Source organism: Odocoileus virginianus, chromosome 16 (assembly GCF_023699985.2).
Source record: "Odocoileus virginianus isolate 20LAN1187 ecotype Illinois chromosome 16, Ovbor_1.2, whole genome shotgun sequence".
NCBI classification, from domain to species: Eukaryota; Metazoa; Chordata; class Mammalia; order Artiodactyla; family Cervidae; genus Odocoileus; species Odocoileus virginianus.
Window position 1 is genome coordinate 54,777,281 of NC_069689.1, and position 72,089 is coordinate 54,849,369.

The window sequence follows — 72,089 nt, forward strand, 5'->3', positions numbered from 1 at the left end:
TTAGAAAGCCTTCCTCAGTGATCAATGCAAAGAAACAGAGGAAAACAATAGAATGGGAAAGACTAGAGATCTTTTCAAGAGAATTAGAGATACCAAGGGAACATTTCATACAAGATGGGCACAATAAAGGACAAAAATTATGTGGATCTAACAGAAGCCGTAGATATTAAGAAGAGGTGGCAAGAATACACAGAAGAACTGTAAAAAAAGATCTTCATGACCCAGATAACCACAATGATGTGATCACTCACCTTGAGTCAGCATCCTGGGAATGCAAAGTCAAGTGGGCCTTAGGAAGCATCACTACAAATAAAACTAGTGGAGGTGATGAAATTACAGTTGAGCTATTTCAAATCCTAAAAGATGATGCTGTTAGGGTGCTGCAGTCAGTCTGCCAGCAAATTTGGAAAACTCAGCAGTGGCCACAGTACTGGAAAAAATTAGTTTTCATTCCAATCCCAAAGAAAGGCAATGCCAAAGAATGTTCAGACTACCACACAATTTCACTCATCTCACACAATAGCAAAATAATGCTCAAAATTCTCCAAGCCAGGCTTCAACAGTATGTAAACCATGAACTTCCAGATGTTCAAGCTGGATTTAGAAAAGTTAAAGGAGCCAGAGATCCAGTTGTCAACATCCGTTGGATCATAGAAAAAGCAAGAGTCCAGAAAAGCATCTACTTCTGCTTTATTGACTATGCCAAAGCCTTTGACTGTGTGGATCACAGCTAACTGTGGAAAATTCTTAAATAGATGAGAATACCAGACCACCTGACATGCCTCCTGGGAAATCTATATGCAGGTCAAGAAGGAACAGTTTGAACTGGACATGGAACAATGGATTGGTTCCAACTTGGGAAAGGAATATGTCAAGGCTGTATATTGTCACTAACTTATTTTAACTTAAATGCAAAGTATATCATGAGAAATGCCAGGCTGGATGAGGCACAAACAGGAATTCCTGGGAGAAATATTGATAACCTCAGATATGCAGATGATACAACCCTTATGGTAGAAAGTGAAGAAGAACTTAAGAGCCTCTTGATAAAAGTGAAAGAGGAGACTGAAAAAGTTGGCTTAAAACTCAACATTCAAAAAACTAAGATCATGGCATCCAGTCCCATTACTTCATGGCAAATAGATGGGAAACATTGGAAGCAGTAAGAGACTTTATTTTTTAGGGCTCCAAAATCATTGCAGATGGTGACTGCAGCCATGAAATTAAAAGACATATGCTCCTTGGAAGAAAAGCTATGAATAACCTAGATAGCATTTTAAAAAGCAGAGACATTCTTTTGCCGACAAAGTCCATCTAGTCAAACCTGTGGTTTTTCTATTAGTCTTTTTTTTTTTTATTATTCTTGTATGGATGTGAGAATTGGACTATAAAGAAAGCTGAGCATTGAAGAATTGATGCTTTTGAACTATGGTGTTGGAGAAGACTCTTGAGAGTCCCTTGGACTGCAAGGAGATCCAACCAGTCCATCCTAAAGGAAATAAGTTCTGAATATTCATTGGAAGGACTGATGTTAAAGCTGAAACTCCAATACTTTGGCCACCTGATATGAAGAATGAAGTTATTGGATAAGACCCTGATGCTGGGAAAGATTGAAGGCAGGAGGAGAAGGGGATGGCAGAGGATGAGATGGTTGGATGGCATCACCAACTCAATGGACATGAGTTTGGGCAAGCTACGGGTGCTGGTGATGGACAGGGAAGCCTGGTGTGTTGCAGTCCATGTGGTCACGAAGAGTCAGACATGACTGAGTAACTGAACTGAACTGAACTAAAAGAGAGTTGGCTTAAATATATTAATAGTTGTATGTGTGCTCAGTTGCTCAGTCATGTCCAACTCATTGCAGACCCAGGGACTGTAGCCTGCCAGGCTCCTCTGGCAAGAATACTGAAGTAAGTTTCCATTTCTTTCTCCAGGGAATCTTCTCAACGGATATCAAACCTGTGTCTCTTGCATCTCCTGCATTGGCAGGCAGATTCGTTAACACTAGTGACACCCGGGAAGCCCATATTAATATATTGCAATCTAAGAGAAAAATTTTGCTAGAATCAAAAAGAATGGCTTACAGAATAATAAAAGGGTTAGTCCACCTATATCATATTAAACTTCTATAAAAATGTTGCTATGAAATACATAAAAGAAATTTGTAAGAACTAAAAAAAAATAGAAAAATACACAATGTGGTCGGAGATTATTAGTACACTTTATTGAATAAGTGATAGAACAAGTAAACAAACAAACTGTAATCTGTGTTAAGCAATATCTAAAAAAATCTGTAGGAAATATACTTAATAGTAAAATCTTAAAAGCTCCCACCCCAGAGACTAGGTCAGCAGAGGAGACTTGCTATCATCACTACTGAAGCTACTTGCCAGTGCAATGACGTTAAGGGAGAGGCATTCACAGTGTAAGGATTGGAGGTAGAAATTACAATTTTATTTACAGTTGAAATAATTGTCCACAATTACATAACTGTAATTCAAAAAATCTACAAAATATTAAAACTAATAAGTAAATGTATCAAAGTTGCTTGATACAAGGGTGGTAAAAAATCAATTGTTTTTCTCTGTACCAGTAACAAATGAAAAAGAAAATTTGAATAATGATACTTTTTATGCTGGTTGCTAAACATCAGATCTTTAGTAATAAACTCTAATAAAAGATTTCAAGACTCCTACACTGAAATCTACAAAACTATGGAAGAGTTTTTAAAGAATTAAATAAATGGAGCCACATTATGTTTATAAATTATAATAATGGGCTTCTCTGGTGGCTCAGACAGTAAAGCATCTGCCTACAGTGCAGGAGACCTGGGTTCAGTCCTGGGTTGGGAAGGTCTCCTGGAGAAGGAAATGACAACCCAGTCCAGTATTCTTGCCTGGAAAATCTCATAGATGGAGGAGTCTGGTAGGCTACAGTCCATGGGGTTGCAAAGAGTTGGACACAACTGAGCGACTTCACATTCTTTCTTTATATAGGTATTAATTATCTCCAAACTGATTTATGGATTAAATACATTTCCAATTAGAAAAAATTCATAATTTATTATATGGATTTTTTTTGTATTAGGGAAGAGTGAAGAAAGTTTATGTTTTAAAATGTATATGGAAATAAAAAGAGACAAGAATATTCAAAACAATCTTGAGGAAAAACAGAGTTAAAGAAATTGCAAAACCAGAAAGCAAGACATTTAATGTCACAGAAATTCATATAGAGCTTTTAAAAACAGACCACTGGAACAGATTAGAGAAATCATAGTCATAAGTTTATCTCATATGAGACAAGATGACACTATAGTTAATAGGGAGAGGATGATAACTTTAATAAATGATACTAAGTTAACTGATACTCATATATAAAAAATGTAACGTTGACCTTATCTCACATTAAGCACTAACATTGGTTCCCAGGAAATTGTAGATCTACATTTGAAATGCAAAACAATAAACCTTTTAAAAGGAAAAGCAATGCATTAGTGACCTTGTAGTAGGACAGAAAAGCAGTAACCAAGAAAGGAAAAATAGTAATAAATTAATCTCAATTAAAATTTAGAAGCAGTGTTTATTAGAAGAAACTATTCAAGAGTAAAAAGTCAGAGTAAGGGAAGATATCTACAATAGAAAAAACCACAACGACAAATGACCCAGGCAGAATATATAAAAATAACTACAAATAATTAATAACACGAGAAAGCTAATTAAGTTTAAATTGGAAAAAAGACTTGAACAGATAGTTCACAGAAGAGTACATCAAAATGGTATATAAACGTATGAAAATGTACTCAGCTTCATTAATCATCAGGGAAATGTAAATAAAACTATAACACAAGACCTCTGCACTTGCACTGAACAAAAGAAAAACAAATATCAAGTAGAGCTAAGAGTGAGATGAGACATCTAAGGTACAAATTTTAAGGAAGAGTGTACTTTTATATCTGATCAATGCACAGTCTGCATAAATCTGAAGGCGAGTGCCACCTTTCATTTTGTACTCTTGGCATCTAAATCTTAAGGAGAAACCCTCTTAGGTTCATGCAATAGGTTAGAGTGCAAAATTCAATGAGAGTGAGCACTTCTTAAGTTTTCAACCCTAGTTGCCTCTACCCACTTGTGACCCTGATGCTGAGCATTATGAGGATAGGAATTATTTCATTGGAAGTATTTCAGTGGAAGTATTTCATTGGCACAACCACCTTGATAGAATTTTTGACATATTTACTAAAGATACATATCTGCATACCTATGACATAGCTAGTCTGTGCTGTGCTTAGTCACTCGGTCGTGTCCAGCTCTTTGTGACCTCATGGACTCCTCTGCCCATGGGGATTCTCCAGGCAAGAATACTAGAGTAGGTTCCCATGCCTTCCTCCAGATAGCTAGCCTACCTTTTGTTATTATACTAAAGACAAACTAATTTGTGTTTCTCAAACGTCAAGTATGAGGATTCTCATGACAGCAAAATTTCTAAAACAAAATGTAATGTTTACAAAACAAATGTAATATTCATCAAAAGAGGAATATGTAAATACACTTCTGTGTGATAGTTCAATGGAATAATATTCAATGATGAAAATGAGCAAAATGCAACTAGACACGGCCTCATCTGTAGAATAAATCTCACAAATACAATGTTGAGTGAAAGCAAACACAATGGATCATATTTATCAATTTAGAATAATTTTATTTTTAAAATTAATTTATTTATTTTAATTGAAGGCTAATTACTTTACAATATTGTAGTGGTTTTTGCCATAGATTGACATGAATCACTCATGGGTGTACATGTGTTCCCCATCCTGAACACCCCCTCCCACCTCTCTGCCCATCCCATCCCTTAGGGTCATCCCAATGCATCAGCCCTGAGCACCTTGTCTCATGCATCAAACCTGGACTGGTGATCTATTTCACATATGGTAATATATGTGTTTCAATGCTATTCTCTCAAATCATCCCACCCTCACCTTTTCCCACAGAGTCCAAAAGTCTGTTCTTTACATCTGTCTCTTTTGCTATCTCGAGTATAGGGTCATCATTACCATCTATCTAAATTCCATATATATGCGTTAGCATACTGTATTGGTCTTTTCCTTTCTGACTTACTTCACTCTGTATAATAGGCTCCAGTTTCATCCACCTCATTAGAACTGATTCAAATGCATTCTTTTTAATAGCTGAATAATATTCCATTGTGTATATGCACTACAGCTTTCTTATTCATTCGTCTGCTGATGGATATCTAGGTAGCTCTCTTATAGCCGTGGAGCTGTGAGGAATTCTCTGTATCCAAGCAACAGGGCTAGTGCAGGCACAAGTATTCCATCACAAGGGTGGGTAGCTGTCAGAGAAGATTGTTTACACATATGTTTTATTACTCCATAAGCTCTTGCCACTTGTTAAGGACTTTTTATTTTAAAAGTTCATAGTTTATGTTTTTTTCATGTCTGTCTTCCTCTTTGCCTAGTTGACTTGAGAGCCCATGGACTGCATCATGCCAAGCTACTCTGTCTTCCACTATCTCCTGGTGTTTGCTCAAATTCATGTCCACTGAGTTGGTATTGAGTCGGTGATGTTATCTAACCATCTCATCCTCTGCCACCCTCTTCTCTTTATGCCTTCAATTTCTCACAGCATCAGGGTCTTTTCCAATGAGTCAGCTCTTTGCATTAGGTAGCCAAAGTATCGGAGCTTCAGCATCAGTATTTCCAGTGAATATTCAGGGTTGTTTTCCTTCCCCCCCACCCCCGCCCATTTATTTTTATTAGTTGGAGGCTAATTGCTTTATAATATTGTAGGGTTTTTGCCATACATTGACATGAATCAGCCATGGATTTACATGTGTTCCCCATCCTGAACCCCACCTCCCACCTCCCTCCCCATCCCATCCCTCTGGGTCATCCCAGTGCACCAGCCCTGAGCACTTGTCTCATACATCCAACCTGGGCTTGTGATCTGTTTCACACTTGGTAATATACATATTTCAATGCTATTCTCTCAGATCATCCTACCCTCGCCTTCTCCCATAGAGTTCAAAAGTCTGTTCTATACATCTGTGTCTCTTTTTCTGTCTTGCATATAGGGTTATTGTTACCATCTTTCTAAATTCCATATATATGCGTTAGTATACTGTATTGGTGTTTATCTTTCTGGCTTACTTCACTCTGTATAATGGGCTCCAGTTTCATCCATCTCATTAGAACTGATTCAAATGAATTCTTTTTAATGGCTGAGTAATATTCTATTGTGAATATGTACCACAGCTTTGTTATCCATTCATCTGCTGATGGTCATCTAGGTTGCTTCCATGTCCTGGCTATTATAAACAGTGCTGTGATGAATATTGGGGTACACATGTGTCTTTCAGTTCTGGTTTCCTCGGTGTGTATGCCCAGGAGTGGGATTGCTGGGTCATATGGCAGTTCTATTTCCAGTTTCTTAAGGAATCTCCACACTGTTCTCCATAGTGGCTGAACTAGTTTGCATTCCCACCAACAGTGTAGGAGGATTCCCTTCTCTCCACACCCTCTCCAGCATTTATTGCTTGTAGACTTTTGGATAGCAGCCATTTTGACTGGCGTGTAATGGTACCTTATTGTGGTTTGGATTTGCATTTCTCTGATAATGAGTGACGCTGAACATCTTTTCATGTGTTTATTAGCCATCTGTATGTCTTCTTTGGAGAAATGTCTGTTTAGTTCTTTGGCCCATTTTTTGATTGGGTTATTTATTTTTCTGGAATTGAACGGCAGGAGTTGCTTGTATATTTTTGAGATTAATCCTTTGTCTGTTTCTTCATTTGCTATAATTTTCTCCCATTCTGAAGGCTGTCTTTTCATCTTGCTTATAGTTCCCTTTGTTGTGCATATGCTTTTAAGTTTAATTAGGTCCCATTTGTTTATTTATGCTTTTATTTCCAATATTCTGGGAGGTGGGTCACAAAGGATCCTGCTGTGATTTATGTCAGAGAGTGTTTTGCCTATGTTCTCTAGGAATTTTATAGTTTCTGGTCTTACATTTAGATCTTTAATCCATTTTGAGTTTATTTTTGTGTATGGTGTTAGAAAGTGTTCTAGTTTCATTCTTTTACAAGTGGTTGACCAGTTTTCCCAGCACCACTTGTTAAAGAAGTTGTCTTTTTTTCCATTGTATATTCTTGTCTCCTTCGTCGAAGATAAGGTGTCCATAGGTTCGTGGATTTATCTCTGGGCTTTCTATTCTGTTCCATTGATCTATATTTCTGTCTTTGTGCCAGTACCATAGTGTCTTGATGACTGTGGCTTTGTAGTAGAGTCTGAAGTCAGGCAGGTTGATTCCTCCAGTTCCATTCTTCTTTCTCAAGATTACGTTGGCTATTGGGATTTTTTTTTTTTTTTTTGTATTTCCATACAAATTGTGAAATTACTTGTTCTAGTTCTCTGAAAAATACCTTTGGTAGCTTGATAGGAATTGCATTGAATCTATAGATTGCTTTGGGTAGTATAGTCATTTGCACAATATTGATTCTTCTGATCCATGAACACAGTATATTTCTCCATCTATTTGTGTCCTTAGTGATTTCTTTCATCAGTGTTTTCTAGTTTTCTATATATAGGTCTTTCTTTTCTTTAGGTAGATATACTCCTATTTTATTCTTCTTGTTGCAATGGTGAATAGTATTGTTTCCTTAATTTCTCTTCCTGTTTTCTCATTGTTCGTGTATAGGAAGGCAAGGGATTTCTGTGTGTTAATTTTATATCCTGTAACTGTACTATATTCATTGATTAGCTCTAGTAATTTTCTGGTAGAGTCTTTAGGGTTTTCTATGTAGAGGATCATGTCATCTGCAAACAGTGAAAGTTTTACTTTTTCTTTTCCTATCTGGACTCCTTTTATTTCTTTTTCTGCTCTGATTGCTGTGGCCAACACTTTCAAAACTATGTTGAATAGTAGTGGCAAGAGTGAGCATCCTTGTCTTGTTTCTGACTTTAGGGGGAATGCTTTCAATTTTTCACCATTGAGGATGTTTGCTGTGGGTTGTCATATATAGCTTTTATTATGTTGATGTATGTTCCTTCTATTCCTGCTTTCTGGAGAGTTTTTATCATAAATGAATGTTGAATTTTGTCAAAGGCTTTCTCTGCATCTATTGAGATAATCATATGGTTTTTATCTTTCAATTTGTTAATGTGGTGTATCACATTGATTGATTTGCAGATATTAAAGAATCCTTGCATTCCTGGGATAAAGCCCACTTGGTCATGATGTATGGTTTTTTTTTAATATGTTGTTGGATTCTGTTTGCTAGAATTTTGTTAAGGATTTTTGCATCTATGTTCATCAGTGATATTGGCCTGTAGTTTTCTTTTTTTGTGGCATCTTTGTCTAGTTTTGGAATTAGGGTGATGGTGACCTTATAGAATGAGTTTGGAAGTTTACCTTCTGCAACTTTTTGGAAGAGTTTGAGTAAGATAGGTGTTAGCTCTTCTCTAAATTTTTGGTAGAATCCAGCTGTGAAGCCATCTGGTCCTGGGCTTTTGTTTGCTGGAAGATTTCTGATTACAGTTTCGATTTCTGTGCTTGTGATGGGTCTGTTAAAATCTTCTATTTCTTCCTGGTTCAGTTTTGGAAAGTTATACTTTTCTAAGAATTTGAACATTTCTTCCAAGTTGTCCATTTTGTTGGCATAGAGCTGCTGGTAGTAGTCTCTTATGATCCTTTATTTCATTGTCTCTTGTGATCTCTCCATTTTCATTTCTAATTTTGTTGATTTGGTTCTTCTCCCTTTGTTTCTTAATGAGTCTGGCTAATGGTTTGTCAGTTTTATTTATCTTTTCAAAAAAACCAGCTTTGTTAATTTTTGCTATGGTCTCTTTAGTTTCTTTTGCATTTATTTTTGCCCTAATTTTTAAGATTTCTTTCCTTCTACTAGCCGTGGTGTTCTTCATGTCTCCCTTCTCTATTTGCTTTAGGTGTAGAGTTAGGTTATTTATTTGACTTTTTTCTTGTTTCTTGTGGTAAGCCGGTATTGCTATGAACCTTCCCCTTAGCACTGCTTTTACAGTGTCCCATAGGTTTTGGGTTGTTGTGTTTTCATTTTCATTCATTTCTATGCATGTTTTGATTTCTTTTTTGATCTCTTCTGTGATTTGTTGGTTATTCAGAAGCATGTTATTTAGCCCCCATATGCTGGAATTTTAATAGTTCCCCCTCCCCATGACTGAGATCTAATCTTACTGCATTGTGGTCAGAAAAGATGACTGGAATGATTTCAATTTTTTTTAATTTCCCAAGTCTAGATTTATGGCCCAGGATGTGATCTATTCTGGAGAAGTTTCCCTGTGCACTTGAGAAAAAGGTGGACTTAATTGTTTTGGGGTAAAATGTCCTATAGATATCAATTAGGTCTAGCTGGTCCATTGTGTCATTTAAAGTTTATGTTTCCTTGTTTATTTTCTGTTTAGTTGATCTGTCCATAAGTGTGAGTGGGTATTAAATTCTCCCACTGTTATTATGGTATTGTTAATTTCCCCTTTCATACTTGTTAGCATTTGCCTTACATATTGCAGTGCTCCTATGTTGGGTGCATATATATTTATAATTGTTATATCTTCTTCTTGGATTGATCCTTTGATTGTTATGTAGTGTCCTTCTTTGTCTCTTTTCACAGCCTTTATTTTTTTTTTCCAGTATTCTTTTTTTTTCATATATTTTTATTAGTTGGAGGCTAATTACTTTACTTACAGCCTTTATTTTAGAGTTTATTTTATCTGATATGAGTATTGCGACTCCTGCTTTCTTTTGGTCTCTGTTTGCGTGAAATATTTTTTTTCCAAGCCTTCACTTTCAGTCTGTATGTGTCCCTTGTTTTGAGGTGGGTCTCTTGTAGACAGCATAAATAGTGTCTTGCTTTTGTATCCATTCAGCCAGTCTTTGTCTTTTGGTTGGGGCATTCAACCCATTTACACTTAAGGTAATTATTGATAAGTATGATCCTGTTGCCACTTATTTTATTGTTTTGGGTTCGAGTTCATACACCCTTTCTGTGTTTCCTGTCTAGAGAAGATCCTTTAGCATTTGTTGAAGAGTTGGTTTGGTGGTGCTGAATTCTCTCAGGTTTTGCTTGTCTGTAAAGCCTTTGAATTCTCCTTCATATCTGAATGAGATCCTTGCTGGGTACAGTAATCTGGGTTGTAGGTTATTCTCTTTCATTACTTTAAGTATGTCCTGCCATTCCTTTCTGGCCTGAAGGGTTTCTGCTGAAAGATCAGCTGTTATCCATATGGGAATCCCCTTGTGTGTTATTTGTTGTTTCTCCCTTGTTGCTTTTAATATTTGTTCTTTGTGTTTGATCTTTGTTAACTTGATTAGTATGTGTCTTGGGGTGTTTCGCCTTGGGTTTATCCTGTTTGGGACTCTCTGGGTTCTTGGACTTGTGTGACTATTTCCTTCCCCATTTTGGGGAGCTTTTCAGTTATTTTCTCCTCGAGTATTTTCTCAAGGCCTTACTTTTTGTCTTCTTCTGGGACTCCTATGATTCGAATGTTGGGGCATTTCACGTTGTCCCAGAGGTCCCTGAGGTTGTCCTCATTTCTTTTGATTCTTTTTTCCTCTCTGTTTCATTTATTTCCACCATTTTATCTTCTACCTCACTGATCCTGTCTTCTGCCTTTGTTATTATACTGTTGGTTCCCTCCAGAGTGTTTTTGATCTCATTTATTACATTATTCATTTTTAATTGACTTTCTTTTATTTCTTCTAGATCCTTGTTAAACATTTCTTGCATCTTCTCAATCCTTGTCTCCAGGCTATTTATCTGTGACTCCATTTTGTTTTCAAGATTTTGGATCATTTTTATTATCATTATTCTAAATTCTTTTTCAGGTAGATTCCCTATCTCCTCCTCTTTTGTTTGACTTGGTGGGCATTTTTCATGTTCCTTTACCTGTTGGTATTTCTCTGCCTTTTCATCTTATTTAGATTGCTGGGTTTGGGGTGGCCTTTCTGTATTTTGGTAGTCTGTGGTTCCTTTTTATTGTGGAGATTTCTCCCAGTGGGTGGGGTTGGACGATTGGCTTGTCAAGGTTTCATGGTTAGGGAAGCTTGTGTCGGTGGTCTGGTGGGTGGAGCTGGATTTCTTCTCTCTGGAGTGCAATGGAGTGTCCAGTAGTGAGTTTTGAGATGGGTCTATGGGTTTGGTGTGACTTTGGGCAGCCTGTATATTGATGCTCAGGGCTATGTTCCTGCGTTGCTGGAGAATTTGCTTGGTATGTCTTGCTCTGGAACTTATTGGCTCTTGGGTGGTGTTTGGTTTCAGTGTAGGTATGGAGGCTTTTGGATGATCTCTTATTAATTAATGTTCCCTGTAGTCAGGAGTTTGGTAGGGGTTGGTAGGGGTGCCGTCTCTGGGGCCGAGTTTGCCCCTTTCCCCTCCCCCCTACCTCCTGCCTCCCACTGGAGATGGGCCGGTCCGCAGCCGGCTAGTTCTTCTCTGGTATTCGCTCAGTCCCTTTGTTCTGTGAATGGGTCGGCAGTGACTTAGGTTAGGGCTTTTCGCAGGTTAATCTCTCTCTCTCTCTCTCTCGCTATTCCACAGTTTAAGTTGCTATCTCACGTTAGCTCCCTCCGATTGCCCTCTGGGCATTCAGGCCTGGTCCTTACCCTAAGCAATGCCACCTGCTCCTCTCCTTCCCCCCCACCCACTTGCTGGTGGCGAATGTGAGCATCTGGGGTACTTTTCTGCTGGGAGTTGCTTTTAGGCATGTGATCTGTGGGTTTTATTTATTTTTCCTCCGAGTTAGGTTTCCCTCTGAGATTCAAAAACTTCCCCCAGACCTACCAGTGAGAGGGTTTCCTGGTGTTTGGAAATTTCCTGTATTAAGACTCCCTTCCCGGGATGGATCTCCATCCCTAACTTTTTTGTCTCTCTTTTTATCTTTTACATTTTGTCCTACCTCCTTTCGAAGACAATGGGCTGCTTTTCTGGGCGCCTGATGTCCTCTGCTAGTGATCAGAAGTTGTTTTGTGGAGTTTGCTCAGCGTTCAAATGTTCTTTCAATGAATTTGTGGGGGAAAAAGTGGTCTCCCCATCCTATTCCTCCACCATCTTAGCTTCTCCTCCTAGAATAATTTTAAAAGAAGGTTCAATGTATTGGCAGCATTAGAATTCAGAAAAGTGATTACTTTGGGAAAATAATTTACTGAGAAGAGGCACAAAGGGAATTTCTGAAATGCAAGTGATATCATATAAATTGACCAGAAGATAGTGAAAACTGTGAACATTTGGTCAGCTATGCACTTATTATTGGGACAATTTTTGTTATTGTTCCTTGTAGGTCTATCGATTCTGGCTTCTTATACTTGAAACTCTGTCATTAGATATATGGGAGTTTAGGATTTGTATGCCCTTTTTATGGCCTGTAACCATCATGAAAGGATGCTCATTATTTTCAGTAACACTATTTACTTTGAAATTTATTTTGATATTACAAATAGACAACCTTGATCTCTTTGGCTGTTATGAGCATGATACATCTTTTTCCATCATTTTTCTTTTAACCTGTTTGCTTCTTTAAAGTGTGTTTCTTGCAAGCAATCTATAGTAAGTTCTTGATGTGTTGTTAATTTAACAATTTCTGCATTTTTAATAGAATTTTTAGATGATTTACACTTAATATCTTTAATATGATTGTGTTTACCATCTTACTATTTTTTTTCCACTTGTCTTATTATGTTCTTTATTCACTTTCCCTGTTTGTCTCACTTTTATGGATTAATTGAATATTGTGTTTTTATTATATCTTTATTTATGCACTGCTTAACTAATATCAACATAGTACTTATTCTGGTTAGTATATCAAAGGCTTTTTAAGGGTTTTTTAGGGTTTATATATCTTTATTTACATATGTTTAACTTATCACAGTCTAAACCCTACTAAAATTACTTCTCATGTAATAGAAAACTCATACAAAAATATACTATAAATTTTCCTCTCCTGGTCTCTGTGCTTTTGCTGTCATACATTTTATTGCTACATATATTATAGACCCCACAATCCTATTACTATTTTTGCCTTAAGGTTTATTCAAATCTTATAAATATATTTATTCTGGTAAAAAGTTTACCAAAATGAGAGAAAGCTTTAATATCACATATATCTAAAGTTAAAATCAATTTTATTAAAAGTCCATTGTGGTTAAAATATTTTAAAGTTCTAAGAAAAATGGTTTTTTAGTTGCTAATTCATGTTCAACTCTTTTGTGAGCCCCATGGACTGTAGCCCTCCAGGCTCCTCTGTCAGTGGTATTTTTCAGGCAAGAATACTGGAGTGGTTCCCATTTCCTTCCCCAGGGGATCTTCCTGACAGACCCAGGGATTGAACCCATGTCTCCTGTTTGACAGATAGGTGCTTTACCACTGAACCACCAGGAAAGCTAAGAAAAATCAGCAAATACTTAAAACTGAATCACATAATCAAATGAAAACCCTACATGTGAAAACAGCTTGCTAACAAAACAGCATTTAAAGTGAAACATAAAATTCTAACAGAAGCCCAACTACACTTATCAGAAAACAAAGTACTAGTCAGAAACAAAGGAACTAAGAATTCTGTTCAAGGAGTGAGAAATAGAAGTTAGTAAAGCTAAATAAAGCAGCATAAATAATTGATAAAAACAGTGAGAAAAAATAAAAACTGATTGAAAGAAAAGATTTGAACATAAAACTAAAGACTACTTTCTAAAAGGACACTATAAACAAAACTCTGAGAAGTATGATGAAGAAAAGGAAAAATGAAAATAAACACTGAATGTAAGGTAGGTACACTGACAAATGTAACAGAGGTTTTAAAAGTGTTGAAAGGGTATGATGAAATAAACATGATTAAATCCTTAAAACTTGATCAAATGAATTAACTTTCAAAGTATATTAAACACTAGATTTTGAAGAGGAAAATTTAAAAATCCATTAGATTATATTTCTAATATATTGAAATGGAATCCCAAGCCTTACCTCCTACCACCATGACAAAAAAAGTAAAAAAATTTAAATTCAACAACATAAATGTTATTGTGGCTGTGGAGTAACAGGTACCTTCATGTATTTATGGTGGAAGTCATGGTTGGAAGTCACGGTTTTAGAAAATAATCTATTATTTTAAATACCATCAAATACACATGTACTTAAATGGCATTGTATACATAAATATGGAAGGCTTCCCCAGTGGCTTAACAGTAAAGAATCCACTTTACTGGAGAGATGCAGGACACACAGGTTTGATCCCTGGATTCAGACAACCCCCTGGAGGAGGGCATGGCAACGCATTTCAATATTCATATATCCATACATGACTACTAGAAAAGTCATAGCTTTGTCTGTATGGACCTTTGTCGGCAAAGTAATGTCTTTGTTTTTTAATATGCTGGTTGGTCATATCTTTTGGTCATAATATCTAGGTTGGTCATAGCTTTTCTTCCAAGGAGTAACAGTCTTTTAATTTCATGGCTGCAGTCACCATCCACAGTGATTCTGAAGCCCAAGAAGATAAAATCTGTCACTGTTTCCACTTTTTCCCATCTATTTGCAATGAAGTGATGGGGCTGGATGCCATGATCTTAGCTGTTTGAATGCTAAGTTTTAAGGCAGCTTTTTCATTCTCCTCTTTCACCCTCATCAAGAGGCTCTTTAGTTCCTCTTTGCTTTCTGCCATTCGAGTGGTTTTATCTGCATATCTGAGTTAATTGATATTTCTCCCAGCAATCCTGATTCCAGCTTAAGAGTATCCATCTGGCATTTCACATAATGTACTCTGCATATAAGTTAAATAAGCAATATGACAATATACAGACTTGACGAACAAGATTATTTATAATAGGTTAATGACTGAAAAAAGTTCAAAGCTCCTTGTTATTCTCAGATGATAGATGAAATCTCTACAGAAAATTATTTAGAATGATGAACAAGCTCAACAAGATTAGATTAGTATATAACATAATATAAAATAATAATTGAAAATAATCAGAGTCCTATAGATCAGAAACAACAATAGTTTATGCAATTAGAAAGATTGCATCTTATGGTTGCTGGGGGTGGGAGGGATAGTTTGGGAGTTTGGGATGGTCATGTATGCACTGCTATTTCAAAATGGAAAACCAACAAGGACCTATTGTATAGCACCATGGAAAAACAAAGTTTACATATGAAACAGCAAAAATAAATCAGGTAATGATCTTGTAATATATTTAACAAAACTATGAATGATCTTTCAGAGTAAAAATATAAAATTTAACTAAAGGGCTTTTAAAAAGACCAAAATAAGCATAGATCTATACCATAGTAAATTGGAAGAATCAATATAATAAAACGGTCAATTCTTACCATATTATTTCAAAAGTTAAAAGCAAACTTAATTACTGTTAAATGTCAAAAGGGTTTTTCTTAGGATTTAAGAATCTAGTCCTAAAATTCATATAAAGAAATAAAAAAACAAGCACCCAATATACTTCTGAAAACAGTAAAAATGTTAAAAGGCAATGGAGTGACGGATAGTTAAGATTTCAAATACACATGATGCTCAATCTCTCAACTTATCATGTTACATCAGGATTTTTCAACGTTGATACTTGTAACATTTTGGACCAGATAATTCCTTGTTGGGGGCAAAGTGTCCTATGCATTATAGAATGTTTAGTAGTATCCTTGGCTTCTACTTCTGCAGCGATGACAACCAAAAATCTCTCCAAACATTGCCAAATGCTCCCTGAGGGGGGAAATCACACTGATTGAGCATCATTGTGCTGTGGTGCTGTACTAAGTCGCTGCAGTTGTGACCAACTCTTTGTAAACCCATGACTGTAGCCCGCCAGGCTCCTCTGTCCTTGGGATTCTCCAGGCAAGAATACTGGAGTGAGTTGTCATGCCCTCCTCCAAGGGATCTTTCCAACTCAGGGATCAAACCCAAGTCTCTTAAGTCTCCTGCACTGGAGGTTCTTTACCACGAGCACAACCTGGGAAATAATTAAAACCATTTAGTACTAGCATAAGTGTGGACAAGCAAATTAATTATCATTGCAAAGAAGAAAGAATAATCAGACCAACCTGCAGAGGAATTTGGGATATATAGAAGTGCTATTGCAAGTTAATGGGGAAAATTTAGTAGAGAATACTGCAACAATTAGAAATTTATAGAAAATGATAAATCACATAGATTTCTGCCTTCTACACAAAAATAAATCCCTGGTTGTTTAAAAAAAATTATGTGAAGATTTGAATGTAAAATTAAAGCAGTACACAAACATTAACCAGTATTTTCATTTCTATAAAGCAACACTTCAGACATATATTTAAGAAGGCATTTAAAAATATATTTACTTTGGTACAGTCTGTCATTGCAAAAATATGTAAACACTTTTACTCTCCATGATTAAGAGAAATAAACTTCATATATCATTCAATACTATGTATCTGTTAAAATGAAATAGCTGGATCTAAAATTACCACCATGAATAAACCTCAAACATATAATACCAAGAACAGAAAGCAAGTTGCAAAGTGATACTTAGAATAAGAAATTTTATATTTAAAATGTTAAAACCTTCAAAACAATAATATATATTGTATATAGTTGCTAACAAATGTATTAAATACATAGAACCCCAGAAAGGAAACTCCTTACCTTTCTGAGAAGGGAGGGAAGGCAATGAGATGATATGGGATTTTAATTACACACTTATAGAAGTCTACAATTTAAAAAAAAGGAGTCCTAAATAAAAGGTGGTAACATTTTAATAGATGTTAGTACTTGACATCAAACATTAAAATTTATATTTCTATATATGAAAATGTGCTGTTAAAAATAAAAAAAGCATTATTGGTCTGTCATATTGATTAAATATATTTTTAATGTCTAATGGAAGGAAAGCTATGACAAACCTAGACAGCATATTAAAATGCAGAGACATGACTTTGCCAACAAAGGTCCATATAGTCAAAGCTATTGTTTTTCCAGTAGTCATGTGTGGATGTGAGAGGCTGAGCAGCGAAGAATTCATGCTTTCAAATTGTGCTGGAAGAGACTCTTGACAGTCTCTTGGACAGTAAAGAGATTGAACCAGTCAATGCTAAAGGAAATCAACCCTGAATATTCATTGGAAGGACTGTTGCTGAAACTGAAACTCCAATACTTTGGCCACCTGATGTGAAGGGCTGACTCATTGGAAAAGACCCTGATTCTGGGAAAGGTTGAAGGCTGGAGAAGGGAACGACAGAGGATGAGATGGTTGGATGGCATCACCGACTCAATGGACATGAGTTTGAGCAAACTCCAGGAGATAGTAAAAGACAGGGAAGCCTGGTGTACTGCAGTTCATGGGGCCATAAAAAGTTGGACATGGCTTAGCAATTGAACAAAACAAAGGGATAAAATTAAATGTATCTATAGAAATAAAAAATAATTAAAATAAGTGACTGAAAGGCCATTCATAACCTCCAATGATGGCTTTCCATCTGCATTCTTCCCCCTATAAAAATTGTCCTTGCACAGAGGCAGGATGTTCTCTGGTTTTACTAATAGGATTTCCACATGCCTCAATATGAACTGATGATGTGTGGATTTGCCTTTTCTTTTTTTTGAAGAGATTTGCTTGTAAGATCATTATTACAATACATGCACTCAAAGCATTTTTCTGTTTTTTTGTGTGACTTTTAGGCTAGGATGAATTAAAATCGTGTGACTTTTAGGCTAGGATGAATTAAAATTTAATTTCTGCATTACAGATAATGGATATGTCAATGCTATTTTACTTCCTGGTTTATTAATGAGTTTTCCCTCTTTCTTCTCTTTCTCTTCACTCTTCCCTTCTTTTTCTCACCTCAACCCATTCCTCTCTGTTCTCATTTGCTTTAACATCCTTTCACCAGCCTTATCTTTCTCTTCCAAAGCCAAAATAATGATGCACATTATTCTTATCTGGGTCTCTCCCCAGTCTCTATTTCCAGAACAGATTTAACTTAACCAGTGGGTCATTGATTAGATGTTTACACAGCCACACTGGATCTTTATTGCTCTATTCATTTATCTTATTCAGGGAAAATGGGATTAGTTCTACTTTAATTGTGTCATCTCTAAAGATAACAAGAACTCTTTTATGGTTTGGGGAAAATATATAGTGGATCATGGATAATATTTCAAAATATTTTAAAAAGTGTTTCAACAGGAGGCCTCCAACTTCCTTAACTTTTTTATATTAAATTGAAAACAAAATAAAGCAAAATAAGAAAAAGCAGAGTACTGTTTATCTTGCTTTCCACAGTCTGAGTTAACACCTGCTTATTCATTAAGTAGATGCAGACACAAGACTCTAGTTGATGTCTTCAGTTTATGTTTTTTTTTTTCTATTCAGGCTTGTCTTCTAAATCTCATATTCACTCAAATTGTTGCCACTCTCTTTTGGAGCTTCTCTTTCCTTATATTATTTTCCGACTCAGATCTATAAGCAGTAGGCAACGCCGTACCATTTACAAGTATGAATTCTCTGACTGAAATGAACCCAATTCACCACTCTCTTAGGAAATTCTTTGTTTCCATAGGGTACAGGTCAGGTTTGAGTGGGGTTTGACAATGAGAGGGTCATTGCCACGGCCTCTGTGAAAGTACTTGTAATCCACCCCGGGTCTGAATTGCCTTTGTCTCTCTCAGAAGCAAAACGGAGCCAGTGAGTGTCCATGCTGCAACTTTATGGTAGGATTCCTGACCAACAGAACTCTGTCTCTATGGAGACCAAGGTCTCGACTCAGTGTTCCTAGAGACAGCAGTAGAAGAATCATGGCCTTTGTGAAAGATCTAGTGCCAAGCTTACAGAAAGCCTCAAAGTGAGGATAAATCCATCATGTGTTTCATTTCTCACCATAAAACACTGAATAAACCTTTTGTGATATGTTGGTGAGTCCTTATTTGCAATCAGAGGATGTTACCTTTTTGATTCTCTCTCTCTCTGTTAAGCTCAGTCATGTCCAACTCTTTGCAACTTTATGGACTGTAGCCCACCAGTCTCCTCTGTCCATGGGATTTTTCAGGCAAGAATACTGGAGTGGGTTGCCATTTCCCAACCCAGGGATTGAACCCACATCTCCTGATTTTCTTGTGTTGCAGCCAGATTCTTTACCACTGAGCCACCAGGGAAGCCGTACCATTTTCTATTACAAATGGCAAATTCAGTTTCAAATTCAATTATCCCATAAAGAGTCTACCAAACAACTTCACAGTGTTTGAAAAGAAAGACAAGTAACACCCAGGTTTATAAACACATATATAGGTACAAAACATTTTAGCCTTGGCAAAATTGAAAATAGTCAATTCCAACTCTGGACTGGGGTCAGAGTCAGGGAGAAGGTTTTATATGAAAAGACTTATGACAGACTTGGATTTGTGTGTTCTCTGGAACAGTATTCCAAAATGATACTCCATGAGGGACACTTTCTTTGTGTGTGTAACCAATTAGACCTGGGAAAGGGCTTCCCAGATGGCCCTATTGGCAAAGAACCTGCCTGCCAATGCAGGAGACATAAGAGGTGCATGTTGGATCCCTGGGTTGGAAAGATCCCCTGGAGGAAGGCATGGCAACCCACTCCAGTATTCTTGCTTGAAGAATCCCATGGACAGAGGAACCTGGTGGGCATGGGGTCACAGAGTCAGACATGACTGAAATGACTTAGCATTCACGAGACTTGGGAAAAACTGCATAATGCCCCTCATGCCTACAGATTTTTGAGGCATACTGGCACATCTAAGATTCCAGAAATAAAGAAATCTTTTACTTTGTTTACTTAGCACTCCTCACCTTTGACCACAAAGCACTTTTCTTAAGAATCCTTATTAGTAGTTCTTGGAACTTTCATTTCACAAATTCACTTTGCAAAACAATGATGCAGAATAAACATACTTCAAATTGTGGAGAACATACCATTGAAAATATGACTCATATCTCAAGATAAGCTCTTCCCATGAGCATCCACAGACACTTACAAAACATATTTTGTGTCCAGCCTATTTAGGAGCTTGGTATTCCAAGTATGCTTCTTAGAACAGCATCATGGCACCCTCCCCCACCTCTTCCACCCATTAAGCTTGTTAGAAATGCACAACTCTGGCCCTGCCTCAGAGCTATTGAATCAAAATCTTGCATCATATCCAGGAGCCCCAGTTGATTCCTGGTCACCAAAAAAAAAAAAAAAGTTTAAGGAAGACTATTTTAGGAGACATTCTTTCTAAAATACACAAATTGTATCCCTTTCTACATAAAGATTGGGAAATGTATTAGAATGAACACCAAGGTTCATGACATTTATATTTTAAAGTTGAGCACTCAGCAATTTTAGAGAAAAAAGTGTTAAAATATCATGTCAACCTTGAATAGGTGGCCAATTTGAATGAACACGTATTAGGATTGAATTTGAATCAAAACAACTAGGTTGGTATGTATTATGAAACATGGGGATAGCAGGAGGCACCGCAAAACCAGAGCAAAGGCTCAACTCTCACCTGTTTAGGACTTAAAGCAATTTACTTGTGAGAAAGGAAAGGTACTTAATAGCATATATGCAATATGGTCATATTGACACATTATATGTAGAATCCACATGTTTTTAAATTTTTATTGGAATATAGTTGATTTGCAATATTGTGTTTCAGGTATACAGCAAAGTGATCTATATATACATATAGATCTACATACATATACATATGGATCACTTTGCTGTATATATATATATATATATATATATATATATACACATGTATGTATATAGTTGTTATTGTTTAGTCCATAAGTCATGATTGACTCTTGTGATTTTATGAACTGCAGCCGCCAGGCTTCCCTGTCCTTCACCATCTCCTGGAGCTTGCTCAAACTCATGTTCATTGAGTTAGTGATGCCATCCAACCACCTCATCCTCTGTTGCTCCCTTCTCCTCCTGCCTTCAATCTTTCCCAGCATCAGGGTCTTTGGCAAAGAGTCAGCTCTTCATATCAGGTGGCCAAAGTATTGGAGCTTCAGCTTTGGTATCAGTCCTTCCAATGAATATTCAGGGTTGATTTCCTTTAGGATTGACTGATTTGATCTCCTTGCTGTCCCAAGGGCTCTCGAGAGTCTTCTCCAGTACCACAGTTCAAAAGCATAACTTCTTCAGTGCTTAGCCTTCTTTGTGGTCCAGCTGTCACATCTGTACATGACTACTGGAAAAGCCATAGCTTTGACTAGACGGACCTTTGTTGGCAAAGTGATGTTTCTGCTTTTTAATATGCTGTCTAGGTTTGTCATAGGTTCTTGTTAGTTATCTATTTTATAATGGTAGTATATGCACATCAATCCCACTCTCCCAATTCATCTCTGCCCTCTTGGTGTCCATGTGTTCACCCATTCATTCTCTAGGTCTGTGTCTCTGTTTCCTATCTCTCGCATGCTCATGCTTAGCTGTGTCCGACTCTGCAACCCCATGAACTCTAGCCTGCCAGGCTCCTCTGTCCATGGGATTTACTAGGCAAGAATACTGGAGATGGGCACATAATCCAGTATACTAGATGTATTAGAAATAATCTCCCATTTTGAATACATGCACATTATAAGGTTATAGCAAGGAGTTTCATTTATCAGAAACATACATGACAAATGTTAGGTACCAGAGGATCTGGGATTTGGATTAAGGATTAAGGATTTGGAAAAAGCCTCCACCTCATTGTGTATCTGTGTGTTTTCATATTATTGGGAGTTAGTGGAGAATTAGTGTACTGTATAGGTTAGAGGAGTAAGATTGCCAACTCTTTGTTGTTAGTCCTTTTTGACTTACTGCTTTCCTCATTAAATTACCATTCAGTGATTTTTCTAAACAATGGCTCTCTGAAGACGATAGCTTCCCAGTAAAAGGGCTCAGAGTTCTTACCTCTAAAGTCAGTAATAAGAGGTCTTGCAGAAATAGTTATGAGTGATTTAAGGGTAAAAAAAAAAGAGAAAGCCATCTTTGCAAGAAATCAAGCTAATGGAATATCTGAGCCAGAAAATGTGTTGTGTGTGTAGATGAGTGTGTATGCATGTGTGTCAATGTTACTTCAAACAACTTGGAAGACTCAGTATCATTATATTAATTTTTCAGTTGAGGAAAGATATGCCCAGAGAGGTTGAGTTCAGAGCTAGTAGCAGCAGAATAAGAAAACAAACATGTAAAACTAGGCTCTTAACCTTTATTCCAGGGTTTCTTAACCTCAGCACCACTGCCATTGGGGCAGGATAACTCTTCATTGTGGAGATTATTCTGTGCATCGTAGAACATTTAGAAACATTTTTACCTACTGAATGCCAGTACACATCTGTCCCCTTCCCTTTATCCCCCAGTTGTGGTAGCCAGAAATATCTCCAGACATTGCCAGATGTCCTCTGGAGGAAAATTATCCCTACTTAAAAATGACTGTTCTATTCATAGTAAGTCCCTGCGATCCTGAATGTATAAGCATTTTATGATAAGTCATCTAATGAACGTGGGCCACTGTTACAACTTGATTAATGTAGATGGTTTAGCAGGTTGCCTATGGTTGCTTTCATTTTGTTTTAGGAAACTTATTTGTCCTCATTTTTAGCCATGTAGCTCTGGCGAGGACAAATAATTATATTTTTTCCCCTGCCATCTCCAAGTCTCGTGACAGAAATATGACCAAAGCGAGAATCAGGGTCTTTTCGGGCTCCTTTCCTCCTCGGTGAAGACGGTTTGTGTGAGAGCTAAGGAACAGCCTGGGAAAGATTTGACTCAAGAATGATGTCAGTGGGAAGAAATAAGAACTTACGGTTTTCATATCCCAGGTGTATCATCCCTCTCCTTAATATCCTGGGCTTTGTGGTTTATCTCCACCTTGACTCTGTATGTTTTCAGATGTTTTTTTTTTCACTAAAACTTTGTTTATACTTAAACTAATTTGGGTTTGCTTTCTGTCATTTATAACCAAAGAATCCCCGCTAACAGAATTTAATAGACAAGGGACTCTAAATGTTATAACCTTAAGGAAGAAACACGGTCCTATCCTGAAATCCCACCTCAACCAACCCCCTTCCCAACCCAATATAAACACTTAGGCCAGAGAACCAACTAAGAGTCAGCCCTTTTCTATTTTAAAAATAATCCCGTGTTACTCAAGGAAGTCTTGTAAAGGTCCCCCAATTTTGGTTTAAGAGCTGCTCCCTAGATTGGAGGTAACCAAAATAGAAGGAAAGGGTCATTTTAAGTAAATTTGGCTGCTGATATCTGTGTTAAGTGGAGAAAAGATCTGTTCATTTATAAAAAAAGATTGCTAGTATTATAATCATATTTGTTAGGATTTAGAAAAAAGATAAAAAATAACTCAGTCAAGAATGGCCCCAAATATACAAAATATGATGTCTGACACATAGAGAGCAGACGATGTCAATAAACCAGTGGGAGAAGATTAGGTTATAAATCAAGTTACTTTCCATGTAGATAAAGTAGCAAGGTGATGTGAAAGACAATACTTAAGTACACAGGGGATAAAAAGCATCATGGAAAGGAATGAATGACCCCTGCTGGAGCGGAAGTGCAGGGAAGTAGTTATAAATGCAACGTGGCTATAAAGGTGTATAGGAGAATTTTCTTAAGCTTGTGGGGGGAGTTTAGAAAGTAAACTGTTAATTTTATATCCTGCAACTTGACTGTATTCATTGATTAGCTCTAGTAATTTTCTGGTAGAGTCTTTAGGGTTTTCTATGTAGAGGATCATGTCATCTGCAAACACAGAGAGTTTCACTTCTTCTTTTCCTATCTGGATTCCTTTTACTTCTTTTTCTGCCCTGATTGCTGTGGCCAACACTTCCAAAACTATGTTGAATAGGAGTGGTGAGAGTGGGCACCCTTGTCTTGTTCCTGATTTCAGGGGAAATGTTTTCAATTTTTCACCATTGAGGGTGATGCTTGCTGTGGGTTTGTCATATATAGCTTTTATTATGTTGAGGTATGTTCCTTCTATTCCTGCTTTCTGGAGAGTTTTAATCATAAATGGATGTTGAATTTTGTCAAAGGCTTTTTCTGCATCTATTGAGATAATCATATGGTTTTTATCTTTCAATTTGTTAATGTGGTGTATTACATTGATTGAATTGTGGATATTAAAGAATCCTTGCATTCCTGGGATAAAGCCCACTTGGTCATGATGTATGATTTTTTTAATATGTTGTTGGATTTTGTTTGCTAGAATTTTGTTAAGGATTTTTGCATCTATGTTCATCAGTGATATTGGCCTGTAGTTTTCTTTTTTTGTGGCATCTTTCTCTGGTTTTGGAATTAGGGTGATGGTGGCCTCATAGAATGAGTTTGGAAGTTTACCTTCTTCTGCAAATTTCTGGAAGAGTTTGAGTAAGATAGGTGTTAGCTCTTCTCTAAATTTTTGGTAGAATTCAGCTGTGAAGCCATCTGGTCCTGGGCTTTTGTTTGCTGGAAGATTTCTGATTACAGTTTCGATTTCCTTGCTTGTGATGGGTTTGTTAAGATCTTCTATTTCTTCCTGGTTCAGTTTTGGAAAGTTATACTTCTCTAAGAACTTGTCCATGTCTTCCAAGTTGTCCATTTTATTGGCATAGAGCTGCTGGTAGTAGTCTCTTATGATCCTTTGTATTTCAGTGTTGTCTGTTGTGATCTCTCCATTTTCATTTCTAAGTTTGTTAATTTGGTTCTTCTCCCTTTGTTTCTTAATGAGTCTTGCTAATGGTTTGTCAATTTTGTTTATTTTTTCAAAAACCCAGCTTTTAGCTTTGTTAATTTTTGCTATGATCTCTTTAGTTTCTTTTGCATTTATTTCTGCCCTAATTTTTAAGATTTCTTTCCTTCTGCTAACCCTGGGGTTCTTCATTTCTTCCTCCTCTAGTTGCTTTAGGTGTAGAGTTAGGTTATTTATTTGACTTTTTTCTTGTTTCTTGAGGTAGGCCTGTAATGCTATGACTCTTCCCCTTAGCACTGCTTTTACAGTGCCCCAAAGAAACAAAAGACCTATACATAGAAAACTATAAAACGCTGATGAAAGAAATCAAAGAGGACACAAACAGATGGAGAAATATACCATGTTCATGGATTGGAAGAATCAATATTGTCAAAATGGCTATACTACCCAAAGCAATCTATAGATTCAATGCAATCCCTATCAAACTACCAACGGTATTTTTCACAGAACTAGAACAAATAATTTCACAATTTGTATGGAAATACAAAAAACCTCGAATAGCCAAAGTAATCTTGAGAAAGAAGAATGGAACTGGAGGAATCAACCTGCCTGACTTCAGACTATACTACAAAGCCACAGTCATCAAGACACTATGGTACTGGCACAAAGACAGAAATATAGATCAATGGAACAGAATAGAAAGCCCAGAGATAAATCCATGAACCTATGGTCACCTTATCTTCGACAAAGGAAGCAAGGATATACAATGGAAAAAAGACAACCTCTTTAACAAGTGGTGCTGGGAAAACTGGTCAACCACCTGTAAAAGAATGAAACTAGAACACTTTCTAACACCATACACAAAAATAAACTCAAAATGGATTAAAGATCTAAATGTAAGACCAGAAACTATAAAACTCCTAGAGGAGAACATAGGCAAAACACTCTCCGACATAAATCACAGCAGGATCCTCTATGACCCACATCCCAGAATTTCAGAAATAAAAGCAAAAATAAACAAATGGGACCTAATGAAACTTAAAAGCTTTTGCACAACAAAGGAAACTATAAACAAGGTGAAAAGACAGCCCTCAGAATGGGAGAAAATAATAGCAAACGAAGCAACAGACAAAGGATTAATCTCAAAAATATACAAGCAACTCCTCCAGCTCAACTCCAGAAAAATAAATGACCCAATCAAAAAATGGGCCAAAGAACTCAACAGACATTTCTCCAAGGAAGACATACAGATGGCTAACAAACACATGAAAAGATGCTCAACATCACTCATTATCAGAGAAATGCAAATCAAAACCACAATGAGGTACCATTATACGCCAGTCAGGATGGCTGCTATCCAAAAGTCTACAAGCAATAAATGCTGGAGAGGGTGTGGAGAAAAGGGAACCCTCTTACACTGTTGGTGGGAATGCAAATTAGTACAGCCACTATGGAAAACAGTGTGGAGATTTCTTAAAAAGCTGAAAATAGAACTGCCATATGACCCAGCAATCCCACTTCTGGGCATACACACCAAGGAAACCAGATCTGAAAGAGACACGTGCACCCCAATGTTCATCGCAGCACTGTTTATAATAGCCAGGACATGGAAGCAACCCAGATGCCCATCAGCAGACGAATGGATGAGGAAGCTGTGGTACATATACACCATTGAATATTACTCAGCCATTAAAAAGAATTCATTTGAATCAGTTCTAATGAGATGGATGAAACTGGAGCCCATTATACAGAGCGAAGTAAGCCAGAAAGATAAAGACCATTACAGTATACTAACACATATATATGGACTTTAGAAAGATGGTAACGATAACCCTATATGCAGAACAGAAAAAGAGACTCAGATGTATAGAACAGACTTGTGGACTCTGGGAGAAGGTGAGGGTGGGATGTTTCAAGAGAACAGCATTGAAACATGTATATTATCTAGGGTGAAACAGATCACCAGCCCAGGTTGGGTGCATGAGACAAGTGCTCGGGCCTGGTGCACTGGGAAGACCCAGAGGGATCGGGTGGAAAGGGAGGTGGGAGGGGGGACTGGGATGAGGAATACATGTAAATCCATGGCTAATTCATTTCAATGTATGACAAAAACTACTGTAATGATGTAAAGTAATTAGCCTCCAACTAATAAAAATTAAAAAAAAAAAAAGAAATGTGAACATACTTTTCCTTACCTCTCAGCTCCAAGGTTTTGCTGTCTATGCTCTAGGACACTCTCATTCTTTATCTCATTGAATAAAAACCCTTCCTCCCTTCCTGCCCCCATCCTAAAAGACATCAAAGATCAAATTAAGCTTGTCATCTCCTTGGAATACAGCATCTGAGTTCTACACTGGAAATACAGGGCCATTTGAGTTTATCTGGAGATGCTCCTCATTTAAGCAAACCCATTCTGATTGCCTTTGCTATTATGGCCCTTATCTGGTATGGATCTGAACCTTACTTTTTTTTTTTTTTTTTTTTGGCTGTGGCATGAGGCATGTGGGATCTTAGTTTCCTGATTGGGATCAAACCTGCACCCCCTGCATTGGAAGTTCAGAGTTTTAATCACTGGGCCACCAGGGAAGTCCTAGATCCCTCTATTGAGACCCACCTTTGGGATCCTATGAATACCAACATGAGGACTGCTTTTCTACGACAAGGCAGCAATAATAATGAAAAGATTTTCTTAGGCAAATTGTTTCCAAGGGCACCTGCAATCAAGCTAAAACCCTGTTAAGAGGAATAACTTCAATGTCACTTTTTGACATAAATGCTGGACCCTACCTCACTTAACACTATTCTTACTAAACCAAATATATGGAAGTGGGGGAGAGGTCTATGCTTTTGAGCTGAATAGGCTTAAGCCAAAAAAAAAAAAAAAGAAAAAGAAAAACTGACTAAGCTCTTGGATTAATTAAAAATGAAAAAGAAAAACAAATGGAAAAAAGAAATTATTGGCTTCCCAGCATCTTAGCTTCCCAGGTACTAAGAAAGTAAAATATATGGTCTTCTTATCTTCCTAACTTACTTAGGTTATTAAACCTCCATCTTTTAAAATTTGTTTTTGTCATATTTGCTATTTATTTTGGTAAAGTATTTAAAAGTAAATCACAAGCAGCATTACAATTTATTTCTAAACACTTTAGCATGCATTTTTTGAAATACAAAGAGACACGTGCACCCCAATGTTCATTGCAGCCAGGACATGGAAGCAACCCAGATGCCCATCAGCAGACAAATGGATGAGGAAGCTGTGGTACATATACATCATGGAATATTACTCAGCCATTAAAAAGAATTCATTTGAATCAGTTCTAATGAGATGGATGAAACTGGAGCCCATTATACAGAGCGAAGTAAGCCAGAAAGATAAAGACCATTACAGTATACTAACACATATATATGGAATTTAGAAAGACTACTTTTTTAAAAAACATTTTAAAATACTTTAATACTTATTTACAAGTACTTTAAAATACTTAAAATTTTTAAAATATTTTAATTTTAAAACATGTATCCATAATACCACTTTCCACATGAAGTTAACAATTCTATAAAATCATTTAACAGCCAGTCCTTGTCAAACTTCCTTACTTCGTCCCAAATATATTTTACAGATAGTTCTTAGAAACAAGAACTCAATCAAATACTATTCATTTAATTTGGTTGCAAAATCATGGAAGTTTCTTAAATCCATAAAAGTTAAACTTCCACCTTGTAGTTCAGAGATGACAAATATCTGGAAACTGGCCAGTCCTCTCCCCTTGCACCCTGACCAATTGCACTGGCTGATCATAATAGTTACTATTCATCTTGGATAAGACCTCAGAATCCTTCTTAGCACAGTATATCAAAAAGCTGCTATTGACATGATTATCACTGTATGAACTCTACTTATTAGCTCTGGCATGCTGAGGAGAGAAGAAGATAGTAGTTTCACAGGTTCAGTAGTTGGCATCCTTGAATGTGGATGACCTGGCATACAACCTGGTGAAAAGATGAAAATCTGGCAACTCCCACAAAGTAGTGACATTGTTTTTTGGTGTAGTTTCAGAGCTAGACTTAGAGTCAACTAGACTTAGGTGATTAATGGTCTATCAGAAATAAAGATGCTTATTTTAATTAATGCATTTTAATTTACATTATTAAATGCTTCCCAGGTGGCACCAATGATAAAGAGTCCACTTGCCAATGCAGGAGATACAAGAAACACAGATTCCTGGGTCAGGAAAATCCCCTGAAGTAGAAATTGGCAACCCATTCCAGTATTCTTGCCTGGCAAATCCCATGGACGGAGGAGCCTGGTGAGCTACAGTCCATGGAGTCACAAAAGTCGGACATGACTGAGCATGTGCGCACTGATTTGAAATATGGAGTTTTGTCCACTGCACTTTTGCTATATCATGTTATTGTCCATGTATATCCTTGTTTTATACATAGACACATGGAGCTTTAGGACACATACCATTAAATGTTCGAATCATAAATCTCATTTGCATTTCTTTGATTCCATGATAACCAAATATTTGCATATGCTTGGTTCCCTTTCCCTATAGGAAAAAAAATTGTCCTGATCTTGCTAATGCGAGTATGCTGATTTACAAAAGTTAGGCTTCTCACTTGTATTCTACAGGAACATATTGAAATTCTAATTCTCTTCATTCCCTTAAAAGTAAATTTTGCAGAGTCCTGCAAGTAATTTCCCTGATTTTTTTTCCCCCCTGATAATGGTAGGTATAGTGTCTCAATAAAAAGAAACAGCTTTCTGGAGTAGTCATCTATCCCATTTATTATAATTCAAGTAAACAGAATAGGTGAGTGATTAAGCAAAGAATTTGGATCAGACAAGTTAGAATTACAACTTTCTTGTTGTGTGACCTTCGGTGAACTTCAAAATCTTTCTAAAACAGTTTGTGCTTGTGAAATAGTAATAATAGGATTTATTAGCGCTGTAAGCTTCTTGTACAGATTAAATAAAATGTTGAAGAGATGCACTTAGGAGTCCCATTAGTTAGTACTCAGTGTATATTAGCTATTGTCATGATTTTTTCTTTCTAATCTCAATGGCATAAATTACCACATGAGGAATTTGATGACATGTTCATAGCATCAGGTCCCTAATAATTTTATACCCGTGAGACTTAAACTTACTTTTTGAACTTAATCAACCATTGTTCATTGCTATCCCATCAACTGTGGAAGCTTCTTGATGGTGAGAAATCTACTTTCCATATAATTACTTAAAAGGACATTTTAACTACAGTAGCAATTTCACCTGACTTCATGTCATTTCTTAGTCACTCAGTGTCAGAAAGCCCAACTGCTCTTCAGGGAACTAGTGTCTCCCAAGCTTTCTCATGTCAGGTTGGTCTACCACAATCATAGGAAAAATATCACATCATTCAAAGGCATTCCAGGCACCTAAAAAAGCATATGCTCTGATAACTACTGTGCAGAGTAAATTACACAGATGTAGCTGCAGCTTCTAGGACCTTATATTGAACAAAGCCCTTTTCCGGAGAGAATGAGAGAGCATGGACAGCAAGGAGATCAAGCCAGTCTGTCATAAAGGAAATCAGTCCTGAATATTCACTGGAAGGACTGATACCGGAGCTGAAGGTCCAATACTTTGGCCACCTGATATGAAAAGCCAACTCATTGGGAAAGACTCTGATGCTGGGAAAGATTGAGGGCAGGGGGAGAATGGGACCACAGAGGATGAGATGGTTGGATGACATCACCTTCTTGCTAAATCCCATAAAACCAACCTTTTTTCCTCCTAGTTAGGAGACTGAAAAAAGGAAATAGATGGCATGACCAAAAAAAAAAAAAAAAAAAAAAAAAATGCCTAGCTGTGGTGATGACTAGAAAAGTTCTAGCCTGAGGCCTAATCTGTCAGTCACAGAGCTGGAAATGCACCTTTTAAAGCCTGTATTTTTCATCCTGGACATCAGTTTGAGCAAACTTCAAGAGTTAGTGAAGAACAGGGAAGCGTGGTGTGCTGTAGTTCATGGGGTTGCAAAGAGTTGGACAGAACTTAGCGACTAAATAACAGCAACTTGACTCATAACGAGAAAGGGTGTGTTGTACTGGAAGGGGTTTGCATTGCAGTGCCTGGAGGCCTACTTTTCCCAGGTTTGTACTTCAGCAATTCCTTTTACATCTCTGAGTCTGTCTCCTCATTGAAAAGTGGAATTATAAATCCACCCACCTCCCAGGGTTCTAAATGCTGTGAAAACATCTGCGATGTGCCATGAATATTTATATAACACTTTTCTGCAAAAATAAAAATAATAATAACAAGCTGATCAGAACAGAGAGGAGATGAGCAACAGTAGATAATTAGAGGTATCATTATTTTAATTTCCACTCTGGGCCAGAACAAAAACACAATCTCATGCAAGTTAGCTGGGAACTGGGCTGGAAATTACTCCACATTGGTTAGCAGGAACCATATAGTGAGTTGAAGACCAAGAAATCAGACTTCTAGGTACTTGTTTTGTATCAGCTGAGCAGGGATCTGAAATAAAAGACTTTTTTATGGAAATATGGGACTATTCATGGTGTTAGGAAGCTTAGGCAAAGGATTAAGAGGCCTCTAGGAGAAGTGGTTCTTGGAAGACTCCAGATACTCATTTCTCATCATGATGCTCTGAGGTTCTGGAGGCAGGACAAAGTACATATGGCCTCCTCTCCTAAAGAGCCTTTGACAGCAGCATTAAGATAAAAATCCCCAATGGCTTCTGATTGCTTTTAAGAAACAATCTTATTCTATCTTGTTTTATAGCTTGAGACTCTATCTGCAAACATCCCCATGGCTGTTAATGCTCCAGACTCAATCACAACATTTCGTAAGTTTTCTAATAGACCAGGCTTCCTCCTGGCACAAGGGACTGTTGCAAATGATGGTCTCTCAAGTCTTAAATCTTCTTTCTCTACCTCTTTGCTTAGTTAACCCATCCTCAGCCTTTAACCTTCAGTCTCAGGAAAACATCCTCTGAGTATCTTAGCCTAATTTGGATCCCTGTTACAAGTTCTCAAGGATTCCAAGTCAGTTCTTATCCCGTATGGCCAAAGTGTTTAAAATGTTGGAAATTTCTGTATTATCATGCAGGGCTTCACTATACTTGAATTACTTACATAACTGTGCACCCACAAAAGATGGAATTTTACTCAGTGCTTTTGGTACCTAATAAAAGGTTTGCAAGCTGTTCAATAATAATTGCTAAATGTGCTTATGAATAACTGAATAAATGAAGAAAGAAACTGAACACTTTAAAGTTACAAAATATATTTTATTATTCTATTGTTTACACATATTCAAAGTAGAAACTTTCAAAAATACTGTTATAAATAGGATAAAATCTTTTATTTCTGTCACATAGGACTGGTAATTTCTTAAAATTATATCTGTTTATTATTTTACCTAGCATTATTAATCTATCAGTAAGTTATTTATTATAATCCTTCCAGTTAAATATGAATGCATGTAGGTAATGTATATGTGTGGATATATATGAAAGTGAAAGTGTTAATCATTCAGTCATGTCCAGCTCTTTATGACCCCATGGATTGTAATGCCCAGGCTCCTCTGTCTATGGAATTGTCCAGGCAAGAATGCTGAAGGGGGTAGCCATTCCCTTCTCCAGGTAATCTTCCTGATCCAGGGATTGAACCTGGGTCTGTGGCATTGCAGACAGATTCTTTACTGTTAGAGTCACTGGGAAAACTTGGAGATAGACAGATAGATGTAATTTCAGATGACCGGACACACATTGTTTATAGTTTAACAATACCATGACAATTTCCAAAACCATTACACATTCCCCACCAAAATGATTTTAAATAGCTAAGTAGCATCATGGCCTTTTGTTAAGAATTTATTTAACTAATAGCTTATTGTTGGCATTTAGAATATTTTAAATATTTTATTATAAACAGTGATGGAATAAACAGTTTTTTCACCAGTTTTCTCATGCCTTTTTCTAGGGTAAGTTTCTAAATATGGAATTATCCCATCTCATATTTTTATGCATGCTGCCAGACTGTTTTAAAAGGAAAAGCAGAGCTCTCTCACACTAGTGGGATGTAAGAATATCTAGTCATACTCATCTCAACAATATGATTTCTCTTCTCCTCTTAAACTCTTCCAAGTTGACAGACAACATTTGTATTTTATTTTAATTTGTATCTTTTTGATTACAAATAGGATTGAACTTATTCATAAACACATGCATACATGGATAATGCATATATGTGCATATTTATCATTTATAAATATCATATTTTATTCATTTTATAAGCATCTGTTGAATTTATACATATACAATTTACATACATTTATCATTTTCTAAATATCTTATTTTGTTCCTCTTTTGTACATATCTGTTGATTTTCACACTTAAGATGTTAATCTTTTTCTCAGACATGTATAAATATCTTTTTTTTTCCAAATTTATAATACTACATTTGCAGTACACTACATTTTCTCAATCAGTTGATCCTTTTTAATTTTAAATTATGGGTTTGCTATATGACTGCATAAGCATAATTTATTTTTCTGATGAACATGTAAGCTTTCTCTAATGATTAAATATAAATCATGCTTGAAAATGTCTTCATAAATATATATTCTCCATTTCTTTTTAATATTAACCTGCAAAGGGGGAGCCCTTTTTGAAACTCTTTGTTCATCCCCACCTAGCCCTTTTTCATTTCCCTAAACATTTCCTTCAAATATACCCAATGTATTTTAAAGTGTATAACATGCAAGTTAGACTCAAGAGCAAATAAACCTTTATTCACACTTCTTACTACCTCCTTAGGAAATATTCTGCAATATTAATTGCTTGCACAGAACCCATGAAAACTTAAAATTATTAATATATTTTAACAAAGTGCTTTCCAGAAAAACTTTATTTTTTCTTAACTTCATTGGACAGTGTCATTCTAAGTGCACTCTGACTGTTTGATTAGGAAGAAAAACTGACTTTTATTTTATTTGCAATTCGTTAATTACTTATAATAAATGTTTTTATGCTTCTCAGCTCTTTGAGTCTGTTTTATGGGTATTTTGTTCATGATCGTTTTTTTCTGTGTATCTTCTCGGCATTAGCTCTCTCTCTGTGATTTGTAAGGCTCTTTACATACGTGTGCCTATGATAAGTTGCTCTGTCGTGTCTGACTCTTTGTGATCCCATGGACCACAGCCTTCCAGCCTCCTCTTTCTGTGGGATTCTCCAGGCTGAAGAATACGGGAATAGGTTGCCTTGCGCTCCTCCAGGGCATCCTCCTGACCCAGGGGTCAGGCACACGTCTGTCATGTCTCCTGCATCGGCTGACGGGTTCTTCACCACTGGAGCCACTTGGGAAGCTCAAGCTTCCAGGAGAGTTATACTTTGTGAATTTGATAGAATTGTCCTCATGGGATTTAACTGCTTTTAATTTGAATTCCAATATACTACATCTGCTTCATATGAACACTAGCTTCTGTGCCCAGGAGAACTGAAGATCTTTTGGAACAAAACAGGATCTATCACCATTTCAAACCATTGGTCCCATAGAGTTAGATGAGCGAAGTTTTATTAAGGGGAGGCCAAGTTTAAAAATGTTATTCGCCAAAATTCTGCTTCCTGGGTCCAGACGGTTCCCCACATCGTCCATGTCCTTCATAATAAACACTCATGTACTGTATCAATATAGAAGGCTTAAAATACAACTTAAAAAATGCTCTTGTCCTGTACACACACATCATGTCACCTGGTAAGCAAAATATCATTACTACCAGTCCTCTGGATGCCCTATGGTAACCCCACTTTTGAATGGTTTCTTTTTTCTCTCTTTTTTTAAATTTAAATTTTTATTTTTTTTCACATTATTTTTTATTAGTTGGAGGCTAATTACCTTACAATATTGTAGTGGTATTTGCCATACATTGACATGAATCAGCCATGGATTTACATGTATTCCCCATCCCGATCCCCCCTCCCGCCTCCCTCTCCATCGCATCCGTCTGGGTCTTCCCAGTGCACCAGCCCTGAGCACTTGTCTCCTGCATCCAACCTGGGCTGGTGATCTGTTTCATCCCCTTGATAGCATACTTGTTTCAATGCTGTTCTCTCTCAAAATCCCACCCTCCCCTTCTCCCACAGAGTCCAAAAGTCTGTTCTGTACATCTGTGTCTCTTTCTGTTTTGCATATAAGGTTATCGTTACCATCTTTTTAAATTCCATATATATGCATTAATATACTGTATTGATCTTTCTCTTTCTGGCTTACTTCACTCTGTATAATGGATTCCAGTTTCATCAATCTCATAAGAACTGATTCAAATGAATTCTTTTTAATGGCTGAGTAATATTCCATTGTATATATGTGCCATAGGTTCCTTATCCATTAGTCTGCTGATGGGCATCTAGGTTGCTTCCATGTCCTAGCTATTATAAACAGTGCTGCAATGAACATTGGGGTGCATGTATCTCTTTCAGATCTGGTTTCCTCGGTGTGTATGCCCAGCAGTGGGATTGCTGGGTCATATGGCAGTTCTATTTCCAGTTTTTTAAGGAATCTCCACACTGTTCTCCATAGAGGCTGTACTAGTTTGCATTCCCACCAACAGTGTAAGAGGGTTCCCTTTTCTCCACACCCTCTCCAGCATTTATTGCTTATAGATTTTGGACAGCAGCCATCCTGACTGGCGTGTAATGGTACCTCATTGTGGTTTTGATTTGCATTTCTCTGATAATGAGTGACATTGAGCATCTTTTCATGTGTTTGTTAGCCATCTGTATATCTTCTATGGAGAAATGTCTCTTTAGATCTTTGGGCCATTTTTTGATTGGGTCATTTATTTTTCTGGAATTGAGCGGCAAGAGTTGCTTGTATATTTTTGAGATTAATCCTTTGTCTGTTGCTTCGTTTGCTATTATTTTCTCCCAATCTGAAGGCTGTCTTTTCACCTTGCTTATAGTTTCCTTTGTTGTGGAAAAGCTTTTAAGTTTCATAAGGCCCCATTTGTTTATTTTTGCTTTTATTTTCAATGTTCTGGGAGGTGGGTCATAGAGGATCTTGCTGTGATTTATGTCAGAGAGTGTTTTGCCTATGTTCTCCTCTAGGAGTTTTATAGTTTTTGGTCTTACATTTAGATCTTTAATCCCTTTTGAGTTTATTTTTGTGTACGGTGTTAGAAAGTGTTGTAGTTTCATTCTTTTACAAGTGGTTGACCAGTTTTCCCAGCACCACTTGTTAAAGAGGTTGTCTTTTCTCCATTGTATATTCTTGCCTCCTTTGTCAAAGATAAGGTGTCCGTAGGTATGTGGATTTATCTCTGGGCTTTCTATTTTGTTCCATTGATTTATATTTCTTTGTGCCAGTACCATACTGTCTTGATGACTATGGCTTTGTAATATAGTCTGAAGTCAGGCAGGTTGATTCCTCCAGTTCCATTCTTCTTTCTCAAGATTGCTTTGGCTATTCGAGTTTTTTTGTATTTCCATAGAAATTTTGAGATTATTTGTTCTAGTTCTGTGAAGAATACTGTTGGTAGCTTGATGGGTACTGCATTAAATCTCATTAGATTGCTTTGGGTAGTATAGTCATTTTCACAATATTGATTCTTCCAATCCATGAACATGGTATATTTCTCCATCTGTTTGTGTCCTCTTTGATTTCTTTCACCAGTGTTTTATAGTTTTCTATATATAGGTCTTTTTTTTCTTTAGGTAGATATATTCCTAAGTATTTTGTTTTTTTCATTGCAGTGGTGAATGGTATTGTTTCCTTCATTTCTCTTTCTGTTTTCTCATTGTTAGTGTAAAGGAATGCAAGGGATTTCTCTGTGTTAATTTTTTTTTCTGTGTTAATTTTATGTCCTGCAACTTTGCTATATTCATTGATTAGCTCTAGTAATTTTCTGGTAGAGTCTTTAGGGTTTTCTATGTAGAGGATCATGTCATCTGCAAACAGCGAGAGTTTCACTTCTTCCTTTCCTATCTGGATTCCTTTTATTTCTTTTTGTGCTCTGATTGCTGTGGCCAAAACTTCCATAACTATGTTGAATAGTAGTGGTGAGAGTGGGCACCCTTGTCTTCTTTCTGACTTTAGGGGAAATGCTTTCAATTTTTCACCATTGAGGATGTTTGCTGTTGGTTTGTCATATATAGCTTTTATTATGCTGAGGTATGTTCCTTCTATTCCTGGACAACCTCAGGAACCTCTGGGACAATGTGAAATGCCCCAACAGTCAAATCATAGGAGTTCCAGAAGAAGAAGACAAAAAGAAAGGCCATGAGAAAATACTCGAGGAGATAATAGCTGAAAACTTCCCTAAAATGGGGAAGGAAATAGTCACACAAGTCCAAGAAACCCAGAGAGTTCCAAACAGGATAAACCAAAGGCGAAACACCCCAAGACACATAAGACACATATTAATTCACCCCAAGACACATATTAATTTGATTAATTAATTATGTATAATTATTTATAATAATTATAAATTATACATTTTATGTATATATACATTATTAATATATACATATATACATATGTATGTGTATATAATATACATATATAATATATATAATGTAATAATATATATACATTATTAATATGTCTAAATTTAATTTGTCTTGGGGTGTTTTGCCTTGGGTTTATCCTGTTTGGGACTCTCTGGGTTTCTTGGACTTGTGTGACTATTTCCTTCCCCATTTTAGGGAAGTTTACAGCTATTATCTCCTTGAGTGTTTTTCTATGGCCTTTCTTTTTGTCTTCTTCTTCTGGGACTCCTATGATTCTACTGTTGGGGCGTTTCACATTGTCCCAGAGGTCCCTGAGATTGTCCTCATTTCTTTTGATTCTTTTTTCTTTTTTCCTCTCTGCTTCATTTATTTCCACCATTTTATCTTCTGCCTCTCTTATCCTATCTTCTGCCTCCGTTTATTCTACTGTTGGGTCCCTCCAGAGTGTTTTTGATCTCATTTATTGTATTGTTCATTTTTAATTGACTCTTTTTTATTTCTTCTAGGTCCTTGTTAAACATTTCTTGCATCTTCTCAATCTTTGTCTCCAGGCTATTTATCTGTAACTCCATTTTGTTTTCAAGATTTTGGATCATTTTTATTATCATTATTCTAAATTCTTTTTCAGGTAGATTCCCTATCTCCTCCTCTTTTGTTTGGCTTGGTGGGCATTTTTCATGTTCTTTACCTGTTGGGTATTTCTCTGCCTTTTCATCTTGTTTAGATTGCTGTGTTTGGAGTGGCTTTTCTGTATTCTGGTGGTCTGTGGTTCCTTTTTATTGTGGAGGTTTCTCCCAGTGGGTGGGGTTGGACGATTGGCTTGTCAAGGTTTCCTGGTTAGGGAAGCTTGTGTCAGTGTTCTGGTGCATGGAACTGGATTTCTTCTCTCTGGAGTGCAATGGAGTGTCCAGTAGTGAGTTTTGAGATGGGTCTATGTGTTAGGTGTGACTTTGGGCAGCCTGTATGTTGACGCTCAGGGCTATGTTCCTGTGTTGCTCGAGAATTTGCTTGGTATGTCTTGCTCTGGAAGTTACTGGCTCTTGGGTGGTGCTTGGTTTCAGTGTAGGTATGGAGGTTTTTGGATGATCTCTTATTACTTAATGTTCCCCGTAGTCAGGAGTTCTCTGGTTTTCTCAGGTTTGGGTCTTAAGTCTCCTGCCTCTGGCTTTCAGTCTTATCCTTCCAGTAGCCTCAAGGCTTCTCCAACTATACAGAACTGATAATTAAACTTCTAGGTTAATGGTGAAAATATTCTCCACAGTGAGGGACACCCAGAGAGGTTCACAGAGTTACATGAAGAAGAGGAGAGGGAGGAAGGAGATAGAGATGAGCAGGAGGAGAAAAGGGGGGATCCAAGAGGAGAGAGACAGATCTATGCAGTTGTCTGTTCCCAAAGTGTTCTCCATAGCCCAGACACCCACAGAGATTCACAGAATTGGATTGAGAAGTGAAGGGGGAGGGAGGAAATAGAGGTGATCTGGGTGAGAAAAAGGTGAGTCAAAAGGTGGAAAGAGTAATCATCACACTCCTGAGTAAAAATGGGTACTGAATATTGGATTCTTAAATGTCAAAAATTGATATCAAATACTGAAAAACAAAGATTAAAAATCTAGAGTAGATGTTAGACTCTTAAAAATACAGTATTAAAAACAAAAACAAAAAATTTAAGAAATATATATATAGGAAGTTCACTTTAAAAATGGGGTCTTTTTTTTGCAAGGTTATAGTGAAATGAAAATGAAAATTAAAGAGTAATAGAGTAGTAATAGAGGACTTTAAAAGAAAATTAAAAAAAGTTTTAATTAAAAACATTGTAAAATATATGAAAGTGAAAATTAATGAGTAATAGAGTAGTAATAGGGAATTTTAAAAGAAAATAAAAGAAAAGCAATTTAAAAAAAGAAAAGAAAAAAAAAATTTTTTTAATTAAAAAAATTAGTAAAAATATATCTAGGAATTTCTCTGGAGCTGTTGCAGGCAGCGTGGGTTCGGTTCAGTTTCCGATAGCTCCTTGTTCCAGCTTACACTTCTTGATATCTATAGGCCCCATCCAGTGTAGTTGGTGTTACCTACAGGGATTTTCATTTGTCGCCCCTGTTACTTCTGAAGTGGTTCCCTTTGTTTTTTTGGCTTCTGTTTGCTGGTCTCTTCAGTGTTTGATTTCTGCCCTGACACAAGTGGGCAGAGGTGGTCTCTTGTTCAGGTCGCTTGTTCAGTCGTGCCGCGGGGAGGGAGGGGCGCTGCAGACAAATGTCACTGGCGTGTGTGGGGAGCACTCGCAGTGTTCCGGCCACACTGGGTTTGCCCCGCTCACGGTGTGTGCTTCCCCATCTACACTGCTCAGGCTCCCGGCTGCTCTCCAGGGAGCGGGCCCTGCATTGTGTGCGGTTCCATTTTTCGGGTATTCCACAAAAGCACAGACTCGGTTTGGCCTGCATTTTGTGCCTTCCCCAGCCGAGCAGCTCAGGCTGCCAGGAGCTTGACAAGCGCACTCTCCGCAGGAGTGGTGCGCCTTATCCCCTCCATGGTCCCAGCCTCAGTTTCCCCGCGTACTGGTTGGGTGCTCCTTGTGTGTGTTCTGGGAAGCTGGTCTCTAGCCATGACCCTCCCAGCAGATGTCAACCATCCAGAATCTCAGGAAGTCTTTGGTTAGAAACTGGGAGCCTGTTTGCAGTTTGGTAGGGGATGCCATCTCTGGGGCTGAGTTTGCCCCTTTCCCCTCCCCCCTGCCTCCTGCCTCTGGTGGGGGATGGGCCGGTCCGCAGCCGGCTAGCTCTTCTCTGGAATTGCTCAGCCCTTCCTTTGTTCTGTGAATGGCTGGCAGTGTGTTTGGTTAGCGTGCTTTTCGCCAGTTAATTTTCTCTCTCTCTTTCTATCCCACAGTTTGAGTTGCTATCTCGCGTTAGCTCCCTCCGATTGCCCTCAGGGCATTCGGCCCAGTCCTTACCCTAAGCAATGCCGCCCGCTCCTCTCCGTCCTGCCCCCACTTGCTGGTGGCAGATGCGAGCGTCTGGGGTAGTTTTCTGCTGGGAGTTGCTTTAGGCATGTGATCTATGGGTTTTATTTATTTTTCCTCCTGGTTAGGTTGCCCTCTGAGATTTGAAAACTTCCTCCAGACCCACCAGTGAGAGGGTTTCCTGGTGTTTGGAAACTTCCTCTATTACGACTCCCTTCCCGGGACAGGTCTCCATCCCTAGCTCTTTTGTCTCTCTTTTTATCTTTTATATTTTGTCCTACCTCCTTTCAAAGACAATGGGCTGCTTTTCTGGGTGCCTGATGTCCTCTGCTAGTGATCAGAAGTTATTTTGTGCAGTTTGCTCAGGGTTCAAATGTTCTTTCAATGAATTTGTAGGGGAGAAAGTGGTCTCCCCGTCCTATTCCTCTGCCATCTTAGCTCCTCCCCTCTGAATGTTTTAAACTCAATTTTATTGAGTCACAGTTACATAGTATAAAAGGCACACATTTAAAGTCTATTATTTGACATCTTTTGACAAGTATCAGTTCAGTTCAGTTGAGTTGCTCAGGTGTCTGATTCTGAGAACCATGGACTGCAGCACGCCAGGCTTCCTTGTCTATCAACAACTCCCAGAGTTACTCAAACTCATCTCCATTTAGTCCGTGATGCCATCCAACCATCTCATCCTCTGTCCTCCCCTTCTCCTGCCATCAATCTTACCCACCATCAGGGTCTTTTCCAATGAGTCAGTTCTTCACATCAGATGGCCAAAGTATTGGAGTTTCAGCTTCAGCATCAGTCCTTCCAATGAACACCCAGGACTGATTTCCTCTAGGATGGACTGGTTGGATCTCCTTGCTGTCCAAGGGACTTTCAAGAGTCTTCTCCAACACCACAGTCCAAAACCATCAATTGTTTGGCACTCAGCTTTCTTTATAGTCCAACTCTCACATCCATACATGACTACTGGAAAAACCAAGGCTTTGACTAGATGGACATTTGTTTGGAAAGTAATGTCTCTGTTTTTTAATATGCTGTCTAGGTTGGTCATAACTTTTCTTCCAAGGAGCAAGCATCTTTTAATTTCATGGCTGCAGTCACCATCTGCTGTGATTTTGGAGCCCTAAAAAATAAAGTCTCTCACTGTTTCCATTGTTTCTATTGCCATGAAGTGATGGGACCAGATGCCATAATCTTAGTTTTTTGAATGTTGAGTTTTAAGCCAAGCTTTTCACTCTCTTCTTTGACCTTCATCAAGAGACTGTTTAGTTCTTTGCTTTCTGCCATAGTGTGGTGTCATCTACATATTTGAGGTTGTTATTTCTCCTGGCAATCTCATTTCCAGCTTGTACTTCATCCAGTCCAACATTTCTCATGATGTACTCTGCATATAAGTTAAATAAGTGGGGTGATAATATACAGCTTTGATGTACTGCTTTCCCAATTTGGAGCCAGTCTGTTGTTCCATGTCTAGTTATAACTGTTGCTTCTTGTTCTGCATACGGATTTCTCAGGAGGCAGGTCAGGTAGTCTGGTATTCACATCTCTTGAAGAATTTTCCACAGTTTGTTGTGATCCACACAGTCAAAGGATTTGGCATAGTCAGTAAAGTAGAAGTAGATGTTTTTCTGGAACTCTCTTGCTTTTTCAATGATTCAATGGATGTTGACAATTTGATCTCTGGTTCCTCTGCCTTTTCTAAATCCAGCCTGAACATCTGGAATTTCATGGTTCACATACTGTTGAAGCCTGGCTTGGAGAATTTTGAGCATTAATTTGCTGGCATGTGAGATGAGTGCAATTGTACAGTAGTTTGAACATTGTTTGGCATTGACTTGCTTTGAGATTAGAATGAAAATTGACCATTTCCAGTCCTGTTGCCACTGCTGAGTTGTCCAAATTTGCTGCCATATTGAGTGCAGCACTTTCACAGCATCATCTTTAAGGATTTCAAATAGCTAAATGGAATTTCATCACCTCCACTAGCTTTGTTCGTAGTGATGCTTCCTAAGGCCCACTTGACTTTGCTTTCCAGGGTATCTGGCTCTAGGTGAGTGATCATCGTGATCATTTGGGTCATGAAGATCTTTTTTGTATAATTTCTTGTATAATTCTTCTGTGTGTTCTTTCCACCCCTTCTTAATATGTTCTGCTTCTGTTAGGTCCATATCTTTTTTGTCTTTTATTGTACCCATCTTTGCATGAAATATTCCCTTGGTATCTCTAATTTTCTTGAAGAGATCTCCAGTCTTTCCCATTCTATTGTTTCCCTCTATTTCTTGGCACTGATCACTGAGGAAGTCTTTTTTATCTCTCCTTGCTGTTCTTTGGAATTCTGCATTCAAATGGGCATATCTTTCCTTTTCTCCTTTGCCTTTAGCTTTTCTTATTTTCACAGCTATTTGTAAGGCCTCCTTAGACAGCCATTTTGCCTTTTTGCATTTCTTTTTCTTGGAGATGGTCTTAATCTCTGCCTCCTGTACAATGTCATGAACGTCCATCCTTAGTTCTTCATGCACTCTGCCTATCAGATCTAATCCCTTAAATCTATTTGTCACTTCCACTGTTTAATCATAAAGGATTTGAATTAGGTCATACCTGAATGGTCTAGTGGTTTTTCCAACTTTCTTCAATTTAAGTCTGAATGTGGCAATAAGGAGTTCATGATCTGAGCCACAGTCAGCTCCTAGTCTTGTTTTTGCTGACTGTATAGAGCTTCTCACTCTTTGACTACAAAGAATACAATCAATCTGATTTCAGTATTGACCATCTGGTGATGTCCATGTGTAGAGTCTTCTTTTGTGTTGTTGGAAGAGGGTGTTTGCTATGACCAGTGCATTCTCTTGGCAAAACTCTGTTAGCCTTTGCTCTGCTTCATTCTGTACTCCAAGGCCAAATTTGCCTGTTATTCCAGGTATTTCTTGATTTCTTTCTTTTGCATTCCAGTCCCCTATAATGAAGAGGACATCTTTTTGTGGGTGTTAGTTCTAGAAGGCCTTGTAGGTCTTCATAGATCTGTTCAATGTCACCTTCTTCAGCATTAATGGTCAGGGCATAGACTTGAATTACTGTGATATTGAATGGTTTCCCTTGGAAATGAACAGAGATCATTCTGTCATTTTTGAGATTGCATCCAAGTACTGCATTTCGGACTCTTTTGTTGACTATGATGGCTACTCCATTTCTTCTAAGGGATTCTTGCCCACAGTAGTAGATATAATGGTCATCTGAGTTAAATTCACCCATTCCAGTCCAGTTTAGTTTTCTGATTCCTAAAATGTCAGTGTTCTCCCTTGCCATCTTCTGTTTGACCACTACCAATTTGCCTTGATTCATGGACCTTAACATTTTAGATTCCTATGTAATATTGCTCTTTACAGCATGGGACTGTACTTCCATTACCAGTCACATCCACAGCTGGGTGTTGTTTTTGCTTTGGCTCCATCTCTTCATTCTTTCTGGAGTTATTTCTCCACTGATCTCCAGTAGCATATTGGGCACCTACGAACCTTTGGAGTTCATCTTTCAGTGTTCTGTCTTTTTGCCTTTTCATACTGTTCATGGTGTTCTCAAGGAAAGAATACTGAAGTGGTTTGCCATTCCCTTCTCCAGTGGACCACATTTTGTCAGGACTCTCCACCATGATCTGTCCATCTTGGGTGGCCCTATAAGGCATGGCTCATAGTTTCACTGAGTTAGACAAGGCTGTGGTCCATGTGATCAGATTGGTTAGTTTTCTGTAATTTTGGTTTTCAGTCTGTCTGACCTCTGATGGAGAAGGATGAGGCTTATGCAATATTCCTGATGGGAGAGATTGACTGGGGGAAATCGGGTCTTGTTCTGATAGGAGGGGCCATACTCAGTAAATCTTTAATCCAATTTTCTTTTGATGGGGGCGGGGTGCTGTGTTCCCTGTCTCTTATTTGACCTGAGGCCAAACTATGGTGGAGGTAATGAAGAGAATGGTGACCTCCTTCAAAAGGTCCCATGCACATGCTGCTGCACTCAGTGCCCCCAACTCTGCAGCAGGCCACCGCTGACCCACATCTCTGCCAGAGACTCCTGGACACTCCCAGGCAAGTCTGGATCAGTTTCTTGTGGGGTCACTGCTCCATTCTCCTGGGTCCTGGTGCACATAAGGTTTTGTTTGTGCCCTCCAAGAGTATATATTGACAAGTATATATGTCTATAATCTAGATAAAGATCATGTTCATTGTTTCCAAAATGTTCCCATGTGCTCTTTTGCAATCAATGGCCATTCTCCTCACCCCATGCCCCAGATAACCAATATAAGCTGTCACTAAAGATTAGTCTTAAATGTTCTAAAATTTCATATAAATATAATCCTGCATTGTCTATGTACTTGGTGTCTGGCTTTGTTGCACAGCAGTAATGTTGAGATTTATTTATGTTGCATCATGTGTATGTAGGAAGTTACTGTTTAGCTCTGAGTAGTATTGCATTGTTTACCACAATTTTCGTGCCCACTCTCCTATTGAGAGACAGTTGAATTGCTTCCATTATATTTAGTTGCTAATATCACTACTGAAAATATATTTATGTAAAAGTAGGAGCATATACTTCATGTGGATGTTTGCTGTTATTTCTCTTGGGTGTATAAGTAGACAAGAAATTGTTGGGTTGTATGTGAAAATTGTTGTATACAGGTCTAAATTCTTAGCGTTTCCAAAGCAATTTGTACTATGTTACATTCATACCAGAAATGCATGAATGTTTTATTTAATCCATATCCACTAGGTAAGTTTAGTTTAGTGGTTTTGTTTTTGATTGTTTCATTTTAGCTACTGTGATTTTAAAAGGTATTCCTGAAGGATCAATGCTGTTGAGCATCTTTTCTTGTACTTATTGGTCATTCATCCCTATATACTCTTTATAACTCATCTGTTGACATCTTTTGTCTATCCTATTTTCAAATTAGCTTGTCTTTTTATCATGGAATTAAAAGTGTCCTTCATACATTTCAGATACAAGATTTTTGTGCATATATATATGTATGTGATAAATCATTCCTATAATATATATTTTCTATAGCATAGATAAATATAAATAATATAGACATATGTGCATATACATTTATACATCACATTATGTATTTATGTATACATATGTATATGTCATTCCTATAATATGTTTATATATAATGTATGTTAGAAATACATATATTTATTATATATACATGTACTATGTATTTCTAACATATATGCTTATAGATTCTATATTTGTATATAAATAAATTATAATCACCTTTATATGTTAGAAATATTTTTACCAGTCAGTGGATGCCTTTTCATTTTCTTAATGATGCCCTTTTAGTCAAATTTACTACAGTATAATATGTATACAATAAAGAGCATCCATTTTAAGTGCACATGTGATGAGTAAGATGCATACAACAACAAATTTACATAATATTTGTTTTCTCTTCCTCTTTGAAGTCTATCCTTGCTTCCACTCCTGGCTGTTGACAGACAACTGCTAATCTGCCTTCTGCCAAAAGAGGTTAGTTTGCATTTTCTAGATATTATATGAATGAAAACATGCAGTGTTTATATCTGGCTGCTTTCATTCAGCATCATGGTTCATCTGTGAAGATTGATCCAGCTGTTACATGTTTTAGTAGCTTGCTGCCTTTTATTATGAAATCGTACTCTTGCATAGATAGGCTACATTGTGTTTATCCATCCTCTGGTTGCTGAGCATTTGGACTGCATCTGTATAAAGCTATTGTGATACCAGTTTTCATGTGGACATCTATTTTTATTCTGCTTGGGTAAGTATCTCAGAATGGAATGGTTGAGGTTTATATATATGGGCATATATGAGGTTTATATGTTTAACCCCTAAACTGCCTAATGATTTTCTAATGACTGGATCATTTTGCACTCCTACCAGCAATGATGTGAAAATTTAAGTTATCCCTTATCTCACCAGCATTTACCATCATCAGCCTTTTTAATTTTCTTGCTAATGTGTATGCTGTGACATCTTATTGTGTTTATAATTAGCTTTTCCCTGATGATTGAGGCTACTGAGCATCTTTCCATATGCTATTTGCCATCTCTAAATCTTTTTGGGGGGGTGTCTTTTCAAGAGTTTGCCCTATTTATTAGAGTCAGTTGTGTTTTTATTGTGTGTTTGGAAGTTTTTTCCTTTATTTTGGATATAATTCTTTATCATATATATCTTTTGTCAATATTTGCTCCTCTTCTATAGCTTCCTTTTTAATTTTTCAAGTGGTGTCTTTCAAAGAGGAAAAGGTTTTAATTTAAATGAAGTCTAACAACTTTTTCTATTATGGTTAATTTTGTTGATGGTGTAGGCTTTAAAAATTTCCTCCTATGTTTGCATCTAGAAGTTTTATAGTTTTAGTTTTTACTTTTAGTCCTGTGTTTCATTTTTAGTTCATTACTGTATGAAAGTTATATGTTGCGATTCAGACTTTTCCATATGGATATCAGTGGTTCCCTGGTGGCTCAGCGGTAAAAAAAAAAAAAAAAAAAAAAAAAAGTCCGCTTACCAATGCAGAAGCCACAGGAGACCTGAATTCGATCCCTGGGTGGGGAAGATCCCCTGGAGAAAGAAATGGCAACCTACTGCAATGATTGTTGCTGGGAAAACCCCATGGACAGAGGAGCCTGGTGACGTGCAGTACATACGGTCGAAAAGAGTTGGACATGACTGAGCACACAGACACACCAGTGGTTCAGCATCATTTGCTTAAAAACAACCACAACAAAACCATAAGTTCCTCTATTTACCTAGGTATATTTTATGAGAATCAGTTGACCATATATGTTTGGATGTATTTCTGGACTCACTATTCAGACCCATTGATCTGTATGTCTATACTTTTGCTAATACCTTACTATCTTGATTACTTTATAGCAAGTTTATCCTTAAATGCTTTATATTTTCTTGATGGCACTACCAATAGTGCTGACTTAACAAAACATGAACAGTGTGAGTTAGGAGTTAAGTTTTATTTGTGGCAAAATGAGGACTACAGCCCTGGAGACAGCCTTTCAGATAACTCCAAAAAACTTCTCCAAAGAGATAGGGCAGAAGGTCAATATATATGTGATTTTGGTAAAGGGGAAGTCCATGCAATCAACCACATATGTTTTTGCAGAACATTATTGTTGGGCTTTCCTTGTGGCTCAGATGGTAAAGAATCTGCCTGCAATGCAGGAGACTCAGGTTCGATCCTGGGTCAGAAGATCCCCTGGAGAAGGAAATGGCAATCCACTCCAGTATTCTTGCCTAGAGAATTCCATGAACAGAGGAACCTGGCAGGCTATTGTCCATGGGGTCGCAAAGAGTCAGACACAACTGCTCCTGCTACTAATCATGAGGAACAATTGTCATCATGAAAGATTTTAGTGCTTTTCTAGATATGAGCAGATACAAGTATTGTGCTCATAACATTGGCTCCTGAAAATATCTTTCTGAAGACCTGTCCTGCCAGTTTTTCCCAGAGCACAGAGTGCCTCATTTCTGCTCTCCACCCTGAACTCCTTTCAGAGGTTATTGAAAATCAACAGCTGAGGCAGCACATAATTTAATCCTTGCAGAGGTGGTTGGCAAGTTCCAATGGCAAGGTTTGTAGTTGATGATAATATTACTTACATTATATTTTCAATTATTGCTGCTAGTATATAAAATGCAATTGATTTTTATATGTTAATTTTTCCATTTTAACCACACAGATAAATTCACTTATTAGTTGCAGCAAAAAATTTTTTTGTAGATTTCTTAGGAATTTTCTATATTTATGATTTTATTCTCTGCAAATAAGACAGTTTAACATTTTCCAATTTATTTGCCTTTTAACTTTTTCTTGCTTTATTACACTTGTTGAATTTTCTATAAATACTGTTCAATAGATATGGTAGGATTTGGTTATATTTTCATCATTGCCTTTTGTTAGGTTGAGAAAGTTCCCCTTTTATTTCTAGTTTATTGACAGATTTCATCATGAATGGGAGTTAAAATTTATCAACTGGCTTTTCTGCATCTATTGATATGATCATGTTTTCCCTCTTCTTTCTCTTGTAAATATGGTAAGATACATTTCTGCCAATGATAACTATTTTTCTATGTTTTATTTTTATCATATTCTTCAACCATTATGTTTTATCATACATTTTTATGTTTCCAAAAACCATATATTGTGAGTATGTGTGTTTGACTTCATATTATGGGTGTCAAACCATAGTTACTTTATTGAAATCTGTTTTTCCAGTCAACAATGTGTTTTAATATCTGTATCTATTTAGTTGTGATGTGCTTATGTGTTATGTTTAGTCACTCAGTCATGCCCAACTCTTTACAACCCTTTGGACTGTAGTCTGCCAGGCTCCTCTGTCCATGGTATTTTTCAGTCAAGAATACTGGAGTGGATTCCCATTTCCTTCTCCAGAGGATCTTCCTGACCCAGGGATCAAACCCATATCTCCTGTATCTCCTGCATCTCAGGCAGATTCTTTACCCACTGAGCCATCTGGGAAGCAATTTGTTTGTGATAGTATGAGTCATAGTAATACCAATAGTGTAGCTGCTCAGTCTTCTCTGACACTTTCCCACCCCATGGATTGTAGCCTGACAGGCTCCTCTGTGCATGGGATTCTCCAGGAAAGAATACTGGAGAGTGGGTTGCCATTCACTATGGTGCATTTATTGTCGCTGATCTGTACCATTCACTTATAAATATGTAAATACTACATATTTAAACAAACAATATATTCTTTCAGCTTTACAAGACAATGCCAACTTCTTTTCCAAAGTAGTTGCACCAGTTTACATTTTCACAAATGCATGAAATGGCTAGCTGTTCCTTATGCATAAAAACTTCCAGTGGTGTCTGCCTTATGTTGTTTTCAATGTGGTTGGTGCACATTGGTATCCCTTTGTGGTTTTATTTGTTGGTAAACAAACACTAACATCTCCTGGATACAGGTGTGTGTTTTGTTTTGTTTGTTTTGCTTACTTTTGGTTCTTGTTTCTCTTTGAATTACCTGTTCATATTTGTTTAATCTTGTCTCCAATGGCATTAAGTTTTATGGATGAATTTGGAGAAAATTGTTTAAAATATTGACTACACCTACTAAAAGTTCTTTAATTTTGCCTTTCTTAGTGCCATCAATTAAAAATTTGTCATTCTCTCCATGTATCTTTTTTTGTTAGCTTTATCTGAAGGTTAAGTTTTTAATATTTTGGCAATGCAATTGCTACATTAAAGTTATACTTTATTGCTCTGTATTGCTAGTGTATAAGAATTCACTTTATTTTTATTTTGATTTTATATCTAAACACCTAGTTACAGTTTTAAAATTATCAGTTTTAATAAATTGGCTGTGGATTCCCTTGCTTCTTTTATTCTCCTTTATAACCAATATTTATTTGCTTTTTTTCTTTCTTTATGTGTGAAGACTGCAAATTAAAATTTGAATAGAATTGGTGATTGTTAGCATCATTTTTGTTTGTTTATGATTTTAAAAACAGTGCTCCTAAGCATTTACTGTAGAGTCTGATGGGATTTTTGTAGATACTTTTATTAAGATAAGAGAGTTTCCTTTAGCTTTAAATCTGAAGAGAGTTTTAACTATCATTTTATATAGAAGCTAAGTTTTATCAACCCCCCCTTCTATTGAAGACACTGTAAAGGCTTTCCCTTTTAATCTGTCCACATAGGAAAACTATTAAAATATTTTCTAAAATTAAGCAAAAATGTTGAATTTGCTTCTCCACTCACAGATATTCATTAAGTCTAACTTTGTGTCTGGTATTTTGCTAGGATTTAGAGATAAGTTTATAACAATGAAGAAAGAAAGAATAATAATTAAAGCCTTAACTGTATTTTTAGGAAACAAATAAATATATAATATGGCATGGCAATAGTGTTTCATATACAAATAAAATGAGATAGAGATTGCATGGTGCTTGTCTTCATTCAGGTATAACAAAGTAGGAGCCTGTTAGCTTATAAACAGCAGCATTTTAATTCTCACAGATCAGCAGTTTAAGCTCAAGGTGCTATCATGGTGCAGGCCTTCTTGTTGGTTCATAGCTGGGACCTTCTTGCTGTGTCCTCAAATGGTGATAGGGACTAACACACTCTATGGGATCACTTTTCTAAGGGCATTAATCTATTCAGGAATGCCTCACCCTCATAACTTAAGCACCTCCCAAAGATCCCACCTCCTAATAACATCATCTTTGCCAGTTGGGATTTCAACATACGAATTCTGAGGAATTCGGACCATAGGATTTCACCCTGACTCCCCGTCTTTAAGATGTTTAAGAACATTCTGTCTGATTTTAAAAAAATGATTAAAAAATGACATTAAAGCAGAAACTAGAAGGAAGGGGGAAAAGGAATTATGTGGATACATGCAGGAAGAGCTTTCCAGGTGACATAAATGACTTGTGCAAAGGTCCTGTGGCAGAACCACAGAGAACTAGTTGGGAGGTGTGACTGGAGAGGAGCAAGAGGCAGTGTTCCATAATAAGACAAAGAGGCAGCTGCATGTTGGATTATGCAGTTCCAAATAATCAGATGTTTTATTATGGGGTCTTGATGAACATGGCCAGAACCTGACTTCTATTCTGAAGTGGATAAAACCCTGGAAACTTTGAGCATGATTTCCTTTTAAATAGAATACTCTAGTTCCTTTGTGGAAGATGGTGAGAAAACAAGACAGCAAAGATATTGTAAAAGCAAATACATGATCAGAAGGCTGAGGTAAAACTCCAGATTAGAGAAAATGGTGGCTTGAAGGAGTGGAAAAGATTATGATTCAGTGCATATACTGAATATCCATGATAGCAAATACTATTATTTACAGCATAATTTGCCAAGTACTTCAAGGGATGTGTAAATATGTACTTTTTCATTCACTCACAAAACCCTCAGAAGATACTTTCTTACTTCCATTTCACAGAAAGAAACTGAGGTACCAAGAGGTGGAATATCTCTGTTGTTTGATCACTAAGTCATGTCCAACCCTTTGTGGCCCCATGAACTGCAGCACGTCAGGCTTCCCTGTCCCTGGGGTTGTTTTAAAAGGGTCAGAGGATTGACTGGGAGCCCTGATACAATGAAATCTACCTCTAAAGATGGCACCAGGTAGGTATCCAAAGCGTCCAAGAGCAAGGGCAAGGGAGTTCCTTGACATATGGTAAGTCAGTAGAGGCAGGTTTACAGGCTGCCTGAGACCCCACTAGAGAGTATCAGAGACACTTTTTTTTTTTTTTTTTTCAGAGACACTTTAATAATCACCTATGATTCTAGGATGTGTTTGTTGCTTAAGCCAGAAATCTCAATTCTTTGGAAAGATACAAGAATATCCCCTTACAAACTAGTGCAGGAGGAGAAGACTTACCTAACTTTTCTGTTATTATTGCTACTTTATTTTTAGTTTTATATTTTAAAACATTGTATTTCGTTCTGGGGTGTAACTGATTAACAAACAAAGTTGTGATTGTTTCAGGTGAAGAGTGAAGACTCAGTCATACATAGACATGTATCCATTCTCCCCCAACCCCCAAAGGATACTTAGTTTCTGAGAGCCTCAGGGAACTCTAGTGTTAACAGACAAAAGGGCAAAGAAGTAGGGGGTCTGAGATCCTTGCTGTTGTCACCTATCCTGCTTATCCTGAATGTCCATTCCTTAATACTCCAGAGCTGAATTGGAATTTTCTTGGCTAAATGATAGAAAAATTCTTTTCTTCCTATCCTGTTTTTTTTCTTTCCTTAAATAAAGCTTCCTGCATTGTTAGTGTGGTGGCACAGAAGACCAAGCTATTATTCCTTGCAGAAAACTGTCAATCATACACCTCTGAGAATCCCTCAGCATCCCAGCTGCTTACACATGCTTGGTCATTTCCATCTTTTCCCAAGGGTGAAATCCTTCAAGCCCGTTAGGTACTTTTTGTTCATCTCAGATATATCTTTTGTTAGTTTTTTGAAAATTGGTTTTTCAGATGCTTAGGAAACCAAAGTTTATGAGAAGAAAAGACAGAAGTAGAGAAGAAAATATTGCATATATATGAAATTACATGTGTATAAAAATAATGCATATGTACACAAAACATATGTATACACTAGTATTTTCATATATGTATGTACACATACATATAAATGGGGCTTCCTTGGTGGCTCAGTGGTAAAAAATCCACCTGCCAATTCAGAAGACATAGGAGACACAGGTTCAATCCCTGGGTCAGGGAGATCCCCTGGAGAAGGAAATGGCAATTGACTCCAGTATTCTTGCCTGGGAAATTCCATGGACATAGGAGCCTGGTGGGCTACAGTCCATGGGGTCTCAAAGAGTCGGTGACAACTGAGCTACTGAATACACACACATATACACAGAGTTAATTTATAATGTTGGTTTAGTTTCCAGTATACAGCAAAATGATTGAGTTATTCTAAAATATTCAGAATATTTCATATTTTCCCATTTTCCTTTATTGCAAGATATTGAATCTAGTTCCTTGTTCCATACACTAGGACCTTGTTGTTTGTCTGGTTTATATATAGCAGTGTGCATCTGCTAATCTCATACTCCTCATGTATCCCTTCCTGCACCTTTTCCCTATGGTAACCATAAGTCTGTTCTCTATGTTTATGAGTCTGTTTTGTAGATAAGTTCATTTGTGTCATGTTTTAGATTCCACATATCAGTGATATCATGTGATATTTTTCTTTGTCTGACTTTATCTGGTATATGTTTTATACAGCATTTATGGACAGGGATGAAGGTGCATGGCTGTTTAGTTATTTATCCTTAGGGCTGTATCAATTCTTTATCCTGAGGGCTTCCCCAGTGGCTCAGCATTAAAGGATCTGCCTGCCAATGCAGAAGACATAAGAAATGTGGGTTTGATTCCTGGGTGGGGAAGATCCTCTGGAGAAGGGCATGGCAACCCACTCCAGTATTCTTGCCTGGAGAATCCCATGGACAGAGGAGCCGACTGGGCTACAATCCATAGGGTCCCAAAGAGTTGGACATGACTGGAGCAACTTAGCACACACACAGGAATACAGTTCTTTACCATTAGCTCACAACTTATCTGCTTATAATTCCCCCACATATCCTGGTCCCTAGCAGTCTCTCAGCACTTATCACTGAGATCCAGAATCCCAATCTCAGTTTAACTTGCTCCAGGGACTTAGAATCAACTGAAAAAAATTCTTGTGAGCTGAGTATACAAAGGCTTAAGACTACTAGAGCTAATCAATGAATATAGTAAAATTGCAGGATATAAAATTAACACAGAGAAATCCCTTGCATTTCTATTCACTAACAATGAGAAAACAAAGAGAAATTAAGGAAACAATTCCATTCACCACTGCAATGAAAAAAGAAAATAAAATACTTAGGAATATATCTACCTAAAGAAACAAAAGACTTATATATAGAAAACTATAAAACACTGGTGAAAGAAATCAAAGAGGACACAAATAGATGGAGAAATATACCATGTTCATGGATCGGAAGAAGCAATATAGTGAAAATGAGTATACTACCCAAAGCAATCTATTGATTCAATGCAATCCCTATTAAGCTACCAATGGTATTTTTCAGAGAACTAGAACAAATAATTTCACAATTTGTATGGAAATACAAAAAACCTCAAATAGCCAAAGCAATCTTGACAAAGAAGAGTGGAACTGGAGGAATCAACCTGCCTGACTTCAGGCTCTACTACAAAGCCACAGTCATCAAGACAGTATGGTACTGGCACAAAGACAGAAATATAGATCAATGGAACAAAATAGAAAGCCCAGAGATAAATCCATGCACCTATGGACACTTTATCTTTGACAAAGGAGGCAAGAATATACAATAGAGAAAAGACAACCTCTTTAACAAGTGGTGCTGGAAAAACTGGTCAACCACTTGTAAAAGAATGAAACTTGAACACTTTCTAACACCATACACAAAAATAAACTCAAAATGGATTAAAGATCTAAATGTAAGACCAGAAACTATTAAACTCCTAGAGGAAAACATAGGCAAAACTCTCACCGACATAAACCACAGCAAGATCCTCTATCACCCACCTCCCAGAATATTGGAAATAAAAGCAAAAATAAACAAATGGGACCTAATTAAAATTAAAAGCTTCTGCACAACAAAGGAAACTATAAGCAAGGTGAAAAGACAGCCTTCAGAATGGGAGAAAATAATAGCAAAGGAAGCAATGGACAAATAATTAATCTCAAAAATATACAAGCAACTCCTGCAGCTCAATTCCAGAAAAATAAAAGACCTAACCAAAAAAGTGTGCCAAAGAACTAAACAGACATTTCTCCAAAGAAGACATACTGATGGCTAACAAACACATGAAAAAGATGCTCAACATCACTCATTATCAGAGAAATGCAAATCAAAACCTCAGTGAGGTACCATTTCATGCCAGTCAGAATGGCTGATATCCAAAGTCTACAAGCAATAAATGCTGGAGAGGGTGTGGAGAAAAGGGAACCCTCTTACACTGTTGGTTGGAATGAAAACTAGTACAGCCACTATAGAGAACAGTGGAGATTCCTTAAAAAACTGGAAATAGAACTGCTATATGACCCAGCAATTCCCCTGGTGGGCATACACACTGAGGAAACCAGAATGGAAAGAGACAGGTGTACCCCAATATTCATCGTGGCACTATTTATAATAGCCAGGACATGGAAGCAACCTAGCTATCCAGAAGAAGATGAATGGATAAGAAAGCTGTGGTACATATACACAATGGAATATTACTCAGCCATTAAAAAGAATACGTTTGAATCAATTCTAATCATGTGAATGAAACTGGAGCCTATTATACAGAGTGAAGTAAGCCAGAAAGAAAAACACCAATACAGTATACTAACACATATATATGGAATTTAGAAAGATGGTAATGATAACCCTGCGTGCGAGACAGCAAAAGAGACACAGATATATTTAATAGTCTTTTGGACCCTATGGGAGAGGGAGAGGGCGGGATGATATGGGAGAATGGCACTGAAAAACGTAAATTATCATATGTGAAATGAATTGCCAGTCCAGGTTCAATGTATGAGACAGAGTGCTCAGGGCTGGTGCACTGGGATGACCCAGAGGGTTGGGATGGGGAGGCAAGTGGGAGGGGTGTTCAGGATGGGGAACACATGTACACCCATGGAGGATTCAAGTTAATGTATGGCAAAACTAATACAATATTGTAAAGTAAAATAAATAAATTTTTTTAAAAAAGAAAAAAGAAGTCTTAAGACTATTAACTTTGTTTTCTCTGCATTTTACTACACCAGGTATGTATTAGACACTCAGTAAATGTTTGATTAATACAAAAATAGTTTCCTATTTTACTTTAAATCTTTTGAATTCCCCTCCCCATCTCCCAGAAAAGCACTGTTTGATCCATTATGTTAAACACAGTACTAGATATATTTATTTCCCATTGACCAACAAGCAACCTGCTGGAAATAGTCTTTAACTAAAGTCCTGCCTATTGGGCAGTTATGGGTAGTACACTTAACTTAAGTTCATCTCCCTTATCCAGAGTCTTCAGTGAATGGCCAAATAACCATGGGGACAATACTGCTGCCTATCTCAGTTTGAATATCCCTTGCTAATCATTCTTGCCTTCTTTTGTGTTCTGTGTAGTGATTTTCACTGCCATCCCTAGTTCTAAGCCTATCTGTTGTAAATGACAGCTTGAACCATGTTTAAACTGCCAGATGTTGCAAAATGCCTGCCTAACATACATTTCAGGACCACCTCTGTCCTGCCTTGGTTTTTCAAGTATGTTATTATTGAGTCATAGTTTTTCCTTCCTGGACCTTCCAAAAGAAAATAATAGCTTGAACAATGCAAAGAGGCATGAACATTCCAAAAGTGTTCCAAGAAAAGTGAGTGGGTGGAGAAATTTACATAGAGCAGAGGTCCTCAATTCACTGAGAATAAGCAACCATTTTAATGATAATTATTTGTAACATCTTCTTTATTATCCTGGAACATCCCACACAGTTAGTTTCAAAATATCAACATTATAACCCTAACTGCAATATCAAGCAGAAGTATATTAAACTGATATTAATTAGAAGTGTTAATGGTCAGACACAGTTCCCTGGATGCAAACTGTCTTCAGTAGCCTGGTGTCTATTTTTTCTTCTCCAAATCACTGTTTATTCCCAAGATGTTTTGTTTATCAAGTTTTGTTTTCCTTTTAAAGCTTTATTCCAGATTGTTACTGAGCTCCAACTAGCACCAGGCACTATCTTAGGCAATAAAATATGTATTACCCCCTCGCCTATAGCAGATAAGGGAGCCAACATGTTAGCTAAATATTCCTAAGCCTAATTATTAGGACATTATGAAACAAAGTCTCAAAGCAAATCAACCTGTTATTTCTGCTGCAGCAAGCAGGAGAGCTATTGTAGTTGAGTTGTTGTAGTCATTTAAAGGAAGCCCGGCAGGGGAAGGTCAAGAGACAGAGTTGGTGTTCTATTTTTTATCTAGGTGCTCATTACATGGGTATGTTCAATTTGTGAAACTTTGGGAAGCTTTACAATTATGATATGTGCTATCCACACTTTTCTCTATGTATGTTATTTTTCAATGAAAGCTTGGGTGTGTGTGTGGAGAGGGGAGACACAGAGATTTCTGAATCTAAAAGTTTCCTTTATAATTGACTGGTTTGATCTCCCTGCTGTCCAAGGGACTCTCAAGAGTCTTTTCCAGCACCACAGTTTGAAAGCATCAATTCTTCAGCGCTTGTCATTTCTTTATGGTCGAACTCTCACATATGTACATGACTAGTGAAAAAACCATAGCTTTGACTCTACAGACCCTTGTTGGCAAAGTGATACCTCTGCTTTTTTAACGCTGTCTAGGTTCATCACAGCTTTTCTTCCAAGGAACAAGTGTCTTTAATTTAAAGTGTCTCCATTGCTGCCCTGCATACAGATTCATCAGTACCATTTTTCTAGATTCCATTTATATGCCTTAATATATGATATTTGGTTTTCTCTTTATGACTTACCTCACTCTGTATAATAGGCTCTAGGTTCATGCACCTCATTAAAACTGACTCAAATGCATTCATTTATTTTTTATTTTTTAAAGTTTATTATTGGAGTATAATTACTTTACAATGTGATGTTAGTTTCTGCTGCATAACTAAGTGAATCCGTTGTATGTATTACATATACCTCTCCCTCTTGAGCCTCCTTCCCACCACCACCCCCATCCCAGTCTTCCAAGTCATCACAGAGCACCAAGTTGAGCTCCCTGTGCTATACAACAGCTTCCCATTAGCTATCTATTTTACACTTGGTAGTGTGGGGCCTGGAAGGCTACAGTCCATAGAGTTGGCACAGAGTCGAACATGACCGAAGTGACTTAGCAATCATGCATGCATTTGTCAATGCTGCTCCTAATTCCTCCCATCCCCCTTCCCCACTGTGTCCACATGTCTGTTCTCTATGTCTGCATCTCTAGTTCTGCCCTGCAAATAGGTTCATCTCTACCATTTTTCTAGATTCTGTGTATATACATTGATGGAGTGTACTTGTAATCAGCACCCAGAGCAAAAATTAGATAATATTAAATATCTCAGAAACCCACCTTCTGTACCTTTCCCATCATTAAACCCCCTCCCCAAAACAATCTGCTATACTGACCTCTTACATCATATGTTTTGTCTGTTTCTGTGCTTTATATAAGCAGATTTCTAGTTTGGGGTCTGACTTTTATTCAATTGTGTTTGGAAATTCACCTATGTTTTTGCAGGTATTTGTGCTTTATTTGTTCTCATTTTTATATATAATATCAAGATTCAACTGTTACCCAATTCATCTATATTTTGTATTAGACATTTGGATAGTAATGCTGGACATTTGGATAGTAACCAGTTTAGCTATTATAAATAGGGCTGGTATGAACTTACTGCAAATGAGTGCTAAGTAGCTTCAGTTGTGTCTGACTCTTTGCAGCCCATGGACTGTAGCCCACCTGGTTTCTCTATCCATGGAATTTTCCAGGCAAGAATACTGAAGTGGGTTTCTATTTCCTCCTCCATTGCTGTGAATATATATATGCGTTTTTGTTAGGTGTATACTTAAGAATCAAATTGTTGGTTTTGATTTCTTTATATGTTGTCATAGAGATACATTTTAAAACAAATGAAAATAAATTCATTGGATCAGTCTTCCATCTTTTACTTGAAAAATTAATGCAAGGTTTTGACTGGTAGACTCATTTACAATCCACAATTAGTTATATTTGTTCACACTTTTTTTCGGATTTATATAAACCAGAATGAGAAAACTTTGAGTTGAACACTAAAAAAAAAAAAAGAAAAGAAAAGAAAAAAAAAGGCACAAAAAATTGTGAACACTGAAAATTCTTGTTTATTCCTTCCCAAGACTTCAATGTATATTTACCTTTTAACATTATTTAAGAAAATCAGGTACACTGGTCTGGCAGCAGCTTGTCTGCACTGTGCTCCTTATTGGGACCTCCTGGTGAGAGACAACTTGTGCAAACGGCTACTATCATGCCTGAGTGGACATTTCTGGCGCAACAAGACACCAGTAGCATCGTCCCCACAACAGTCAACCTACGCCTCCAGATGAGAACCACTGAACTGGATAATATTCATGCTCCTTCCAGAGATCAAGCCCTGAGCCTTTGGAGTGGGAACACTGGCTCCATGACCCTAACCTACCAAAGAACTAACCCTAGGGAGTATCACATAGTGAGAACTCACACAAAGGAAACCACTTGAATAAAAGACCCAGTATCACCCAACCACCAGTAGCACCCTGTGCAGGACGACTCAGCTCAGCAAGAAACAAAACAAAAGTACAAAATCAATCATCAACAGACAGGATTACCACCTCACTCAGCCTAAAAAGAAAAACAAACAAAACAAACAAACAAAACTCAGGACAAATCTCACCCTATACAAAGCTTACACAAACCACTAGAACAACACTAGGAGGGCAGTAACCAAAAGGAATAAAGAATTCAACCTTGAAGCCTGGGAAAAGGAGACCTCAAACACGATAGGTTTTAAAAAAAGAATAATGAAAAAGCAGAGAAATACTACATAAATGAAAGAAAAAACTAGAAACACAGAAGCCCGAATAAATGAAGAGGAAATAGGCAAACTACCTGAAAAAGAATTCTGAATAATGATAGTAAAGATGATCAAAAATCTTGCAAACAAAATGGAGAAAATGCAAGAATCAATTAACAGAGACCTAGAAGAATTAAAGAATAAACATGCAGAGACAAAACAACAAAATTACTGAATTAAAAATACTCTAGAAGGAATCAATAGCAGAATATCTGAAGCAGAAGAATGAATCAGTGAGCTGGAAGATAAGTGGTGGAAATAACTTCTGAAGAGCAGAATAAAGTAAAAAAATAAAAAGAATTGAGGATAGTCTCAGAGACCTCTGGGACAATATCAACACACCAACATTCGAATTATATGGTCCCAGAAGAAGAAAAAAAAAGAAAGGGTATGAGAACATTTTTGAAGAGATTATAGTTGAAAATTTACACAACATGGAATAGGAAATAATTAAGCCCAAGAGGCACAAAGAGTCCCATACAGGATAAACTCGAGGAGAAACATGCCAAGATACATACTAATCAAACCAGCAAAGACTAAACACAAAGAAGGAATATTAAAAACAGCAAGGGAGAAGAACAAGTAGCATGCAAGGGAAACCCCATATCCTTAACAGCTGATCTTTCAGGAGAAACTCTGCAGGCCAGAAGGGAATGGCAGGATATGTCTAAAGTACTGAAATGGAAAAATCTACAACAAAAATTACTGTACCTGGCAAGGATCTCATTCAAAATTGATGGAGAAATAAAAAGAAAAACAAACAAAACTGAGCATTAATCTCACCCTGTACAAAGCTTACACAAACTTTTGCTTTTAAGACAAGCAAAAGTTAAGAGAATTCAATACTACCAAACAAGCTTTACAACAAATGTACAAGGGATTTATATAGTCAAAAAAAATGCAAGAGAAGGAAAAAGATCTACCAAATAAACCCCAAACAATTAAGAAAATGGCAATAGGAACACACACACACACACACACACACACACACACACACACACACACATAATTACTTTAAATGTAAATGGATTAAATGCTCCAACCAAAAGACACAGACTGGCTTAATGGATACAAAAACAAGACCTATATATATGCTGTCTACAAGAAAGCCACTTTAGACTTCAAGACACATGTAGACTGAAAGTGAGAGGATGGAAAATTATATTCCATGAAAATGGAAAGTGAAAGAAAGCTGCAGTATCAATCCTCATATCAGAAAAAGTTGACCTTAAAATAAAGATGATTACAAGAGATAAAGAAGGACACTACATGATGATCAATGGATCAATCCAAGAGGAAGACATAACAATTGTAAATATCTATGTACCCAACACAGGAGCACCTCAATACATAAGACAAACACTAACAGACATAAAAGGAGAAATTGACAGTAACACAATAATAGTATGAGACTTTAACAGCCCACTCACACCAATGGACAGATCACCAAAACAGTAAATTAATAAGGAAATACAGTCCTAAATGATATGTTAGATGAGATGGATCTCATTGATATCTTCAGGACATTCCATCCAAATGCAGAAGAATACACCTTCTTCTCAAGTGCACATGGAAAATTCTCCAGGATAGACTACATCTTGGGTCACAAATCAAACCTCAGTAAATTTAAGAAAATTGAAATCATATCAAGCATCTTCTCCAATCACAACACTATGAGACTAGATACCAGTTAGAAGAAAAAACTGCAAGAAACACAAACACATGGAGGTTAAACAACACGTTTCTAAATAAACGTTTCTAAATAAAGAAATAAAAAGGGAAATAAAAAATTTCTAGAAACAAATGACAATGAGAATATGACAACTCAAAACCTATGGGATGCAGCAAAACCATTTCTAAGATGGAAGATTATAACAATACAATCCTACCTCAAAAACAAGAAAAACATCCAATAGATAACCCAACTTTACTAAAGCAACAGGAAAAAGAAGAACAAAAAGCCCCCAAATTAATAGAAGGAAAAAATCATAAAGATCTGAACAGAAATAACTGAAAAAGAAGTGAAAGAAACAATGGGATTAATAAAACTAAAAGCTGGTTCTTTGAGAAGATAAACAAAATTGACAAACCCTTAGCCAGACTCATAAGAAAAAAAGAGAGACGAATCAGATCAACAAAATTAGAAATGAAAGAAGAGAGGTAACAATAGATAATGCAGAAACACAAAGGATTATAAGAGACTATTATGAACAACTATATGGCAATAAAATAGATAACATGGAAGAAATGGACAGATTCTTAGAAAAGTTCAATCTTCCAGACTGAACCAGGAAGAAACAGAAATTATGAGCAACCCAATTACAATCACTGAAATTGAAGCTGTGATAAAAAACAAAAGCTCAGAACCAGATGGCTTCACAGGAGAATTCTATCAAACATTTAGAGAAGAGGTAATGCCTATCCTTCTAAAACTCTTTCAAAAAAAATTGCAGAGGAAGGAACACTTCCAAACTCATTCTATGAGGCCACTGTGACCCCTATACAAAAACAAGACAAAGACAACACAAAAAACTACAGGTCAATATCACTGATGAACATAGATGCAAAAATGCTCAACAATATTTTAGCAAACAGAATTCAGCAACACATCAAAAAGCTCCTATACCATGATAAATTTGGGTTTATTCCAGGAATGCAAGGATTCTTCAATATATGCAAATCAATCAACGTGATACACCATATTAACACATTGAAAGAGAAAAACCATATGATCATCTCAACAGATGCAGAGAATGCCTTTGACAAAATTCAGCACCCATTTATGATTAAAACTTTTCAAAAAATGGACATAGAAGAACAGCATCGAAACATGTATATTATCTAGGGTGAAACAGATCACCAGCCCAGGTTGGATGCATGAGACAAGTGCTCAGGCCTGGTGCACTGGGAAGACCCAGAGGGATGGGGTGGAGAGGGAGGTGGGAAGGGGGACTGGGATGGGGAATACATGTAAATCCATGGCTAATTCATTTCAATGTATGACAAAAACCACTGCAATGCTGTGAAGTAATTAGCCTCCAACTAATAAAAATAAATGGAAAAGAAAAAAAAAAAAAAAGAAGGCGCCTACCTCAACACAGTAAAGGTCATATGTAATCAGCTGACAGCAAACATTATTCTCAATGCCGAAAAACTGAAAACATCCCCCTTAAGATCAGGAACAAGACAAGGGTGTCTATTTCCACCACTGTTATTCAACATATTTCTGGAAGTCCTAGCTACAGCAATCAGAGAAGAAAAAGAAATAAAAGGAATCCAGGTTGGAAAACAAGAAGTAAAGCTCTCACTGTTTGCAGATGACAGGATACTGTACATAGAAAACCCTAAAGATAGTATCAGAAAATTACTAGCACTAATCAGTGAATTTAGCGAAATTGCAGGATACAAAATCAATACACAGAAATCACTTGCATTTTTATATATTAGCAATTAAAAATCAGAAAGAGAAATTAAGGAAGCAATCCCATTCACCATTGTAAAAAAATAGATAGATATCTAGGAATAAACTTACCTAAGGAGACAAAAGTACTGTACACAGAAAATTATAAGACACTAATGAAAGAAATCAAAGATGACATAAACAGAGGGAGAGAGATTCCATGTTCCTGGGTAGAAAGAATCAATATTGTGAAAATGACTATACTACTAAATGCAATCTACAAATTCAATGTGATCCTTATCAAATTACCAATGACATTTTTCACAGAACTAGATAAAAAAATTTTGCAATTCATATGGAAATACAAAAGACCCTGAGTAGCCAAAGCAGTTCTGAGAAAGAAGAATGGAGCTGGAGGAATCAACCTTCCTGACTTCAGGTTATACTACAAAGCTACAGTCATCAGAACAGTGTGGTACTGGCACAAAAACAGAAATATAGACCAATGGAACAAGACAGAAAGTCCAGAGATAAACCCAGGCACCTATGGGTACCTTATTTTTGACAAAGGAGGCAAGAATATACGACAGGGCAAAGACAGCCCCTTCAATAAATGGTGCTGGGAAAACTGCACAGCTACATGTAAAAGAATGAAATTAGAACACTTCCTAACACCATATACAGAGATAAACTCAAAATGTATTAAAGACCTAAATGTAAGGCCAGAAACTATAAAACTCTTAGAGGAAAACACAGGCAGAATGCTCAATGACATAAATCAAAGCAAGATCTTCTATGATCCACCCCCTAGAGTAACAGAAATAAAAGCAGAAGTAAACAAGTGGCACATGATTAAACTTAAAAGCTTTTGAACAGCAAAGGAAACTATAAGCAAGATTTAAAGACAACCCTCAGAATGGGAGAAAATAATAGCAAATGAAACAACTGACAAAGGATTAATTTCCAGAATATACAAGCAGCTCATAAAACTCAATGACAGAGAAACAAACTACCCAATCAAAAAGTGTGAGAAAGACTTAAACAGACATTTCTCCAAAGAAGACATACAGATAGCTATCAAACACATGAAAAGATGTTCAGCATTACTCATTATTAGAGAAATACAATTCAAAACCACAAGATATCACCTCACACCGGTCAGAATGGCCATCATCAAAAAGTCTACAAACAGTAAACGCTGGAGAGGGTGTGGAAAAAAGGGAACACTCTTGCACTGCTGGTGGGAATGTAAGTTGATACAGATACTATGGAAGATGGTATGGAGATTCCTTAAAAATCTAGGAATAAGGCCACCATATGACCCAGCAATCCCACTCCTAAGCATATACGCTGAGGAAACCAAAATTGAAAAAGACACAAGGATCCCTTGTTCATTGCAGCACTATTTACAATAGCGAGAACATGGAAGCAATCTAGATGTCCATCAATAGATAAATACATAAAGAAGTTGTGGTACATTTACACAATGGAATACTACTCAGTTATAAAAAGGAATGCATTTTTGAGTCAGTTCTGATGAGATGGATGAACCTAGAACCTATTATACAGAATAAAGTGAGTCAGAAAGAAAAAGATATATGTACTCTAATGCATATATACAGAATCTAGAAAAACGGTACTGAAGAATTTATTTACAGGGCAGCAATGAAGAAACAGACATAGAGAATAGACTTATGGACATGGGGAGGTGGAGGAGAGGGCGAGATGTATGGAAAGAATAACATGGAAACTTACATTACCATGTATAAAATAGCCAATGGGAATTTGCTGTATGACTCGGGAAACTCAAACAGGGCCTCTGTATCAACCTAGAGGGGTGAAGTGGGGAGGGAGATTGGGGGGAGGTCCAAAAGGGAGGGGATATATGTATACCTATGGCTGATTCATGTTGAGGTTTGACAGAACACAGCAAAATTCTGTAAAGCAATTATCCTTTAATAAAAGAATAATTAAAAAATAAAATGAAATTAAAAAGTCAGATATATAAAATATACATTATTAAATATGCTTTTCTAAAATCCCAATCTTATCACCTGTATAAGGCTGCAATTGAAAACAAAAATACAAAGAAGGAAAAAAAGAATTCCATAGTCATTTCTTTTTACTTGCTGTCCTTATTCTTATTTGTTCAATTATACATCTCTGAATGAACTAGTCCCTTGTCCACTAACCTTCTTCTGAACATAAATGATTTGTATGTGATCTAATCATATTTCCTGGTCCCTTGGCACTCTAGCGTCTTACTGTGCATACCTGTCTCTGATTTCCATACATTGTATCTCAGAGATAACCAAATGCATGGCCAACTTCCCTAATTAGATTTGCTGTGTCCTGGAGACCTCCCAGCAGTGCCTTCTCTTCCTTTCATTCTTTATGTATTTTTTCTCTCTCTCTCCCTGAAGTATCTTCTCCTTCTGTTTCTCTGATCCCTAAGGAGCCTGCTTCAACATGTGTTTATATATCAAAATAATTGAAAGCTAAATTAATTCTCAGCTTCAATTTCTCAAGCTTCTTTTCAATTGCTGTAACTTTTTCAACCCCCTTCAGAACCTGGACTTTGGCAACTGGGAATAGCTTTGAAAACAGAAAGCAAACAGTAGATATTGATTGATCAGTTAATAGACTATCTCCTTCAAGCCTGGAGTCTATGATTTTATGATTGATGGACTTGATGGATTTTTTTCTCCTGGGTTCTCAAAACCTGATTATTCCATTACACAGAGAGAGCCACCAACCATGTTTGTAAATCCCACACACTTAATATCTCTGTTCCTTTTGTAAAAGAGTTTTAATGAAAAAACAAAAAAACAAAAAACCTAAACCCCTGGACAATGAGTTCTTTAGTGACAAGGACATGTGCTTCATATCTCTTTATGTCCTAAATTCTCAGTATATTGGCTAAGGGATAGTATAATCTCAATATAGAGCTCTCTTACTGTGATTTATGGGGAAATGTGGTTGAGAAGTATGTCAAGCAGCTTCTTCAGTTATCCTCAATGATCTCTACTTCCTGATATCCATACTAGGTATAATCCCCTCCCTTTGAGGATGGGCTAGTCTAGTGACTTGCTGTTAAGTAATATAGCAAAGATGATGAGAACCTGCCTTAGTGATTGGTTATGAGAGATTGGAGAGAATGTGTGAATGCTCAGTCATGCTCTTTGCTCCCCTATGGACTGTAGTCCACCAGGCTCCTCTATCCATGGGATTTTCCAGGCAAGAATACTGAAGTGGTTTGCCATTTCCTTCTCCAGGGGATATTCCCAACCAAGGGATCAAATGCCTCTCTCCCAACCTCTATATCTCTAGCAGATTCTCTTTGACCTATGCTGGCTTTGACAAAAAAGCTGTCTTCTTGAGGAGGCAAGGAATCAAGGGCAGCCTCTAACAGCCAGCTAGGAACTGAGGCCATCAGGCCAACAGGCCTTGGAGAACTGAGTTCTGCCAGTAACTACGTCAACTTGGGAATCGATCCTCCTCAGCTGTACCTTTTGGCTTCCCTGGTAGCTCAGACGGTAAAGAATCTGCTCACAATAAGGGAGACCCGGGTTTGATCCCTGAGTTGGGATGATCCTCTGGAGAAGGGCATAGCAACCCACACCAGTATTCTTGCCTGTAGAATCCCCATGGACAGAGGAGCCTGGTGGGCTACAGTCCGTGGAGTTGCAAAGAGTCAGACACAACTGAGCGACTAAACACAGTTCTACCTTCAGATGAGATTCCAGTCCCGACTGGCACTTTAAGTATGGCCTTCTAGAGGCCCTGATAAAGGACCAGTGCAATTAAGCCACACCCAGACTCTGACTCACAGAAACTATAAATTAATAAATCTGTATTAAGTCACTGTTCATTATAGTTTGTCATATAGCAATAGACAATTTACATAGGAAGATCATATCTATGAATAAAGAGTACCAACTCTGTACTAGACATTGGAAGAGAGGGACCTGAAGCAAAGAACCTCATTTAGTCTTAGCAACCTTTTTGCAAGGTATGTCATTAGCTGTACATAGAGATGATTTTTGGGTTTCCCTGGTGGCTCAGTGGTAAAGAATCTGCCTGCAATGCAGGAGACCTGGGTTTGATCTCTGGGTGGAGAAGATCTGGAGAAGGGCATAACAACCCACTTCAGTATTCTTGCCTGGAGAATCCCATGGACAGAAGAGTTACGTGGGCTGCAATCCATAGGGTTGCAAAGAGTTAGACACGACTGAAGCGACTGAGCACACACACACACAGCAATGACCTTAAACTGCAAGTTAGGGGCCAAGAAAAAGTTCAGGTGATTTATTCCAACCTACCAAAGATCACACAGAGCCAAGAGTCCAAAACCCAGACTAGATCTTGTGAAGAATGAGAATGGGAAGAACAAAAGGAAAGGGCTAGATATGAATCTTGGTTTCATGGGTCAGGAATGAGATAGGGGACTGAGCTTTAACTAGAGTGTATGTGGTGGCCCCAAAGTACCAGAGAATATGACACGAGGTAAGGGAGAACTAAGTCATGATCTATATACATTAAAAAAAACCATAGGGAGGGTAGAAAATTAGTTTAAATTCTCTTGAATTGGATAAGAATCAGTTGACAAATGAAATTACAGAAAGAATATTTCACAAAAGAGCCATGAAGATGATGGCCATTTAAAAATAGAAAAACAAAAACATTTAATGTGAAAAATGATTTTTGTAGTCATCTGAAACATGTAGCAAATTTTTTCCAGGAAAGTCATGTTTTACATTGCTACCAGTTTCTAAGCCTAGCTAGAAATATCTATAACCATAATGCAGCTGAAACACTACACATTTGTAATGAAAACACAGGATGCCAGACTCTGGAAATAACACATTCGACAACAACAGCCAAATGAACCCCAATAAAGTAGAAAAATAAGTTACTTAGCTAAATTATTTCCTCAGGAAAATCAGTTTTAATGGAAAATTTGTGAGGACTCTGAGCTTTTGTAAGAGCTTTAAAAATTGATACTACTAGCTCTATATTGTTGTTTCTGATTTCTTTACAAAATATCATGCTTTTCCTTGATATAAAAATATTGCCATCACAAGTCTTGTTCATAACAGGCATGAATGGGGACACAGAGAGAGTGAGGTGATTTGTTTAGAAATAACCAGAGAAGTTGGAAAGGTGAGTACAAACAACAAAGGAATTAAGAAATTACTGGATACAAAAAAAAAAAAAAATGTAAAATGCTTACTGGTAAGAGAATCAGCTCAGTTAGATATATAAGTAAATGCATCCCAGGAGCAAATAGAAATGCTGACACAACAAATTACTTCTTATGTATGTTTAGTCAATTCCCGGGTCTTAGATTTCTCATCTTAGAACAAATGATAATGTTTCTTTTTCTACATCAAATGGCCTAACACAGATGGTACTTCCTTGCATCACGCCTGCCATATAGTAGATGCTGAAGGATGTTTGTTGAATCTGAGACTGAATGTGTTACCTTCCTATGGGGAAAGAATGAAAGTCATAAAGAAGAAAATTTAGAATATCACATCCCCAGGATAGAAGAGTTTGGCAAAGGAAGGAGAGCCAGGAAGGGAGGAAGAAAAGGTCAAACAGAGGCAAAGCCTAGAAACAGTTGAAAGGCTGGCTATATGCCTACCAAACTCCTTTTCCCTTCCTGTAAGAGGGTTCTCTGACCCCTCTGCACATGAGAGACATGTGAAAAGTTCTTGCCGATGGATAGAGAGAGGAAGTAACTTGTTTATAGTTAAGTAACAGAAGTTAAGTAATAACAGTTAAAAAAATAACAGTTAAATAAAAACAGAAGTAAATAAATGCACTTTCCCCCCTTCTCTCCCTCCTGCCTGCTAGCTGGATTTTGCCAGGGCAGCCCTGAACTGTATACTGAAGAAAAGCCGTCACATAGTGGGACCTGAATCCCTGAGCAATTGAATGACACAGAGGTCCACCCCCACAGTGCTTATGTTGAACTGGAAATGAATGAAAGGACCTAGAGACTGTCATACAAAGTGAAGTGACTCAGAAAGAGAAAAAACACATATAATATTAACTCATATATTTGGAATCTAGAAAAATGGTACAGATGATCTTATTTGCAAAGAAGACATAGAGGACAAGCATATGGCCACCAAGGTGGGAGGAGAAAGGGTGGAATGAATTGGGAGATTGAACAATCTCATATGTACACTAAGTGAAGTGAAGTCACTCTGTCGTGTTGGATTCTTTGTGACCCCAGGGACTGTAGCCTTCTAGGCTTCTCTGTCCATGGGATTTTCCAGGCAAGGATACCAGAGTGGGTTGCCATTGCCTTCTCCTATGTATAAAATAGATAACTAATGAGAACTTGCTGTATAGCCCGAGACACTACTCGGTGCTCTGTGGTGATCTAAATGGGGGAAAAGCCAAAACAGAGGTGATATATGTGTAAGCACGGCTGATCCACTTTGCTGAAGAGCAGACACTGATACAGCAGTGTAAAGCAACTGTAATCCAGTAAAAAAAGCAATGTGGTATACCTAAACAATGAAGTATTATTCAGTCATAAAAAGGAATAAAGTAGTGATTCATGCCACAAGATGAATGAATCCTGAAACTATTAGCTAAGTGAAACCAGAAAAAAATTCTGCATATAATGATTCCACTCATGTGAAATGTCCAAAAAAGGCAAGTACATAGAGATTGAAATATTGATAGATTGTCTGTGTGCCAGCCAAGTTGCTCAGTCATGTCCAACTGATAGCAACCTTCTGGACTGTAGCCCCCCAGGCTCCTCTCTCCGTGGGATTCTCCAGGCAAGAATACTGGAGTGGGTTGCCATTCCCTTCTCCAGGGGATCTTTGGGATCTTCTCCAGCCAGGGCTCAAAACTCCATCTCTTATGTCTCCTGCATTGGAGGCAGGTTCTTTACCACCAGTGGCTGTCTCTGGGGGAGTGGTAGGTGGTAGATGAGGAAAAAGCGCTAATGCAAATGTTTCTTTCTGTGTTAATGAAAATTTTTTGTAATTAGATAGTTGTGAGAGTTGTACAACTTTGCGAATATCTGAAAAACCACTGAATTGTACACTTTAAAGGGTCAGTATTATAGTATATGAATTATATTTCAATAAAAAAAGAGAAAAGATGCACTAAAAAAAAAACCCTTTACTGTGTTATTTCAATGAGAATACTGAATTGGGACTGTAGCTAGTATTATTTACACATAGAGCCTAAACAAAAGCAAAAGAGGACCTTATGTAGCTGATTTTATGTATGTTTGGAAAGCAAAAGTTGAGATTTAGAGAACAGACCAATGACTTGGTCATTCTTTGCATCAAAGAAATATTCCCTTTAGATTCCTATCAGTGGTCAGATTCTCCTGTCCATTCATACTGATTGTGTTTACAACATAATTTTGTGTGTATAGCCATTGGCTATGAAAGAGGTATCAGTATGCTGCTTGAACTGTAATCAACTCCCAGAGGAGGTGAGAGACCTGCCTACTGCAGAGGCATTTATTTTGGAGCCAGCACTGTGCAAGAGTGCAAATATCTGAGATATTTGCTTAGGAACTCAGAATTTAAACTTGCAACATTGGCTTAGCCACTTCCTTTAAGGTAATAAAAGTTGCTTTTGTTGGAGATATATTTGGAATACCCATTGTGTACATTTTCCCAATTAATTGGACTTTAATTACTTTGCAGAAAATCTATAAAAGAGTCATCAAAGTTTTCAAGATGAGAACAAGCTGGTACATATTCCATTTATTTTCCATAGAACTATCTCACCATGAAACTTGAAAAAAAAAAAAAAACAATGGCCAATTTAATTTTCTTCTGTTGAGGTTTATAAAAGACCCAATAGAGGCTACTATCTCTAATTTTTATAGAGATAGCTCTATTTAGAAATATAAATGCTGAGAAAGAGAAAAGGCACAGGAATGCTATTTTAAATCAAGGTGACCCTTTAAATTAGTTTCTTACATCGTGTGTGTGTGTGTTGTACACATTTATATGTATAGATATTTGTATGACTGCCTTGTATGACAGTAGTCAACCCAAGCAAGGTTAAAAAAATATCCAACAAGAATGTGCTAACATAAAACTAATTTCTTGATTTTTCTAATTTCCATATCAACTGTTTTTCTGGGGTACTTTCTTCCCATTAGAGGTAGGAGGAAAAGTGATTGTATGTGTGAAAATTGTTTAATAAAATGTGTGTAACTTCAATACTAAATATACACTTAGTGGAGTAGAGGTTGAATAAGACATAGTGGCTTAGCTTGAAGGAAATTTGTTTTACAGTCTGCAAGTAAGAAGGATTTATGTACAAATGATGCACAAGGGAAGGCTGAGGGGTTAAGATGAAAGGGCGGGGGCAACGCTGAATGTGAGCTGGGGCTGTATCCTGCCGTTTCCTCTTTTACAATATTAGTGTTGAAATGGGAGGAGCCTTGTTAAAATCCCAACCCAAACATGTCCAGTGTGGTCAATGAAAAACAAATATATATATATATATATATATATATATATATATATATATATATATTTGGCATTGGGAACAGGAGACAAGATCAGAGGGAAAGCTAGAATCTAAATAAAAAGTGAAACCTGAAATTAAAAACGTGTCAAAATCCATCAGTTCAGTGTGGGCTGAAAAATATTCTTACCTAGAGGGAGGTGATTGCCCTTGAGGATGTCTCAAATCTCTTTCCGGCCCTGCACTTTGATGCTATAAGATGCTGAGCTGGAAGGTAATTGGCTGAATATTTTGCCTTTGATTTTGAAATTTCTAATCTTCAACCTTGGTCCTGTATGGAGTTGCTACACTGTTTATTTTCTGACCAGGCCACTTAGGCTTTCTTTGTATTACTGATGGATACTTTTCTGTAGCCTGAATCAGTTTAATGTTTCTGACAATGAATTCCCAAGTAGTTGCAATGGCTTCACTCCTGATCTCTCTCCCAGGACACACTTGGAAATTAAATCTTAATTCTCCCGTTATTTGCTGACTTCATCCTCATTTTTATTAAATAATCATTTTTTAAAATCCTTTCAAATTGATATATGCATGCCCCAAGGAGATCAAACCTGTCAATTCTAAAGGAAATCAACCCTGAATATTCATTGGAGGGACTGACGTTGAAGTTGAAGCTCCAATACTTTGGCCACCTGATGTGAAGAGTTGACTCACTGGAAAATACTCTGATGCTGGGAAAGTTTGAAGGCAGGAGGATAAAGGGATGACAGAGGATCAGATGGTTGGATGGCATCACTGACTCAATGGACATGAATTTGAGCAAACTGGGAGATAGTGAAAGACAGGGAAATCTAGCATGCTGCAGTTCATGGGGTTGCAAAGAGTTCCAGTCCAGTTCAGTCA